The 65,722-nt window shown below is 41.5% G+C and overlaps 1 protein-coding gene and 1 long non-coding RNA gene across 7 annotated transcripts; one reads left to right on the top strand and one right to left on the bottom strand.

Annotated features, from left to right (window-relative positions):
• Window positions 1–6,895: 6,895 nt before the first annotated feature.
• Window positions 6,896–11,668, top strand: LOC107837578 (uncharacterized). The gene is made up of 3 exons (XR_001663607.1): window positions 6,896–6,982; window positions 9,644–9,783; window positions 11,586–11,668. It is a non-coding gene; the product is annotated as an uncharacterized LOC107837578 (long non-coding RNA).
• tle3b (TLE family member 3, transcriptional corepressor b) lies at window positions 7,995–36,683 on the bottom strand. Of its 6 annotated transcripts, none has more exons than XM_007563973.2 (21): window positions 35,914–36,683; window positions 35,202–35,449; window positions 34,696–34,796; window positions 34,387–34,450; window positions 32,759–32,803; window positions 25,758–25,820; window positions 24,800–24,904; window positions 20,012–20,213; window positions 19,319–19,377; window positions 16,995–17,117; window positions 16,320–16,370; window positions 15,750–15,905; window positions 14,861–14,996; window positions 14,423–14,595; window positions 13,802–13,878; window positions 13,463–13,712; window positions 12,489–12,736; window positions 11,611–11,758; window positions 11,050–11,200; window positions 9,668–9,744; window positions 7,995–9,305 (listed from the first exon to the last, which is right to left on the bottom strand). In XM_007563973.2, the coding sequence occupies exons 2-21, from the start codon at window positions 35,223–35,225 to the stop codon at window positions 9,198–9,200; spliced, it is 2,361 nt and encodes a 786-aa protein (XP_007564035.1). In that variant the 5' UTR covers window positions 35,226–35,449; window positions 35,914–36,683; the 3' UTR covers window positions 7,995–9,197. The 6 variants fall into 6 exon arrangements, with proteins under 6 accessions (XP_007564035.1, XP_007564037.1, XP_007564036.1 ...); XM_007563975.2 differs by having other exon boundaries at window positions 24,830–24,904; XM_007563974.2 differs by having other exon boundaries at window positions 20,012–20,216; window positions 24,830–24,904; window positions 35,914–36,682.
• Between the last annotated feature and the right edge of the window lie 29,039 nt (window positions 36,684–65,722).

Raw genomic sequence — 65,722 nt, 5'->3', positions numbered from 1 at the left:
TAAAACAGTCTCTCACTTTAGAAATTAAGATATTTAAATTCTTTTAAACAACTCGCCAGTGTGATAATAAATTGAAGATGGGTTTTTAACAGTAACTAAATATTTTTTTTAAATATGTAGTTATGTAGAAACATTTCTGCCAGACATGTAAATGACTTTATTACTTTATATCATTAAACATATGTGTATTTTGGTTTCACTTCCACAGTTAAAACATGGTTGAAATGTGCAAATGTCCTCAGATGAACTTTTTTTTTGTTTTTTTACAAGCTCATTGCAAGTAAAAGCTGCAAAGTTGTTCATGTGGAAGAGTGGTTGAGTATAAAAAAATAACTTTTCTAACAATATATTTTGGAAGTTTGTACAGAAGACTATTGGGTATATTGCTAACCATACCATCTGTTTGGTATGCATGTTTACCGAAGAAATACAGCGGTGATTTATAGCTGAACACGTGCAGAGTGTGTATTTGTAGCGCAAAAGATACACTAAAACAAAACAGAGGAATCCCAGCAAAAGAACTCTGGTATTTGGGAACATTAAGGCAGCTAGATTATGTTTGTTACTTTGTAAGAATGTGAAAAGATCATGCGATAAATATGAATGTAAGTCTATATTATGTTGAGCAAACATGGAAAAGTTTTATGATGCGACATGACGTGGAGAGCATTTCCATAATTTTCTGCAGACACGCCATTTCATATTGATTGTGGTTCTGATCCCCCAGTGGAGCCGTCGACTCTTGAGAATTACGAGAAATCATGACTTGTGATCAAATTCCAAATAACTCTGAGAAATCATCTGAGCAAGATTTCTTGAACCACATAACCACATTTGTTCACAGAAGACTCCGATGAGCAAATAATCTAAAATTACTCTGAATAATTAGTTTGAAATGTTTACTGGAAAACTTGGAGGAAAACAAAACTGCAAAAGTACAAAATGTTAAAAAGGTAGAATGATTGTAAGAAAGAAGAGCGTCAGTAGTGTCTGTGTTTGACTAAGAAAAGTTAAGTTTTTCCTCTTAAAGGCCCAATATGTTTGGTCAAATAAGTTTAACAGGCACTTTGAACAAGTTATGGTGCTTAGGGACGGTGGGTTAATACACTCAACAACTGAACATTTTGACATTTTGACGCCAGTGATCTTGGCCTCCCTGAACGTGGATGACAAAATCACTGTGAGAAACAAAAATGGTGGATTCACAAAATTGGTTATGAACTGACATTGGCATTATTTTTCAAGGAACATGATGGGGATCAGAGAAAACTGAACTGGTTGAAAGATATGACCCAAACAGAATATAAAGATACGCACGCAGCACTGGGAAAGACTAAATTCAACTTTTCTGCACCCCTAAAGACGCCAACAAAATGTATTTAAGGGCTAAAAATGTGGATTTTGCACGACATGTCTTCTTTATTGGACATGAACTGGTTTGATTTAGTTATAAAGATCTGAACTGAATGAACACGGACTGATGAAAGTTTATTAGCAGTCATAATGCACCCAGGTATACAGTTAGCGTTATTCATTTATTTTCTTTACATGGTATCTTTTAAGCTCCTCATGCACACGAAATCCTGCTAAAGAGCTGAAGATCTACGATTCAGTTATCAGGGGAGTTCTCTGCAGCTTTTCCACCTAACCCGGTGCAATGTGATCAAGGGTTAATTAAAAAGCGCAGCTTGAGAAAATGTGCAGATGATCAACTCTTGTTGCCGGAGCATTTATGTGCTGTCTGACTGCAGAGAGCGGAGAACCCTCGGAGTTCCTCCTCGGTGCCACTTTTGCCCCGTGATCCTAATTATCTGCGAGGCCCTTGTCGTCGTTACGGCTTCGACTGGCAGAGGTGGAAGGAAGGAAGTTTATAATCATGTTCAATTAGTGCTCCTTCACATTTTATCTGAGGCTTTCCACTGTGCTAATGACTTATTTGTACCAATTATTTGCCTTGCTGAGCTTGTTAACCCACGTGTTCGCCCCAGCAGTGCTGGTGGAAGTGTTTCACACTTCCTCTTTTGCTTGTAACACAAAAATGAAGATCTGATTTCTGTTGTTGGTGTCTGACTGCGAGATGCTATTCTGCCGCGTGTTGCCAAGTAATTGTGTTGGGATGACATCCTGACTTTGCCAGCGAAAACACAATCGAAGGTGTTGTTTTTCCGTTTGGTTTATTTTTCTAAACTTTTAGGCTTTATTTGGACATAATGTAACAGTTATTTCTTGCTTGGTTTCTTTTATAAAAATGACTAAAATCCTGAAAATACTCAGGTTGTCAAAAAAAGGGGAATGAAATGATGGTTTCTGTGTAATATACTCATAAACCACAACAATTTACAGTGTGAAATTACAAGTTTTATAAGTACGAATATCACCAGAAGTTCAGATAATTAGGTTTTCCTTTGAGTTTTTTTATTTTTACTATAATTATTTGACATTTACACCTGTTTATTATTTACAAAATTGTGGAAAAATGTTTGTTTTCCTGCGTGTCAAAACATATTTATCTGTGTGTGGAGGTGGGCACACGTACATCCTAAATAAAAATGTTATATTTGCCGTCTGGCACTTTTTGCCTAAGCAAACTGTGACTGTGGGACGAAGCGAACTAAAAATGACTCAACTAAAAGGAAGACACAATTTTATAATTTCTAGAGTATAAGTTCTAAAGTAGTAGAAACAATTGTACTTGTTTATATTAAGTAGTTAAATCTTATCAAAACATTTGGCAAAAAGAATAGAAATTAAGCGACGTCGTTTGATTTGTCCTGGTTCTGCTGCGTGTTGGGGATGTGGTTGTGTTTGTGTGGGTCGGGTGCAGTGATAGTTTTCTCTGTTAATATCCTGCAGGCCTCACACACACACACACACACACGCATACACAAACCCACGCACGCACACACACACACACTCTGTTTGGTTGTCTCTCTCATCCAACACTTTTCGTCACGTAACCGTCCAGCCTTTCGAAACCCGCTGCAACAAGCCGTATATTAGCCCCATCGCAATGTTCGAAGCATGTGGGGGGAGAAAAAAGTAGCATCTTATAGTCTGGAAACTACGGTATGTTCCTGCAGCACAGCCTCCTCCACAGTTTTGATTTTCATCTCAAAAGATCTCACTGCGGTCTCCTCCCGCACAAAGGAACGTGGAAAACTCCAGTTCGAGTGTCGCTCTCGATGGCCTGTGTGAGCAGAGATCAAGGCAGCGGCTTTTATGGGAGTAAAAGCATTGAATTATACATAACAATATGAAATGCACACACAGAGACCTCCTCCAATTTGTGACGCAGATCCTGAGTGGGCTCTTGTGTCCTGCGGAGTCTGATGAAAGCGTCTCATCTTGAGGATAGGTCAGACGCAGCGAGGCCTGAATGCTTTCAAAGACGCCCAAATGACCTCTGGGGGCTAAAGCACCAACGCTCTCTGCCTCCACACAACCTCCCTTTAATCTTCTCCTGCTCTCTGTGAGCACTTGGTTATTCTGTGGCTGAAGGAGGAGAGGTGGTGGAGGAGGAGGAGGAGGAGGAAGAGGCAGCCTCATGCCTTATGTTTTCTTCATGCATCCTCAGCTCTCCTTCAGAGTCTCTGAAAAGTCATAGGAAGCTCCCAACTCAGATGCACAAATGCGAAGAAGTAGCAGCAGAGGAAGCTGTAAGTACTGGAGAGGATGGCATGAGGAAGAGAAGCAAATAAAATACAAAAACATTCAAGTCCTGCTGCCTCTGTGAGAAGAAGAAAAAAAAAACCTTCGTTTTGTTCTCCATGACTTCTCGTGGCGCTTTAAAAGAGAGATGAAATCCCACGGCTGTCAGTTAAGTGGAGTAAAACCTTGGCCTCCTGCTGCAGCGGAGCGAGGAGAGAAATGAGAGTGACCTGCATCAGTTCTCCTTCACACGAAAAAGCTCTGCTTCTGTCAGGGAAATGAAAACAAGTTTCTTTACAGGCGCAGCCTTTCAGAGTGGCTGCATTTCTTTACGGGCGCGTAGGAAGCGTTCAGGAAGAAACTTGGGCAAAGTGCTGCTTCTGGTGAATCTGTACGAGACGATCACTTCGAAATGAACACCATTTTTCACAACCAGTGTGATAGATTACCAGTTTAAAATAAACCTGATTTATGATTGAACTTGATCATTTATAAGAGAAGCATGTTGCTGATCTCTGTAAGCTGCTATGTTTCCAGGTCAGTCTTCTGGACGTTGTTGTGGTGAACACAAATTGTCAAGATTATTTGTAACCAGAATTTTAGACGTGTTATTCTAGCTTTACATCAGAATTGACCTCTGGCTGTACATGTGGTTCATGCCACATGAACTGCTGGACTGGATATAATAATCAAAAGTCATGATTGTGGTTTAGTTTTCAATCTGCTCGTAGCAACGCTCGGTATTTTCCGCTGATATTTTGTTGGTGGAAAGTTGAAAAGTTTGAAAAGCACCAGGTCACAACATGTCTTCCTAAAGCACATTCAGCAAAACAAACATTTCCATCTGATAAGTTTGATTCAGTTGGCTCAGTTTCTTTTTCTATTTTATTTTTATTTTATTTTTCCTGCTAGTGAATGCGCTGAAGGTACTTGAGCAAAAAATATGTCCCTATCTGCATTCGTAGCTCAGCCATATGTACAGCGCCTCCGTCCCACACGCTCGGCTAAAATCACCCCATATTACACTCCAACCCCACCCTGAACCTCCTCCACCCTCCCACCTCCCCCCTTCTCTCACAGGCACAGTCAGAAATCACAGCCTTGGAGCCAGCACCCCCACAAAAGTGAAAATGAATGTACTCACCTCCTGCAGTGGCAGCAGAGCGAGAGTGTGGGAGGAGGAGAGACATGGCAGCCGTTCAGGGCGTTGAGTCAGTTCAACACGACTCGCAGACATCATCAGCAGACGCCACCGACACTTGATGAAATGGATCCCTGAGAAGTTGCAACCTCCTAGTCGTTGGGGTCGGTTCGCTATTTGCATGTTTCTGATTTAGGGAGACTCTTTTTGTTTTTTTTAAACCCACACATCACGTTGCAGGATCACCTCTGAAATCGGCGCGCGGCCGCAAATGCCCAAAGTGGTGCGTCTTCTCCTGAGGTGTGTGGGAGTGTGTGAAATGGGAGTGTGACCGAATGTGTTTCTGCCGCTCGTGTGATTCAAGTGAAGCAAGAGTAATCAGTCACCGTGTCTCTTTGTGATTGTGGTTTGGCCAACCGCACTGATCTGTAGCCGTGTCTCATCCCTCCCACTGAGACTCCTGTCAGCGAGCCTGAAACCACAGACTCTCCCTTCTGGGTTTCCAGAACCGGTTCTGATTTGAACTTTTTGAAAATACAAAAAAGGAAACGATAAAAAAAATATATATTATAACAGAAGCAGGAAAAACTAGGAAACTCATCTTTGAGGCACAAAAAGGTCTTGTTACTTCAGGTGGTTGTTGTCTGTCAGCCTGCTAAGTGTCTGGGAGAATAAGGAGTTTAGCTTTGTTTCATGCATTATTATTATTATGCTTCTCATCTACATCCAAGCAGACTTTTTAAAACTATATTAGAAGAGCATCAACAGTTCAGGCTTTGATGATATTGAGAATATTTTCTTGGTGCACTTTGGTTTCTGAGTCGTGTTGTCGACCACATCCGTTTATCGATGATCCATTTTTTGATGGATGTTTTCATCAATATAATGCATCAGATCATGAAGATCAGAGTTCACGACCTCAATAGGAATATCTAATATTCATGTCGTGTTGAATATGACGACGTTGGCCGGTTCACTGCACTTCAACAGGTGAGCTGCATTATGGAAGTTGCAGCCGACAAATCTGCTGTAATTGTGATTCTATTCTGTCTATATGGACCAAATTCAATGAAGGATGTTTCAGATTCCTTCTTCTGCCTTTGACTTAAAGAATTAAAACGGGTCTGGAGGAAAAATGTTGCTAGTGCTTGGGTTACCGGACACTTGAAATGTTTGCCAAGTGGTCGGTGAGTTTAGCAGTTCTTGCGTTGCTCTCAGTTTGTAAAGGAATCCTCTTCTGCATTTTGATTTCTCGCCTGGTGCTCGATGTGATGGTGACATGTTTTATTTAAGTTTTTTAAATGTGGGGAAAAGGTAGAAGTCTGGGTTTTACGTAATATAACTCGCCTGCTGTTTTCCCTTCTCAGCTGAAAAACAAACTAACATGCATGATCAGAGTTCTGCTAGATAGATTATATATCTATCTAATATAATTCTTCTTTTGAATTTCTAAACTATAAGCAACGTTTGCATGACTGTTTTAAATCTGCTCCCATTGTTTTAAATGTTTTCATTTCTTATTTGCTGTGTTGTCTGATGTGTGGTCACAATAATATCAGACCCAACAACTAATTTCCAGTATTTATGTCTTCAGTAAAACTTGAAATAATTACCATGTCATTGTAATAATCAATGAAATGTCTAGAAATGAAAATATTTATATTTCCATTTTAATTAAATATCTGAATATCTTATCATTTTGAAATAGTCTAACCAGTTGTTATTCCATGTTGGGGTTTATTATAAAAATTGGGAGAAAGTCTTTACAATGTAATGCCAGCTGTTTCAAATGTTTTGTGTACTGATCTTTTTACTGTGAAAGCCTTTTGTTCCTACTGTCATTGAGTCTTGGTTTGTCATATTTATAGTTCGCACGTTTAGCAAAACTATCTGCCGTAATTTTGTATTGAACTTTTGTATTTATAAAAAAAAAAAAAAAACACAAACTGAAAAAAGGAAAACCTAAGAACAGGTGAAGATGTTTATCAGTGACCAGTTCAGGTGACAGTAACGCGTTTGTGTCGACTGAAACTCATGTCTCAAATCCGTCTTGTGTTCTTGACCAATGAACTCACCAACATTCTCAATATCCCCCCCAACAGATCAAAGCTGCACAGAGCCGAACAAAGCCCATGTTGTCGTCTCCATGGAAACGGTGCAGCAGGTCCGCAGGAGTTGGGTCGTCACACTGAGGTGAGCCGAAACAATCCCGCTTTACTTTCTTTCCGCTGAACTTCGGCTTGGTCCACCAGACACCAGGTTAGCGATGTTCACACCGAGAACTGATTCCTGCCAGGACAGCTGTGTGCAAAAGGACGTCTCGAACCAGATCCGTCCGGTTTTGGCGGAAATTATGTGGCGAATAATTTCCTAATAGTTGCAGGTAGTTGATCAAAACCCATCAGTCGTGACATGCACGCAGCTGGATCATAAATTGGAGTCAAACATTTGGGCCTTATTAACAGACAAGGCAGCACATGCTGTACATGATGCGCTCCGCCCTGGAAATCTGGGTAGAACAGGTTGTTCAGAACAGGGTGCTTTGATAATTAGAGAATGGGGAAATGTATAAACAGGCTTAGAAAGTGCTCAATTAAATTGATTTTAAACGCAGAAGTATTTGGAGGAAAATTTAAGACTCATCTTTGGGATAGCTGAATAGCCGATGATTAAGTCCAGGTCTAAAGCCAACAGTGATTACTGTACATGTACTGTACATGAAGCCATGCTCTCACCTGTCTGTGAGAAAATGACCTGGTGGTGAATATTTTTACTAAAACTATGGATTCAAGCCACAGTTACTATAAAGTACAGTGGCTCAGATCTCCTGCTGTGGATGTTTCTCTATCTACCTAATATGGTGTTGGATCTACTCACCACAAGTCATATGCGTTAGTTTAAATAACTGAAAAGGTTATGTTGCTATTTTATGAAGAGAAAACGTGTTTTAGCCCAAACACAATAGTAACTGAGCAGCATTGTGCAACCATCAGCCCAGGAAAGGTAAATCCATTCATGTTTTGATTTTGGATAGACACCTTTACCCCACTAGTTTGAGCAAAACTGTAGGAAAAAAAACGAGGCGATTTTTAATCAGAACTTTATCTTAGTCTGAGTCTAGAAACCTGTTGAGTCGGCCATAATCGGCTCAAAAGAAGTCGCCTTCGTCAGTAATCTCAGCTCAAAGCCACAAAGAGGCGAGCCCTTCTAGAAAAAACAGCTTTATTGAGTCATTAACAACTGTACATTTATTTTCAGTGCTGACAGCAGTTGCTACATACTTTGGTGTGAATCAGAGGTGCAGTTTGCCCCTTTAGTTGTAAATGCCGGCAGGATGAGAAGCACGGTAAAACAAACCAGAAGCATTTACCCTCGGCTTCGTTTGCTAACTACAGCATGTGTTTACATGTGTGCTTCCCTCTGTCCTTGAAAGCATTTACAGGCACTGAACATTTCTGTGAAGACAGACCGACTCTGCCTTCCTCTCCATCACAGCCAAATACACATATTCCAGGAATATCGGTAGGATGCAAAGGGCACAGGAATCCCAGCAGCACGGACCGGACTGCTTGGAGTTTAGTTTGAATAGAAACCAGTGGAGCAGCGAGAGATCAGTATAACGTCGAGTTAGAAAGAGAAAAAAAAAAGCGCACAGTCATTCAGTTTGTGGTTTCTGCTGCCAACTGAGGTCCAAGGGTTAGACTGAGCTTTAACATCCCCCATCTGCCACAGGCAATCAACAAAAACAGGGAAAGCACACACAGACCAGAACATTAGGACACGTGTACAGTTCTTTATACAGGAAGGAAATTTACATCCGTCTCTTCTCCTGAATCAACATCCCACTTGTTCCAGTGGAGGGTCCGCCTGAATCCGACCACGCTTCGTCCTTTAAGAGCGTTCTGACGTAAGGCCGGTTTTAATTAAAAAAAAAAAAAATTCTCCATGAAATGTTCAACATTGCAAGATTCAGGCTCCTCTGTTTGATTCCTGGAAAGATCAGCCTGCAGAATGTGCTTTAGAAAACGATCAGGGTGTGATGGTTGAAAAAGTTTCAGTCCGTGTTCTGGTCTCTCTCAGACCAGAGCGACCAAAACAATGGTCACAAGTACACCCAGGACATGAAAATATATATATATATACTTTTATAATATATAAAATGTCTTATTTAATCCAGTATGTACACAATGTACATGTTTTGAGGAATTAATTTCTCAGAGATGAAGCTCCGCTCCATCCCGTCACATCCAAAAAAAGAAAGATGTACAACCCTAAAACAAGGGATTAAAAAAAATCCTTGCAGTATGATTTCCACAGGCCAACAGCACAGCTGATTTCCAAAATAAGTCAGAGAAAAATGTAGTTTGCTTCATTCTGTTGCAGCCCACGTTAAACCAGGACAATAATCTCAGTAGATGACCTCGTAGACTGTGGCCTTCTTGTCACCAGATCCTGTCACGATGTATTTGTCATCTGCAGAAATGTCGCAGCTCAGGACGGACGACGACTCCTTCGACTGGAAGTAAACACAAACAGTCGAAACGTTTAGTTTGCCCATCGTGACGTATCGTCAAGGTTAAACTGGTTTGCCAAGCAAACACTAAATTTCAGTGCGAGTGACTCCTGTTCACCGTTGGCGCCACATATTCATTCACTTCATTTTTCAGTCGTCACTAAAACATCACAAACAGCTGGTTTATTTACGCAGACCGCGCCGATCAGAGGAACCTTTAACCCCATCGATCTCCGTCTGAAATAGCTGTGGTGCCGTTTTCTTTGTTTCAGGGTAATAACATGCAACTAAGGCACTAATGCTTTTCATGCGGTTGTATTGATTTAGCAGCGTTCGGTCAGATATTACAGATCTGCGATCATCACCTGGAAAATGCTGGCGCCGTACGGAGTCCTCCACGCGTTCAGCAGGTTGTCCTTCCCCGTGCTCACGAACCATTTACCTACAGGCACAGAGGAGACGCCTTTAACACACACTGCAGGTAAGGGTCCTCGCAGACGTAACGGAGCAACTGGAACCGTTTTAAATATGCCACTTTAATTACCTCATCAACAATCATAAAACACATAATGAAGGAGACTTGCAGCTCTAACCCAGTTAATTATTCAAATGACCCTCTGATTAATTAACCAACTCGCTAGCTGGCTGCTGATTTAATCAGTGACACTAAGAGCCTTGGTCTCATTTGAATGAATCAGTTTGCTGGTGGAGGAGATGAGGCTGTGCTCATTGATTTCTGAGGATAAATTAATGCGAAAGAACATTTTCGAAGCGCTTGATTTGCTGTTAAATGATCATTGTTTGAAATTTTTAACCACTAGCCCTACGCACATCAGGGAAGTGACACTTAAACCACCATGAGCCCACTGCTGTCTGGAAACCGGTGTAATTTACAGCTCATTAAAAGTAAAATTGTACAGAATCATCTCCCTTTGTTATTAGAGGTTTTGAAGTCTTACCTGCGCTGCCAGATAATGAAGAGACTATTAAAACTCTGGACTGATTGCTCACATAAAATTATCAAAATATCTTCAAATTCAGGTATTCAGTGTTTTTTCCCCATCTTCCACCCAGCTACAGTCTGCTGCATGCATGGACAAATGCAATGTGTTGCTGTAACCTGATCAATTCAACCTCAGAATTTGTCTGACGATGTACAATTTTTTATTTATTTATTTAATCTATAAAAGTACAATATTCCTCACCAGTCTCAGAAAATGAAGCCTTCATTTTGTAGAGATTCCTTAAATAGTAAAATATTTCATGCTTTTATCTCATCTAGTGTTTGGTCTTAAAGATGTATTCTTGAATATATTTTGCTCAACAATCAGTCAATGGTGCTATAATCCCTGTTGCTGGTGCATATTTTTCTTCCACTAAACTTTTTTATGAATATGCTGTAACCTTTTAAGAGTATTCATTATCTGAAAGTCATAATCAAAGTTAAAAGAAATGGAGGCTTGAAATATTTCACCCTTATGAATCCATAAAATGTTCATTTTCTGAATTGTGACACTGAATGCTGCATGTTATTAACATTTTATATATAAAAGCAAAAGAACATAGCCGAGGGGAAAGAAACTGTTAACTTATGATTTGAACAACCAGCTATATTAGTGCAGGCTCCGAGTAGAGTTTTGGGTTGGAGGTTTTAATTTGTAAATACGTCCATCAACAGTTTGCTTCTGGATATTTAAAGATTGTCCTTCGCCATAGGACTTTGTCCAGCTCTTTGCAGGTCACTTACCACAGTAGGCAAACTTGAGTGAGAGGACGCAGCTCTCATGTAGATGCAGCTGGTACTTGTCAGGCTTGGTGTGGTGGAGTACTTCCACGTTGCTGCTCTCCATCCCCACAGCCAGCCATTCTCCAGTGGGACAGTAGCCCAATGAGAAGATCTGCAACAAAATACAATTTTAGCTAAGATTATTTTTGACTACATTTTATAAAAATCTACTAAATTTAGTCAACGTTAGAAAACATGCTAGTGCTAACCTGTAGACAATTGATAGTGTTTCAGCCTTATGCCTCATATTAGCTCATAAACTGTTGTGGCCTTACAGTTTATCTTTGTAAACAGTGTTCTGTGTGAACTTTTAATACTCTGGATGGGATCTTAGCATTTACAGGAAGTTTTCACTCTTCTATAGTTTTTCTATCTGCCTTTTGCAAGCTTCTACCTGCTTTTTACATTTCTGCAAGTCTTCTGCAGTTGACTTTAAACGCTTCTGCAATTTTCACTAAAGATATTCAGCTGACAGCATTCACACTGCATTTCTGCAGGAAATGCAAATTGTCCAGGCTGTACCTGTGAGGTAAAGTCGTGTTGCTGAAGCTGCCGGCCCTCCCTCAAATCCCAGGAGCGGACCGTGTTGTCGAGCCCTCCGGTCCACAGTTTGGTCCCGTCGTGGGAAATATCGATACAGCTTGCTCCGTCTGTGTGGCCCTGGAACTGCCTGAAATGCGCAAAACACATGAAGACAAGTGAGACATGCCTTCTTTCACCGCCTGAAAAAAAGACATGAATGTATCTAGAGCTGCAACTAAACTATTTTAGTAATTGTTTATTCAGATAAAAAGATTTTTCATTTCATTCATTCACTTAAACCAAATAAACATTTTATTCCCTAAAATGAAGCGTAGCATTCCTTTAGTGAACGCTTCATAAATTGTAGCGAAGGATGAGTCTGCAGCTGAAAAAATACTTCTATCAACATGTGAAAAGCTCAACCCCTTTCTGCTCGACTTTGCATCGATACAGTGTAAGACTAACCTGCTGATCTGCTTTTTGGATTAAGCAGTTAATAATTGGATTGGAAAAGGTGCTTAATAGGAGTTTATTTTTCTTTTAACAAAGCTTCAACCAGGTGAAGCCAAACTCTGCCAGAACATAATTATGAAAAAAATTATTTGTCTGTATATTACAATTGATTACAAAATTAGTTGATTATTTCGATTCATTGCAATTAATCGTTTCAGCATTAGCTGCATCAAAAGTATGTCTGAGTAATTTAAGTTTATTTTCTTAAACTTAAAAAAACTGTATTTACCATTTAGACAATACAACATTTGCCAAACATTTCTTGCCCTTCTTTTGACCCTTCACAATAAAAAAAAACACGGTGCAATGTTTTGTTTTCCCTCAGGCTTGTGTCCAAAACACAGCTGTTTAAGCGAGGTACCGACCTGACCAGGGTCTGGTTATGGAGGTCCCACACGGCGATGTTTCCATCGGAGCAGCAGGAGAAGCAGACCTTGGCATCGGGGCTGATGGCCAGAGCGTAGCAGGCCGGAGCAGAGGAAGTGAGCTCAGCCTTGATGCGGGGCGTCTGCGAGGCCAGGTCCCAGATGGTCAGCGTGCTCGCCTCGCCGCCGACGATTAGGGTGCGGCCGTCGGGCAACAGCTTGCAGGAGCGGATGTAATTGTCTCTGTTCTGGAAAAGATAAAAGAACGAAAATGGTTGGAATAAATTTGTATACATGTGGAAATTCCAGATGAGAAAAAAAAATCATAGAGAAACCAACACATTGCAGTACATCCACTTTTAAGACCTTTTCTTTTACCAGGTGAGGCAGCTGAGTTTATCTAGTGAAGATGTGAGTGTCAACTTTTAACGAGAGACAGTTGGGCTGCCGGCTCCGCAAGAGCAGAAAGACAAATCAACAGCGCCGTAGAAGCTATTGGTCAAATTAAAATGGCACCCTGATGGCTTTATAAAACCAAACTGCACTCTGGACACACCTTAAGGGTGTAGGAGGCCATATGAGCTGAACAGCATGAAGACACCGAGTCAAAATGAGAAACGGGAGGCAGTTGGGAGAAAGTAATGAGCTGCGTAATGGCAGACAGGGTTGGCCAATCAGAACATCATTACTCAGCAGGGTTTTTTTTTTTTTCCCCCTTCACCAAGGATAATTTCAGCACAGCAGTGAGACATTTTACTGAATTATTCACATCTCTATCTGTTGGGATCTGTGGACAGCTGTAGCGGGATGGAGAGTCAGGCTACATTTAATGCTCAAGAAAAGCCTTAATGTATTACTTTGAGACCTCATTAGCACACTGGGATCCCCTTATGGCTGAACATCCTGAAATAAATGTAGAGTAAGGCTAACTCCACTCAGTTTCTCCATCTTAAAATGTGAAAACATCTGATTACCAGGCAGTCAAGTTGGGACACGGGACTCTTGCTGCCCGGCTGACTGATGTCCCAGATCTTGACGCAGCCCTTTCCACCAGTGTAGACGTGACGCGTGGGGTTGCTGATGGTGACGGCGCACACCACTTCGCCGTGGCTGAGCGTGTTGATCTGACGAGCGTGGCGCGGGATGCCCGGGCCTATCAGAGCGTCCGGAGGGAAGGGCACGGGCTGCATCTGACCGTCCGCACTCACGTGGAAAGAGTAAGCTCTGGAAACGACAACGGAGATGATGGAGAGTCAAGTTCTGGGAATAAAATCTACGCTGGTTAAAGAGTGAAAGCAAAAATGTAAACATACGGTTTTCCTCCTGAAATGGAGGTGAGACTGGCCGGCAGGCCTGGAGCTCGCATGTGAGGATGGGGGTCAAATCCCGCCTGCAAAAAAAATAAATAAATAACATAAGCTTAAGTTTATTTTCAAGTAGAAACAAATCTGTAGATTTAGACGCCTAAATCTTGAGGAACTGTCAAGCTATAATTTCCAGGAAAATCCCTTGAATTATGCAGATTAAGTCTGACAAACAAGTAAAACACTTCAGCCAGAAGAGCAGTTCAAAGTGCTTTACATGAATTAGGAGGAAATACCAACAAAACAACAAAACTAAAAGAAAGACAAAAAGGTAAAAAAAAAAAAAAGAAAAGTTCTACACAATTTAAACTAATAGGAATTTCTCTGGCTCTAACGTTTGTTCTCAATTAGTAATATGAATAAGAATAAGTACTCCACGGCCTATAAACAAGTAGGAATTTCTCTGGATCTTAAGTTTGTTCTGGATTAGTGAGGTATAAAACTAAATGTTGCTTCTCTGTGTTTAGTCAAATACTTTATGGCGGTGCAGATGTTTGGAGGAGGATCTTTGTTGCATCTCTTTTTCTACATCTTTGGTGAAAAATTCAGCATGAAACCTGTGGGACTTACGATTGGTGACCGTCCGTAGGCAGCGGCTGCAGCAGCGCTCATCTGGGGTGAGATGAGACCTGGATAGACGCCGGGGCTGGTCAGCGATCCGTTCATTTCATGATGACCCATCATGGCAAATGGGGAGGCATAAGAACCAGCGATCGACAGGGGAGTGCGGAGGGCCGGGGCAGCTGATGGTGAGAAGGAAATGCCCTTTAACTGATTACTAAACTCTGCCTAGGTTTTAGTTTTATGGGTGTTAGTGCAGTAAAACTGTTGTGGCAGTAAAAGGAAAGGTCACAGGAGCCACATAGTGAGACTGTAGTAGATTTTATTTTTTTTTTTCTCTCCAAGCATTAACAGTGAAACTTGTGTGTACTTGCTTGTTAGAAAGAGTGCTTTGTTAAAGGCAACATAGTGAATAATGAGGAGAATAACCGATTTGTCAGTAATTACCTAGCGCCTCCATGCCGGGCGGTTTTCCCATCGATAAAGGCCGCAGTCCGGGCGTCGTGCTGGTCCCCGGTGTGGGGGCCTCGTTCCTCGGTGTAGGCGTGTTGGACTTTAGGCTCGGTGTCGACGACTTGTCGTTCTGAAACAGAGAAACTATTTAGTCCATTTCCAAAGTTTGAGTCGAAAACACCCCACAGGCAGGAAAATCCAGAGTGACAATCTGAGCGGACGGCTCGAGTTAATCCAATCTAGCATGGGCGCTCGTCACAGCCGTGGTTGAGTGTGTGTGATAGTGTGTCAGGATGAGGGAATAAACTTTTGCTTAGAGGCTGAGCTTGTCAGGACTTATGGAAGATGTTGGCCCAAATAATTATTTATTAATCCTTTGCCAGTTAATGTTAATAAGGGATTGAAAGAAACTGGGTTTTATAATGATGGTAAGAGGAAGTAGTAAGATGTTCACCGTGTTTATCTTTAGCAATGTTCAGCAAAATGCTGTATGTCATGAAACATTTCAAGCCAGGCTAAATGTCGGTTCTTATAAGGATGGAAGAGGAGCAGATTATGGACACGGCGAACAAACAGCACATGTCCCTCTGCAGAGGCTCTGGGTTATTTACAGCCTCAGAGCAATGGAGAAATGACCATTTACTGGGTAAGCCATAAAGGAGATTGATAGGACTGAGCCATAGAGTTTGATTTCCTGAGAAGACGTCCACCCCTTTGCTCCCTCAAATCCTGCACAGCAGCCAACTCCGAAGCCTCCGTATTACTCTTTCACACAGCCACCCACTTCATTTGACAAATGCTCCTTTAGTCTGTCGGTTCAGGCTTCATCACCTCCACCATAGCCCTCCCTTCTCCCTTCGTTTCATCATCCCGATACACTCACATGGGTGTGGTCCTTCGCCTTAGACGACGGCGTGCTGCCCGAAGACGCGACGGAGGCGGGGCTGTTGGGGGCGGCGTCTTTCTTCAGCACCCGGGACTTATCCAGGCCGTTTTCCGGAGGGGAATGGGCGGGGCTGACTCGAGGGGTGGCTGGGTCCTGCAGAGTTAAACGAGACGGACGGAGTGCAAGACTGAGCAAACAGGCCGGAGGAAAGCCACTGGCATTTACATGTAGGTCAAACAAGATGGGGCCTCATGTGCAAACACAGATAAATATCCCGATGTATGCTCATGCTCCCCTCCGCACCCCCCACCTCACACATATGCATGCACTTCTCATTCACCTGTCACACCCTTTTCTCTTTGTGTTCTTTGTCTTATATTCTGCATGAATGGCAGAGGGAAATTCACCAAGTAAACAGTCTCAAAGCACACAACCAATATTATGTCAGACGTTTTGGCAACACAGTGAAAGGTGCTGAGGCTTGGACAGACAAAAGAGGGCTGTGTTTGGGTTCTTTGCAGCCTTCCTGTCTAAGAATGTGGCTGAGCAGCTAAACGCCCGTCTTACCTCGTTGGACACGTCCACCACCAGGTCGTCACTTTTCTCTCCGTCACTGTCCTGAAATAAAGGAGCAACATTAGTGGGAAGGGATTTATTTGACCTACATGCACAAAAACGCATCAGTATTTAGATGGATATTAAGGCTGGACAATAAATCAATAACTATATATATTGCCATAGACATGTGATCAATACCAGAAGATAATATGTCTGATTGAATATCCAATAATTTCACTGAACTCTGATCCAGACTTGCAATGGATTCTGGGGGATGTAGGCAGAGGAAAGGCTTTAGCTGCTTTACCTCTCACACCCGGCTAAGCAACGCTGGTGACAACACAATCTCTCACTCTTTGGTCACCTAGCAACAACTTGTTGAGTAACTTGCGCAGCAGCAGTTTAATGCTTCGCCTCATAACTGCTTAAAAATAAAAATTTATGTGGAATGAAAACTGGATAAAACAGGAAAGGGCATGAACCAATCTGGATGCATTTCAGAGATTTAAAACAAAAAAAAATAAAACCTAATCAATAAGTATCGAACGTATTGAAGACAATACGTTCTTCAGCCATATTGTCCAGCCCTAGTATATAGTAATCCAAATTGTAAGTTTGTCTTCTGAAAGGTGAACATTTCATAAAAGAGCCTGAATAAACAGTCGGCTTTTCGAAAACACTCACATATCCTCTGTTGCTGTCTTTGTCATCCACTTTGCGTTTCTTGGAGTCCAGGCCGTAGTCTGAGGAGCTGCGGTGCTTCTCGCTCGATACCCGCAGGCTGTCTGATGGCGACACTGAGTTATTCTGCCACAAACACAACGACAACGCCTGCATGAGACTGGTGTTTTCATCGAGTTACCTTGGCATGCTCTGCTCGTTTTAAATCAGTATCCACTGGTACACTGTGTGTACAGTATAGATTTACAGCCTCAGCAAATATGCAACTGAGAATCTTCTTGGAAAACAAATGTGGATAAAGTGTGTCAACATTTCTCCATAGATGTTGGACTCTGAGCCGCTAATGCAGAGCAAAACCGGAGCCGCTGTGTCATGCATGTCAGCTGTTAATGTTTAAGACATAAATGCGGCTCATGACCAATCATGAAGGGAAGGTAGTATTTTCCTTTGTGGGGTCAGCGATAATATTGACAGTAAAGCAAACTGCACAATGCTGCTGGACTGATTTGGAATAAAAAAAAAGGGGGGGTTGAAGAGGATTCTTGGAAAGCTCGGTCCTGTTGCTGCTGCCAAAGCACTGGAGCACAGAGGAAACAGACGAGGCAGCTGAGCAAAACCAAAAAGCCACAAAAACACTAACTGGCAAGGTGACTCGTCACGAGTCAAACTGGAGAGAAAACATGAACTCTAAATAAAACCTGACAATTTTATGGACTGCCACTGCGGCCAGGGCAAAAGCCAGTAGAAAACTAGATGAACTTTTTATAATCAAACTTGCTCTGGATTCCCAACACAGGTTTACAAAACAACAAAAAAATCAAAGCGACTGACAAGAAAATGAACCAGATTAAGAAAAGGGGAAAGAAAGAGACCATTGAGGAATCCAGGGCAGGATCAATGTGGCGAGACAAAGTGTGCCGCCTGCAGAGAAGGGTCCTGACAGGGACAGAGTGAGAAAATTAGCAGGGGGGGTAAGAAGGATGAGACAAGAGACTAAAATCAGGAAAGGAATTTGGCAAGCAACACCAGCCTAGCAGTAAAGCCATGAGTTCTCCCCCACTAGTGGGAACGTTCAGACACGTTGGCACTTTCTCAAAAGCTGCAAACTGGGTTTTTGTTGTCTGAGATGGTGGAGCGGCCCTGCCAGGCAGACTGAAGGTCAACGAGTGGGTAGGTGGGGTAAGCACATCTAGAGGTCAATTCTTGTTGTGAATCGACTTAATAAATCGAAACAGTTATCAGAAAGATGGAGGATTAAACCGAGGTAGAGCAGCTAATGGGTAGCAGCCGCCTTTATAAAGGAGGAGAGCTTTCCCAAATGAGTTGGGCCAATTTTCTGCCTCCTCCTCAGGTCAAACCGGGCTGGTGCTCGTTCAGCTCCTGCTGCAAAAACAAAGCCACCAGTCTAGCTTGGCGAGATGCTGTCTCCTACAGTATTACAGCCCGTCTGGATCTGAGCCGGAGGCCTTTCAAAGATTGCTTAGTCTCAGTAACCCTGCACTTCCCTTTAACTGTGGTATCAGATGACCTGAGACAACAGAACAGGAAGACCTTGTGTGTGTGTGTGTGTGTGTGTGTGTGTGTGTGAACAAAAAGAGGGAGTAGAGGCTGGCTGAGAGAGCAGGTAAGGTGGTACTGCAGCCGCTTGTCACCAAATGAGAAGGTGGAGGGGGGGTAGGGTTTCCTTCTGACATGAGTGAGCCCATTCAGGATGGCCAGTCAATGGGAACTTAATCTGTTTGAGCAGATCCAACAGAGCGTTACACTCCAGCTAACTGAGAGCTTTAGACCAGTCTGATAAAACAAGGACTTTAACATGAGAAGAGATGGAGAGATGGGGACGACACAAGACGAGGAAAGAGAGGACAAAGTGATGAGAAGGTACCAAACACCAGGAAGAGGAAGGCAGCAGAGAAATACAATGTTTACTGAACGAGGAATAACAACAATGAGCTACGACAAGGACTCTTGTAATGGTAAATCCTCTAAAGTAGAAACGGAAGGAGAGTCAAAGTCACTTTTAATTGTGCTGAAATTAAAGGAGGTAGCAGACTACTAATCCTCGTCCAGTGATTGGAGTCATTTTCCACCTGGATTAGAAGGCAGTGGCTTATTTAGCCAGAAGTCATTTGGATTCAGGCACCGTACACCGCCCCCCTCCCCGAGTATGAAAATGTGTGTGTTCTTACACAGACAGCATGAATGTCTATTGAACAGTGAGCTCAGGTCTACATTAAGTACACCTAATGACCAAACATGATGAGCGAGGAGCAGAGTGAGTCGGAGACAGACAGACAGGAGGACAGAGAGTCGTAGAGTCAACATACCGTGCTGGACTCGCGTTCTTTCAGAGGAATGGCCAGAGGCGAGTGAAAAGATGAGGGGCCAAGAGGGAGGAAAGCAAAACACAAATTAGTATGGGAGGGCAACAAAGACTGCAATCAAAGAGCAGCAATCAAATGAATGGTGTAACCCATCAGGTTAGCTACAACGTGCTCAAGAGGAAACGCTTTCAGAGAGAGTTTAACGACCAAAAATGTACTTTTTGATGCCATGGAGACCAAAGGAAGCAGCATTTAAACAAAGCATCCTATAACATTTTATATATATTATAATAGTTTTTATTTTTCTACTTTCCTGTTATTTGTTTAACCTCTTTTCACATTAAAACAGAACAATAAGGTAAAGATGGGCGATATGGTCTTTAAGCACTAAACTAAACATGCATTTAATCATACTTCAGATGTTTTGATACTCTCATTGAACAAACAGTGGAGAAAAAAAGCAAAAATAATCCCAACAATACGTTTTGAGGTATTTTTTAAAAATATTTTAAATGCCCACCCCTACATTAAGAAGGATATCTGCTAAAACACAACATTTTCCCTCACAGTAGCTCTGTCTGCAGTGCCTTGAAAACAGTGTTTATTGGATGGAATATAATGAAGCCGGTAGAAAGCGCTCCTGTCAGCAGCAGTGAAGTGCTGCAGGCTGTTTGTGTGGCAGGCTGTGCTCCTCACCTCGGTGCTCCAGGTCGTGGTGGTTCTTCTCATCCTTCACAGGCAGGTGGGTCTGGCTGCCAAGAGCGCCCAGAGCCAGCAAACCGGATCCAGCACCTGTCACCGGGGGGAGGCCAGGCGGCTGCAGGCCTGAGGGGTGAGGGGGCAGCTGGACCGGGGGGCCGTGGGCAGCGTGAGAGAGGTGCTGGGCCTGAAGCTGCTGCTGCTGTAAACAAACACAGAGAGACAGGAGACGAGACAAAGGACAAGTGGGTCAGCTGGGAAATGACTCCTTTATGAGTGACCGTGCTCTGCCCAGGCTGGCTTTGGAGACATTTCTGCTCAAAGCCAAACAATCTGGATTTAGCTGTGGATCAACATGCAGTGCTGGCTCACTGCTGCTGCTGCTGCTGACCTGCTGTCTGAGGGACAGAACCGTTTTCATGTGTTCAATGAATCATTTGGCTCAATCATTTGGAGTACATTCACTCCAAAACCTCTGTGTTACACTTTCCAGTTGTGCAGCATGGTAGCTGAAATGTGACGGCAGGAGGAAGCAGTGCTATTCATGCTCCCATATTAAAACAAATTCATGTTTACTTGATAGCTAAGGGTAAACTAATACATAAATATTATACTTAAATATTAGTTGTAATTAAAAAGATATCATAAACCAAATTGTGTGAGTTCTAAGCTAATTTAAACCTGCAGTGTCAAATGCTACGTTAATAATATACCAACATCAAACCGCAGAAACTGAAAACTGAATATTTTATTTTTGGACATCAGCAGCATTTTTCTACTTTCCTGTTATTTGTTTAACCTCTTTTCACGTTAAAACAGAACAATAAGGTCTTGACTAAGTCTACGTTAGTCAATGTGACAGTTAACAAGTTTGAACTTGTGTGTAATGATGACATTTTATCCAACATCCCCTGAGATTCAAGATGTTTTTCTGACTCAAACTGAAAAAAAAAAGACCTGAAGTTGTTTAATAATCTGATCAACACTTCATCATTTTCTGCTTTTGGAGTTTGTTTTTTTTTTCTGACTCACCTTTCCCATTATGAAAAAGACCATGAGGCATTGTCAAAAAAATGATTAAGCTATTTTCTAAACTCCACTCCCACTCTGCTGGAAGGGAATGTAGTTATGTGACTCCAATAAATCACAGCAACCAGCAGGAGATGAAGGCGAGTTATTTTGGTTTCATCAGCAGTCAGTCAATCATAATTTATACTGCCCCAAACAGCTGTTACAACCAGAATCTAAGGAAACAAGGTGCCATATAAATCCTTTAAAAAAAACAGCCAACTAGACCAAATCATTTGAGCTTTTTCTCCAGAAATACTAGAGCTGCCAAGAGAAAATCAGATAAACAATGGCTCACAACATGGGCGCAAGATGGTTTGTTTAGAGATATGAAATATTTCAGTTCAGACCTACATTAAATCAGACTGAAATATCTTTGTTTTCATCCAGATGAACAATGATGATTTCTTGACTTGGTTTATTGTAGAGGACTGGTTTTTCTTTACATCCTGTCCTCGCATACCAGCGACTTTCATGTTTGTCCCATTTTTTTCTGTGATCGTGCATGACCTTCAATCAGCTATGTTTTGATTGAACATCATATTACCTCTGGCCACCAGATACGGTACCAAACAGCTATGTTCAGTCCCAAACTGCTTCAATCATAACTGGGACAAAAAGAAGAAGAAGAAGAAGAAAAAAATCAATAGGTCTGCTCTTGAAAGCCTCAAATCCTTTCAACACTCTGGAAAACCAAGCCAGCATGCCCCGCCTCAGCAAAATACCACTAAGCAGAAGACAGTGGAGAACACACACACGTCTCCCAAGAGGCCATGAATGTCTGTGAGAGGCAGTCAGAGCCAAGAGAGTAGATAGACAGGAGTTAAATAGCCACTCAGGCAAGAGGGAAGCAAGTGCTTTAAAACAAGGTTAAATAACACTTAGCACATCCATCAACTGCCTCTTCAAAAAGCGAGGGGAAAAAAAAAAAAAAAGATTGGCTCTCTGCTTGCAAGATAGAACTCCAATAACTTGATCCATACATTCATTATACAAAATGGAGAAAGTAGACCAAAGTACATGGGGTGGGTTACCACATTCAAAAGTCTATTTAACAGCTGGCCATTATTCAGTCGACCCATTATGTCACGCTAGACCTGGACCCGTCAGATGGATGCAAGCAAATAAGGGCCAGCATTCTTAATCGATTTTTGCACCGGTGAGCAGAGCTGCCCGTTTCTTGCGAAAAACGGAAAGGCGAGCAGAAGAAAAAAAGAAAAGAAAGAAAACGAGAAAGGAAAGGGCAGCCAGAACAAGACGAGGAAGGAGAGGCAGAATCACAAAAATAACAAGAGAATAAAAGAGAGAGTGGGCGAGGGATTGAGGCAGGGACGTCCCTATTGAGTGTGCCTAATGAGGAAAAGCGTGCAGGGATCATTATCAAGAAGCCTCATTAGCGTGCTATGACTGAGGAGAAGAGAGGCGAGGGAGGGAAGTCATGAGGGGCGAGAGAGAGAGAGAGGGAGAAAAGGAGAAAAAAATGGGGAGGGGGAAATTTTCAGAAAATAAATTGCTTCCAATTCAATATTCATGGATAAAGAGCTAGCTCTCTTTCACACGTATCTTTTTTCATTATGTGTAAATGCTGCTGCAGCTCTGGCAACTTCCACAGGAAACAGGCAATTAAAGTTAACTAGGCGAAGCTGGCTCCCTGCAGAACAGTACTGTCAGGTGGAACAAGCATCAACAGAACCCGGCACAAACCAGCTGGCAGACTGGCTTAATAAGTCTGGCAATGATCGCCGCATTACCCACTGTGGCTTACAACAGGTTCTGCAGCTCATCAGCATTTCTTCAGTCATCGAAAGAAAAGAAAATTAGACCGCAAGATATTTTAAAAACAACAAAGGGGACAGAGAGGAAGGACAAAGATATTCCAGCTTGGCAGCAAAGGTTCTGGAGAATCCGTGGCATCCATGTTGGCCGGATGAAAAGGAAAGAACAGAAACAATCCAAGTTGAATTTTACTTTCCCTTTAAAGGGATCACAGAAACAAGCAACCCTAGAAAGCCGACCGCAGACCAACTAAGCAGACACTATGAGTGCGATGGGGAGAATTGAGCCACAACAGAAATAAACCTGTTGGTCATTTGCATTATCAGATTCTCAGTTGCTTTTCTGTATTAAAAAAAAAAAGTTTTCACTTATTTCGATTGTTAAGCAGTAGAAAAAAACTCATCCAACTGGTTGCACCTTAAAGATAAAATTCTAGCACACTTAAAAAACTAAAAAAAACTTAAAAAAAAAAAAAAAAAACTTAAAAAAAAAAAAAACTAGTGTAGATATATCCAAACAAAACATGTAAAGAAGAGGCCATCGTGGTAAGCAAATGAGCCGTAGTGATATTAAAAGCAGCCAGGTGTAGAGGTTTGTGCCATCTCCCACCGATTAGTATTTACATGACATGTGAAGAGCAGCATGCCACCTGTAGCTGCCGCGCCAACCAGTATCCAGATACTATCTTGTTTAATGTAGGACTTATGGAAATGAAGGTAGGAGCATGCAAATGACGCAGCACCTCTGACACTTGTCGAATAAGATTCAATCATGTGTCGCCTCTGGCTAGAAAACGGAGAAGAGGGCAGAACAATTTCTCGGTGTCTGCTTTGTTGTGTGCAGTCCGCGCTGCAGCCACTCAGATTTCAACCTTCAAATAAAACCGGAGCTAATCTAAAGCCTGCATGTCTGAAAGTGAACGTCATTTAGTGGAAACTAAAGGTCAGTAACTGTTTTGGTCTCATTTGGCTCAAAGTTTTTGATAATAAACTCCAGTCCTATGGAAAGCCAGATGTTTTTCTGTATTGTAAATAACAGTGAGAAAAGCTACAACCAACAACATTTTAGATAAAACGTTTGAGGTTGTCTGATCAAAAACCTGGAAAATCAAAAGACTGGATTTACTTCACAGGTCAGTTAAACCATAATTGTAAACCTGGAACAGAAGAAACATTAAATCTTGTAAATGTTAGACCCACAGCTGTACAAACCATCAAGTAAATTGAGATTTCTCACAAGTGCGACCGACAGGAGACGTCCCTGCTCTCCACACTGGGTCGTTCTGCGTAACCTGAACTTTAATCCCATCTATTTTACAGATGTTCAACGCCTGCACAGTCCCTGGTATCTCGGCTGCAATCCCAAACCTAGTCCTGACCTGAACACTTTAATTCTCTGGTCCAGAGGTAAAGGTAAGCCAGTTGGCTGAAAACCTTCATGTAATTAAAGAGCAAGCAAAGTGAAATGTGAGGAACTCTATAATCTGATCCCAGCTGGAAGACTGCTTCAGAGCAGAGGCTCGCTGTGGAGCGACTCCCTATGAGCTGAAAATGGCAACAATCAGAGAAATTACAGCGGTGAACACCACATTGACAGATCATGGCAAACATTTTGTGCTCTAAAATTAATAAACCACTCAAGACAGGGACAAGTCTGCACAAGTGAAAGGACCGTGGCACAGCTTAAAAATAAACAGAAACAGCAACATTGCTGCAGATTTTTATCAATTATTCAAATTTTTTCTACCAGATTAGACCTCCTTTTCAGGATTTCTCTTAAATGTAGCCCTTCAGATGAAGATGGGGTTGAAATTAATCCAAAGCCATAATGTAGCACCCTTTAGAGGTCAGTAAATGTATGAGAAGTGCTGCTCCTCCTCTGTGAATGCAGTTTTGTCCCTGCTTCTGGGTTAAATGAAAGAAGAAGAGGGGGTATACACACAGTCAGAGGCAGATTGGGAAGTCCACGTACCCCGATGATAGCATTCAGCTCAGTCATTGTCACCTGCTTAGCCCTCTCAACAGCTTGAGCCACCTGCTGTTGATGCTGCAGGACACAAACACAAAAGATCAGACACGACATGGAGAAGAGTTCAGCTAAAAAGAACACATTCAGACGTCTGCTGCTTCTCCAAGTAGAAAATAGACCCTTCACTCCGCCTTAAAACCGGGAAGAAAAGTCTGTAATATGTGCTTAAATGTAAAGGGCATGCATAAAAGTAAACCCAGGTGGGAATAAACTGAGGTCAGAACAGTAAAATTAATAATCAGAGTTGAGTAGAACTAGTTATGTTTGGGGAAAAAATTTACTTTTAGGAGTATTTTTACTACTCTGTACTAGGACTGGGCATTTATTTATTATTGTTCATCATTTATTGTGATACATTTACGATTTTGATTTGACCGCTGTCACGATAAATGAACAATGTTTATACTGATACTGAAAGAAACTAATTTGGATTTTTTTTTCCTTTTGCCTGGTTTTGTTATTTTGTAATGAATTATTTTCATTTTGATCTTGATAACTTTATACTTTGGTCTGTCTGAAGATGCAATCTTAAAATATTAAATTATTGCCATTTTAATCAGTTACTCAGTGCTAGAGTTTCATTTTTACCAAATACTTTTCTGCTCTTACTTGAGTAATATCTTGGACGGCTACTTTTTAACTTTCACTTGAGAAACAACATGCTGAAGTAGTGCTACTCATACTTGAGTACGATTTTTGGGTTCTCTACCCACCTCTGTTAAAACGTAATCTTTTGGAAGATGCTACAACAAGCAACCAATCAGCTCCAAGCAACAGCCTCCTCTGTTTTAATGTTTTGAATTCTTCATGTTTGGCATGACAGAAACTAACTTGTTTCCTTTAAGGTGCGGCTTCCACGGCTAAAACTCACCTCTTGTGACAAGAACGGCATGATCTGAGCCAGGATTGCATTGAGGCGTTTGGCAATTTCCGTCTGCAGGAGAGAAGAAAGAAAATATTAGAAGAGCACGCTTGTGATGCGTCGCATGCACCAACAGACTGAGCAGTTTAATTACCTATAAAACCAAACTGTTTGCAGCGTCCATCTGGGTAAAACATGCACTTTCTAACCAAATTGTATTTCTAACTAAATTGGGACCGCCCAAGAACAAATTTACTTCCCCCCCTCCTCTGCGATACTTCCATTAAGCTCAAGTCTTTATTTCATTAGGAGGCTGAAATATGCTAATACCATCTGGCTGGAGAGAGCCTAATGAGGTCCATACTTCATAATTACGGCCTATAAAGAGAGAGGGGGAGAGGGAGAGGGCACGCTGAAGCAGACAGGTTAACTCTCCAGCCCTATCTATCAGAGCCATCTTTGGTATCGACCACATAATATTAGCCGGCAGAGTAAGCTGATACTGCGGGGGCTCAATGTACATAATGCACTTTACAGCGCCGCATTTGGGCAAATGGATACGCTGCGCTGCCCGTCTTACTGCACTCGGAGGTCCCATGACATTTTGCCCGAGCCAATTTCCCTTTTTAAATCCTGCACTTTCCGCAGAGTCGAGGAGCACAAGAGGAACACAAAAGTGGGAAGCGGAGTGAACGGGGGTGGAAGCGGCGATGAATGGAGGAGAGAAATCCTCTGATTTGACACTAAGGTAATGCGGTTTGACTGAACCAGGGGAGGTGAACTAATTGATTCTGAGAGATTAGGGGTGGAGGACCAGCAGGTGTGTGTGGGTTGAAGAGGTCCTTCCCGCCATTTTGGACGCCGCTGCATTCCACTCATTTACTCCTTAACCTTGTTTGAATGTGAAAAGGGGGAGAGACAGGAGGTGCCAGTCGCTTTCTGGAAAACCTCTGTCACCCTTTTCATTTTCAGGGGGAGCAGGAGACGAAGAGGGGAGGGAGGAGAGGGGCAGACCTTTGCTGTCCTGTCAGGATTTATCTCACAACCCCTGTTTGACCTCAAACGGACGGCGCTTTCTCCCTCCCAAAGCTTCTTCACACCCCCTTCATGCTAATTCCACTCCTCTCTTCTATGCCCTTCCTCTTCCTTTCTCCTCCTCTAGTCCTCCCCTCTTCTGTTGCCGGGGCAACGCTATCTGGCACGGCTTATCGTTATGTAAATTGGGCTGAGGGGCTCTGACCAGAACAGCCTGTAAAATCATATTAGGAGCAGCACAGAGGCAGGTCATTAAATTGAATTTTCAGCCTGTCGATCTGATCGGCACGGGAAATTAATGAGGGATAACTGGGAATGCGGAGGCGGGTGAGGAGGGGGTGCGGGCGGATGGTGAGCTGACATGGAGGAAGGGTGGGGGACTCTTTGGAGACTCATAAAGCATCATCATTACCAGGGATTGCGGGGGGGGTGGGGGGGGGAGAGTGTATACAATGACACTGGCAGGGTGAGTGTGTTTCAGTGTTACGCCACTTGCCTGGAAATGGCTGCAGGGGGAGCAGCCCAGGGCTTGTAGAAACAGCTGTATGCTGATGCACTTGGCTATTAACGCAACTGCATTACACACAAAGGCATCCATTTGCTCACAGCCAATCACCACTTCAGGGCCACCGTTTGAGGCCAGAAACATCCGTGGAATTCAGGCGCTGCACTCCGCCGTTTTTTGTTGAATGTATTATCGGGCGGTGTGGCAGAGAAAAGAGCTGGAGTAATGTGGAAAAAAAAAAAAATAGCTCCTTCTTTGTAGCTAAATGTTCTGAAAACGTTTGACCATGATAGTGACTTCAGCCCAAAACTCATCTGGGGATAAGAGTGGTAAGAATTTTGATTCGTCAATAAGATTTCACTTACTGACGGTAAATACAAGAGGAAGTCGGCAGTATGATAAGAAATGTCATATTTGTTATTTTGTCCACTGTTTGTTATCAATAAATATCAGTGACTTTGAAAACATGATAAAATGCAGTTACTGTGTGCAGTTTGGTGATAAGAATCGCACTAAGTGGACAAATGAAAAAGCCCATTTCAAATGGGAATATTTTTCAAGGATAATATTTGTGTTTGTGGCACTACGATTGCTGTGCCATGCAGTCACAAACATAGTTACCTAAAAAATAATTTTTAATTGTAATCTTTATGATGATCATAATAGTTCAATTAAATAAGATGCCAAGTCCATACTGCCCACCTCCATATGTGGCTTTAAATAGAAGGTGTCGATGCACTTAAATGCACTATTTTCTTCGTCCTTTCCCGATTTCGTTCCTTCCCGATTTCGTTCCTCTGTTCACCCAGTGAGGGTAATGAGGACAAGTGTGTTTGGACAGATTCCTGACAGCTAAACATGAACATGCAGAAAACACCCGCTGTGGGCTTACAGAAGCCAAAACAGGACCACTTCATTTTTTTTTTTTTTTTTTGAAGTAACCATTTTTCCACAGAGCTTTCAGCAGCAGAGACAGGTTTGTAGTCACTTAAAGCCGCTGGAAACAGAGGCCTTTGAGCCAGCTGAAGCTTTTCACTGCAGCTCCACAATTACAGGTACTCAGCGTTGTCTAGGAGCACCAGAGCTTGGAGAGGCCCGCTCTCTCCACCGCATCCCTCTGTCAATGGCGCGTTGAAAGCCGTTTGGCTGTTTGTCGCTCCAGGCATTAGCCCCCCGAGTGGAGAGCCGAGTCTCTGACGAGGATTCAATTGGCGAGAAAAACAAGTGGCATATGATGAGGAGGCAGAGATGGCTGTTTGGGAATTATCTTCTCAGCCAGGGCAAGAGGAAGAAAGAGCCACTTAGAGGTACCTTGTTCATTACGAATGCATGAGGAGCATTTTGAATGTGCGTGACAATTTAGTTAGAGCCAATATGCAGAGATAGAAGCAACATTTCTGCAGGGAAACCTATGGAAGCAGAGTATTTATGACAGATAACATTCCTCTGTTTGAATCCTAACACCAGCCAGTTAGGAAACATACACCCCAAACAATAATAGTGCAACACTCCTTCACCAACTTCTCCGGCCTTGCTATCAAAATAAAGCACGTCTCGCAGCCCCGAGTAACCTCATCAAACTCTCCTGAGCGTGGGTGTGTGTGTGTGTGTGTGTGTGTGTTCTCCTACTCAGTTTGTTTTGGCTTTGAGACAGATCGACCATCATCACCTTGGCAAACAATTCCAGGAATCCACTATAAATTATTCATTTGCACAAGCTCCGTTTCTCCTTCCTCCCTATTCCTCCTTTCTACAGGAAACAGACCCGATAAAACACTTTCTCCCACCCCCACCACCTTCGCTCACTCAACAAGTGACGAATCGGATAATCGGTATATCTATGAAAATGCCATAAGTTCACTTTGAATCCCTATGATTCCATTTAATCCTAGCTCTAATTGGAATGGACAGGCAAAAAGCTAAGCTTAAAACATAAGGAGGCATGAAAGTGATAAACATCCAGCCAGACAGAGAGCAGAGGGAGTTGAAAACAAAGCAACCCCCCACACCCCTCCACCCCACTCACAAACGCACACACACACCTCCACCACAGTCAGCAGGGCATGTTGCTGAGGCAGCCTAATGAGCTGCGCTAATTAAAATCACTTATTGACAGCAAGCAAGGGTGATTACCTCCACCCTGCACTTTTTGCCATCATAAGAGACACTGTCAAAACAAATTACCTCCCGGCAGCCACACACACACACACACACACACCGTCCCTTTCATGACAACCGCTCTGCTCAGCAGTGGCATAGAGGGGAAACAGTGTGCTGGAACCTCAATTACTGTATGTTTGTGTAAGTAGACACAAACAGTGTTTCTGTGTTGGGATATTTATAGATATGTGTGTGTGTGTGTGTGTGTGTGTGTGTGTGTGTTTATGCACGAGTTCCTTTTTAGTCCAGATTTGTTGGGGTAACAACAAAGTGAATTTATAATGTGTGTGTTTTGTTTTTTTTTCCACACTACAATAAATCTTCAACGCAAGCAAAGCAACACGCCCGCCTGCTTCCAATAATCCAGCCTGCAGCCGTTCGTATGAACAACGGCGACGGCGAGGGGCCGTCTGTTTACCTCTCGCTGATGTCATCACAAACACTTGTTCAGCAGGGATGGGAGAGGGAGAAAGAAAAAGGAAGGAGGGTGGCAGGAGCAATAAATTATTCAGAGAGCTCTCCGCTGGGCTTATTGACAAACAAAGGAGATGCACAGGACAAGTCGATTAACCCATTTACCCCGGAACGCCTAGTCTCCAGATTACATCCACGCTTTCTTCCCACTCGTTTTGGGCCGCGTATCACTCCTACCTGCTTTACCGCTGATAAAAAGCCCAGAAAGGGGATAGGGCTGGCAGGCTTGGCTGCCTTGATGATCAGAAAACGCATCTAGTTAGTGTAGCGGGTGCCAACTATAGCGCATAAACGAAGCGGCGTGCTGCTCCTCCAACCGGGCTCCCCTCCCGCCGATGCCATTAACCTTCTGGATCTCACGGCCACAAGGCCTCCACCCCACCATTCTTCATCTTGCTCCCCCCCCCGCCGCCTCTCTCACGTACTGCCACTCTCGTACATCATATTGTACTGCTAGTGACACGGGGGCCATCTTTCATGTCCCCTTGCTGCGGTGGTGGGAGGGGCGATGAAAAAATACGATGGTACAAACGGGGAGACAAAAAAAAAATAAAAATAGATCTGAGGAAGCAATAAAAAGTTTAAAAAGGGGAAGTATTATGAGTTTTCCAGGCACATAGTACTATTTTATAGCGCATTGAAATAACTATATTAACTTCAGTTGCTATAAAAATACTACATACATCTAATATGACTTGAAAGAAATTTGACTTTATAATTTAACGCCTTGAAATCTCTATCTCTTTAAAATTTCAAGGATTTCTCAAACATGCATGAAAAAAATCTAACACTCCATGTAGGTTTTTGATAACATGGAGTAACTTTACAGTAACATAATGTAAAGCTAACATAATACGAGTCTACTTTACATAATACTGCCCCTGGAAAAAAAAGGGGCCTGCTTCTGAAAATGTTAATGGAGGAGTTAATGGGGTCTAAAAGAATGTCGTCTGGTTTTTACAGGACATCTTGTCACACGCTAGGTGAGAAGCGTTTATTTTTGGTGCCAACAGGAGAGATGAGGCTGGTAATCCTCACAAACTCAAAGGTTTATCTATTCCACTGCAGCCAACATACTTTTGTTTGTTTATACTTTTGATCTCATGCTCAACAACAGCCAGGAACTGAGTTTTAAATCCCCTGCTTACATCTTCCATTGACATAACACACCACTTACAGTCTTAAATGATTCACTTCTACGAGTTTCACGACACTCAAACTGAAAAAAAAGTTTAGCGAGAAAAAAACAAGTTCAGTAAGGGGGTCTCCAACTCCAGTCCTCAAGAAATACTGTCCTGAAACTTTTAGATGCATCCCTGCTCCAACACACCTGAATCAATTGGTTGAATTTACCTCTTCAACATGTCATGAAGTCATTTGATACAGGTGTGATATCTGTAGGTCTGTCTTAAGTTATGAGGTACAGAATGATTAGGTCACTACTACTGATCATTTTTTTACTCTTTTTTTTTTTTCTTACATTTTCTGCACAGTGGTCATAAAGCGATCACTGGGCAGAGAGAAACCACAGGTATTACTGATTGTGTTGCCTTAATATAAGCTGATTAATTCCTACTACAAGCATCTATTACAATATGCCATGCGTCAGTATTCACAAACTGAACGCTTGACAAACTGAACGCTTGGAAAACGGTGAGTATGTGGGCACATTTATGTGAATGAATGCATGAGGGGGCAGTGTGGGAAAGATAAACATATGATGCAATTTTTGCTTGTCCACGGTTTCCACAAGCCTGTAACCCAGATAATTTAAGCCAAGGCTTACAAAAATAAAAATTCACCAGAAGCCAGGGAAAGCTAACTTCATGTTGACACATTGATCACTTTACATAAAAAGTCCAAAAGTCAAACCAAGTCAGCTTCACATTTCTCTAAGGTATTCCTGCAGAAAGCAAAAGTCCATTCAGTGGTTCATTTGATTCTTTTTCCAGGTTTTTTCAAGTATCTTGGTGTTTCCTTCATTAGCGTCGACTTGGGCCTCTTCACATCATGAGCCATTGTATTATTTATGGCACAAATTGTTTTCTTTTCCTCTTTTCTTTTGACAAACTATTAAAATCCTTAACTTGAATCAACAATCGTCTCCTATCCACTCGTTGGAGCCTGATGCGGGCGTTAAATGCCAAACATTTCTGCAAACCAAAGTCGTTGACTGTGGTGCCTCAGTTCCTGGGAGCTCCAGGGCAGTTTCAGGTAGAGGATTGTGAATAATGAATTTCAGCAAGCCATCCAAATGAGTCAGTATTACGTTCTATTGTTCAGGCGTTTCTGTAAAGCTCCACTGAAGTTACTGTTGCTTCCTTCAACGTGTGAAACACGACAGAAACAAACTAACAAGACGGTTGTGAAACACAGAAACGACTTCTCTGCTACCGAAAAGACTCTTTAGGTGGTGGGAAACAAACTGGATATTCTTCCAGTTCGTCTATGGGGTGATGGCAGCGTGTCCGCTGATTAGATGAGCTTTTAGATTCCTTAGTCATGGAAATTCAAACATCAACTGGCAGAAGAAAAAACCCACTAGCCTAAGACAAACCACTCAAAAGCATACATCGCCAGTTTGTCTGCCAGATACTTTAATCTCATCAACCGCCTCATCAGAGAGTGTGCCCTTAATGTTGTTTAACCTGTCAGCATTTCTACAACAGGAAGCCTGTATGGGTACGCCTCTGAAAAGCATTTAGGGATAAGGGCAGGAACTAAGGTCAGATATGCATGCATGCACATGTTTATACTCTTCAAACACTAGGGGAGGAAAAAACAAAAACATAAGTGTTTTGGATGTACATAGACCATATCTGATGTGGCTACATACCTGTTTGTGCATCTCAATGTTGAGTCCATAGGACATCTCGTAATACTGGGGAAAAAAAAGAGACAAAACATTAAACCTCAGACTTTTCACTTCAAAAATACGTCAGACTCAAAGGCAGGTATTTATCCTCAAATACTCACCCTAATCAGTTTAACACAAGTGGTTCTAGGTAATTCGTTTTGACCCAGTGATGAGAAAATTAAAGACTAAGATATGTTTATTATAACCACAAAGGAGATGCTGGACTGAAGCTTTAGGAAAGGAGTGAACGAAAAAAGCAGAACAACTTTGACCAAATCAGTGGACGATATTCGTGTACTTTTTACTGCGTCAGCAACAGAGGACTGGTTTCATCTGAGCGACAGGTTGCCTTTAAACACAACCCCAACCTATGACCTCAAAGACCTGACAAACAAAAAACAAACAAAAACAAAAAAACACTTTCTGTGATGGTCAAAAGCCAAACTAACCAGATCCAAAGTAAAGTGTAGTTGTTTACCAAAGACACACGATTTATAGCTGCTGATAACACCTTATCATAACAAAAGGAAGATTCAAAAAAGTGAAATCGACACCTTGTCCGTCATTAGTCCTTTAACATAAACAATAATATTATGTGGACACACCAGTAGGGAGACAGATTGCTCTGTGGACGCTCAATGAAGCTTGTGTTGGCAAGAACCTTTGAGTTGGGTCATGTTTACAAAACCATCTGTTTTTGTCCCTGTTTTATGAACTCTGAACTCAGTAGCACAAATTGTCTGAGCGCACTTTTACATTAAACCTCATCTTAAAAGCAGTTGCAAGCATTTACAATTTCAAATACTAATAATCTTTGAATACAAGCAGTAATATCCCACCATGTTTTGTTCACTGTTTTTACACTGAGCAGCAGGAAAACTTCTAATTAAACTGAATCCTGGACTAATTATAGCTAATAGGCCCAGCTGTTGACCAAGTTAAAATTTTGCAACATCAATCTGAGAGACTACACATGAAAAATGATTCTTGGGTTAGAAAGTTTGATGAAAATGATTGTTGGGAGTTTCACCACAGGGGGTGCGGGGGGAATAACAAAAGCCGATCAAAGGTGCTCTCTTGGGCCACATGTGGTTCTAACACATGTACTTAGAGCTGTCCACTTGACATCTGATCAAACAGGAAACATGTTGGCAGCAAGTCTGAGCAGACTCACACTCTTCCCCTGTCTGAGAAAGCTGTGGTTGTGACACTTGTTTCACTCTGAGGAGGTTACTAAAATAAAACAATAAGGCACACACAGGAAACCCACTGATTCAAGCACAAAGCCAGCAGAGGAGCCATTAACTTCCTTTGGATCCTGTTAGGTGTGTTAGGGTGGAGGGGCACAAAGAGGAACCCAGAGACACAGATGGGACGGGGTCGTCACACCCTACGATCAATAGCTGGACATTTGACCCTGTCTAGAATTTCAACGGCCCCTTAACCCCCACCCTGCTCCTCCTCGTCCAATGAAAACAAGCGTGAGTCAACAATCTAACAAGATCTTGGAAAAACAACTCGGTTGCACCACCTGTGACTTTTCACCTGAGGCAAATGGGAGGGTGCGGCATTAAATCAGATTCATGGCTTGCAATTATTGTACTTACCATGACATAGTGGCGCTGCATTTCAGTCTTTTCGTTGGCCAGTTTATCGTACTCAACTTTGAGACTTGTAGGAAGAAAGAAAAACAAAACGAGAGAAGGCGTTTACTGAATACGATCCGAACAGAGAGCCATCAAAAAAGCAAACGTCATCAAGTGTTTACAGTAAACGTGAGAAAGCAGTTTAGATTTTATACGCCGCAAGTGTCAGCTTGGTGTGCATGAGGCTACAATAAAGGAGCGACCAGTAGCAGCTTCCTCTTCCTATTGTTTCCAGGAAGCCAGAGCTGTTTACAGTCAGTTAGTCATTACCTGTGGTACTGGGCCTGCAGGAACTGAAATTCGTCTTTGATCCTATCGCAGGACTCTGCCACCGTGAACTTGAAGCCAGGCTGCCCTGGTTGGTGAGGTGCCTGAAAGAGTGGAAACACCGCAGGTGTAAACATCATCAGCAGATAACTTTCCTGCCACCACCTCCTGCTTTTTCTCGCTAAACCCAGGTCTTTATCTCTTTGTGGCTTTTTATGCGTCTGCTGAGCCTCAAGAAGCAGAACAGAAAGAAGGCTGCCTTCATCTGTGATCTACCAGTAAGTCACCCACTTAATCCATCCACACAGAACTACTGCATAAATGGCTCTTGTCGTTTTGACAACAAATTTGCACAATGATGTAAACCATACACAAGGTGCAACACACCTTGGCACCAACTCAAGCCATAAATAGCAACAGCTCAATTCTCAGGTAATTAAGCAATTTTTTTTTAAAGGGTGCTTTATTTGCATCAACGCACAAACAGTGACAAAGGCAGCTATACTCACCGGATGCCGGCCTTGTGGATACATGTCGAGCCTTTTACACAAGGGAATCGATGTGTTTTTCTCCCCCCCACTTTTTTTTTTTTTTTTTTTTTCTTGGTCGTAAATCCCAGAGAAGGTGCGGTAAATCACCGCCACCCCTTCCCCTGTATACGCAGGATGGCGGCGGACAAAGCCTTTTTCTGGGCTGCCAGGCGCACTTTCAGACCCCCGACCAGTGGATGTGTCACCTCCTCAGCCTCGCTTTGGACCTAAACAAACAGAAAACGGGGCACCGCTCAGGAGCTGGATCACATAAACAAAAACACAAAGCAACACCAATTTCACCTTAGTGACCTAACCGCGGAGTCGGTTACGTAAAAAATAATAATAAAAAAAATAATGATAATAAAGTCGCTCTTTGGGGGCGATTTTGAAAATATTTTCCTAGATATGACAGATTCTTTACCAGATGGCTAAGTGTGCATCGCAGTAAGAAAAATGCGATAAATTTCCCAAGTATGAGAATAAATCCCAAAGTTTTAGTTTTGAATACACCCACAGGGACACGATGCTTCGCTTTTCTTATAAATGCACCGAGTTCTCCGTAATAATAAGAGAGAAAATCTACAGTGTTTTGGTGGTCCGAGGTGATCAGAAAACAAGAAGTCTGCTCCCATAAAAGCCACACCACCACTCGCCTCGTTAGCGGCTCTCTCCGTGAAGCCCTTTTTACCTTTGTCTCGACTGATTCCTCCTTCCTCTATACAGGTAAGAAATAGTATCCACACACTGCGGAATATCATCGACTTTCCACCGCCACTGACGACTTAAAGAGCAAAACAAAGATGTCTTTTCGTCGTTCCTGTATTTGTACGCTTCGTCTTGTTCGGCCCCTTGAGAGTCCTTTAAAGCCCGGTGATTCCGAGGCGGAGAGCGGCGCTCCGTCCGTCCGATCGGACGCTGGACGAGTCCTCGACCGCAGACAACTTCAAAACAGGCTAAGTTAGATCCTGTAGCAGTACGCCAGTTCTCCAGTAGCTCCTGATAGTACGAACTGTCGACTGAACCAGTTATTTTGTGTTAAAATATCGAGCGTTGTTTAATTCACCGCCAGCCTGCCGTTGGGTACCCAGTTCCTCCGCCGCGCGCTGTACCACACACAGACTGTGCACTGACACGAGGACCTCACTGCTGAGAGAGGGCCCCGCACCAACCAATCAGGTTCCGCGTCGGAGCTCAGCACGAGCAACCAATCACTGAGCGGCATCCCCACGTGGGGTTAGAAGAAAACAGACGTTCTCATTGGACAAATACAGTGACCTCACACGGTCGCCATTTTGGATGTGAAGTAACATTCTGAGCGTTCAACAACTTGTTCAAAACAAAGGTAATAATTTATATGTTCGTCCATTTCAGCGAAGCAGAGCAAATGCCGTCTACATCTATTAAACTCTGGTCATCCAAGGACGTCTGTGGTGTGAACGTCACCCCCAGAGGTATGCTTATTTAAGCAATTTAAATGCCAGGTGAACATATATAAATGAAGGCAATGTCACCCTAAAATAAATATTAGTATTGGAACGTGAAGATGAGACTTCTACAAGAAAGAGACAGAAATACAAAGAAAAAAAAACATGCTCGCTTGGTTATCAACCCAAAAACAACAATAAAGCACATGCATTTACTAAAACCTCAAATTCGCAGAATATAAAAAGATGCTTTATCTACAGCAGAACGTCCTTTGAGTGACTTGAATTGATCGACCTATTTCTAACGAGACCTTAAGCGTGTACAAGCTTTCCTATCACCATCAATAGGAAGACTACAACACCTCCGTGCCTCCGCCTATCATGTGCTGCTCGCTCTACACTCCCCACGTGGGGACCTCTACCGCCGCCTCACTGCTCTCTATCCAATGGGAGCCCAGCTGTCTTCCTGCGCCGCTTACGATTGGCTGAGTGCTGGAAGCGCTGTCAGTCATGAGTCCCCGTTGTCAATTAAACCCACGTTGGGTACCGCGCTGACAAATGCCTGTGCTACTCTCCCTCCTGCCTGCGAACAGTGCCTGGAATGGCTGCTTAATTAGCTTCGAATGGCTTTTCCTTTCAGCTCAAACAATCTGTCACTACCATGTGGTAAAAAGAGCCCTGCATAAAACAAAAGCAGAAAAAAAAGCTAGTAGGGGCTTAAATATCAGTTTGATTCCCCCCCCATGCACCCCACACTCTTCAACCCTCCTCCCCCCATGAAAACATTTGCCGCAAAACAAAGCTTTTACCTCACTCAAACATTGGCTCCTTTCGCTCATCTGTTTCTGCTCTCAATTTCCTTTAAAACTACATTTGTTTGTTTATCTAGGAGTCCATTTAGGCTCCTCATGTTTTGATTTAAGCACTGGATTTCTGTTAGTGGACCAGGTTTGGTTAGCTTTCGCGACATTTGTGGTTTTACTGGTTTATAAAGGCTGTTGTTAAATGTTGAACTTAATCTGGTGTAAAAAAATAAAAATAGACATGTTGATTATTTTATCTAAAATGAATGCACACCTCTTAAGAATATGGTTTGTAAGTGAAAAATCACCTATACTCATCAACAAACCTAAGTTGCAGATTAGAGGATTGTGCAAAAATAAATCCAATATTATACAATGAAAATCAAGATGCCAATAAAAATAATGCAATTGGATTCACTTTGGAACATTTTGTTCTTCCCAGGACCGAAACACCGCTTTGTAATACTTCATCATTTTTATGAAGCACAATGAAGTGCGCAAAGTACTCTGCATTTGAGCTGTAGCTAGCACGCTGCGTGCTTCGGCTGCTGCCTAGCAACAAATGGATCCCTCCTGCAGATGTGGCGACATCAGTTGGGATAATAACTCATGTACTGAGGGCATGTCGCAGGGTGACACACTGGCTGGGAGACTTTAAAGAAGGGTTTCACATAAAACTTCTGCAAATGATTAATTGTTCCAGTAGCAGTCGTAATCACAGACTCTAAGAGACAACAGACATTTGAACAAGATAAAACTTTAGTCTGCTTTTGAACATCCGAGTTTCCTCAGAGGACTGAATGTCTGAATGAAAATTTCAGAATCACTGCAATGTCAGGCATCGTAAGCGTTGAAACAGATAACAGGTAAAAATGTATGTTTCGTTATTCTGTGTTATGATTAGTGCATTTGGCAATACATGGCAGGACTACAGGTGAGGCTACAGCACTCAGCTTGTTAACAAGGTTCCACTAATTACATTTCCTGCTGTAATTTAGTCAACAGTTTCAATTTCTTCATAGATTCAAAGATATCCACCTGCTACCTAGGCTCTTTCACTCTGCTAGCACCTTTAAAGTGATTAAATAGCCAAGTGTGACTGTGTTCGCTAAACGAATTAATGGTGTTAGACCACAGCTCTTTTTTTTCTTTCCAGTTCCTGAAAAGAGCAGTGGCACTAAAATCCAATACAACCGCATTGCTCAACGTTTTCCCAATCATTTGAACAATTTAAACTTTTTAGTTCACTTCTCTTGCAAAATGATAGCAAGATGATTTGAGGAAGCCTGTGTCATGCTCAGAAACCACTTCTCAGATTAACTTATTTTTGTATTTGCTGACGGTTTCAGTTGTCACTTTTGCATGGAAGAATCATTTTTATTTTAATTTAAATCTCATCACACATTTGAGCTCATCCTGTTGATGCATTGTTAGATCCAAATGGGATTTTGATTTGGGGTGTGCATACAAATCTTCACGACTACGTACAAGACATAGCATGCAAAAAAGTCAAGTCCAGTTTATAAAAACGAGACTGCAGATTGGAGTTCCACTAATGAATCAACAGTTGCCGGAGGTTTACTTCTCCTTTACTTTTACGCTACACACAATTTCAACAGAATCAGCATGAAAGACATTACATACTCTACTCAAGAGGAGCATTAACGCACAAACATGGGACGCATTTTCATAAGATCGGTGCCTCGGTGGGCAGAGGAAGGGGAGCTGCTAGATTTTCAACATCATCGTCCATTCATCATATCTGTAGTCAAGTGGGCTTGTAGTGTTGATTTAAGTGGAGCTGTTGGTCAGTGGCGCAGATATTTGACAGTTTGCTCTGCGCTGAGCTTCCTGGGATTGGTATGTGTAGGCCCAGTGTAAGGATGTGGGTTATCTGGGAACTGGCAAACACAGCGACGGTCTCCACAGGCCCGAGCCTCTGATTCAAGAACCGCATACAAACAGACATTATCGTACGGCTTCATCTGACACGTAGCCGGTCATGGATGCGTCTCACACACACACACACACACACACACACACACACACACACACACACACACGCACACACACACGCATTCACGCGAACGCAAACACACACAAAGATTCACTTTTCATCCCACTCAATAGAGAGTGGCCTAGATTAAGCAACAACAAAGAAGTGGGCTTCACCGCTGGGAGAAGTGGGGCCGCTCCGCCCTTCTAGACCTCTGCACTGTTTATTTGCACTGGAAACCCAGACGCTGTGAAACTCCCACTCCGAGGCACTGCACAAATATTGAGGCTATTTGCAGAGGTGCTTTTAATTCTTTACAGAGTGATGATTGGCTCTTTGCACTCTCATCTCTGCAGAAGCTTCGTCAGTGGATTCCTTTGGCCTCCAAACTTAAAGCAGCCATTAAATAAATATGATTGATGTATATTTTTAATAGGGTTAGTGGCCTCTAAAGAGTAAAATCACATTTAATCTGCTTATGATATCACATTCTCTGCGCAAATAAATTATCCAAACCACAGTTTTAGTTGGTTATACTTTCTTCTTCTCATTTTGTACAAGAAATAGGGGGCCTAGGATTACTACTGGATGGATGAATGGACGGACGGATGGACAAACGGCTAATGTCTAAAGTAGACAAATGGACAAATGAATGGATGCATGAATGGATGGATGATATCAAAGGCAGACAAACAGATGGATGGGTTGATGGGGAGATGGATGGATGGACAAATGGCTAATGTCTAAAGATGAGACAAATGGATGGATGGACGGACGGATGGATAATATCAAAAGCAGACAAACTAATGGATAGATGAATGAATGAATGAATGAGTGAATGAATGAACAAACAAACAAACAAACGGCTAAGGACAAATGTGGATGGATAGATGCTCATCAAGACACTGAACATGCTTAAATCAGACCCAGGCTTCCTCAGTGTTTCCAGGCGGTGTAGGAATCCAAAATCACTCCATGCTCACTCCATGCTCACTCTGACGGAGGACTGAAGTGTAAAAAACGAATTGTCTCTGCACTGCTAAAAAAAAAAACCCAGTTTAGCCTGTAGGCCAGTTTTTGGACGTTGTGGGCTATAAGCAAGGGGTGAAATTGATTATTGCTGTTTTTCTCTTCCTTTGAGGGTGACATCACCTTTGTGAGGCTGTTTATATTCCAGAATCCATGAGATTAATTACTTCATCCATTCAACTGCCGCCACTTCCAGCCATCCCAGTTGCTTTGAATTAGTGGAGTGCAGCGCTGGGGGCTGGATTTCCACCGCGGTGTGTTCAGTTGGACGGTCGCTGTGGCGTTCTAAAGCGCCCACTGACTCAGGATTATTGACATGCTTTCACAGGCGAGTTCAGGCCTTGAAAGGAGACATTCCTCGCCACAATGGGCCCAGTGTGTGTCGCGGGGGCAGCAGACATGAATAGAGCCCTTAAGTATCACTGTGACTCGTCAGCCTCTAATCAATGCAAACAAGATGAAAGGACCTTATCAAAAGAGACAAACACAGACATGAGCAGTGCCTGATCAAAAAAGGTGAAGGCCTTTTTTTTGTGTAATCTCTACATTAGCATGTGCTGTTGGCTGGTGTGTAGGTACGGGGCATAATCAAAGCTGAGAAGCAGCTGAAAAGATACACTATGAAAACCTAAAAAATAAATAAATCTGTTTTTAACAGACCCAGGTCTTTTGGTTTAAGTTTTGGTCTTTAAAACGATAATGCGCTGTAGTACCTTGATATGAAACATAATTCGAATATTTTCACAGCCGCGTTTTGTAAATGGTGCTTAGATGAAGTGTTATTGTGCTTCATGGCGCTGGAATGTGGCACGAGGCGCTCATGAGGTGTCCGTGCTTGCCGTCCACCCTCGTTGATACCTAATGATTGAGTCTGCTCTACAGATCCATAATGAATTCAGAACGGCTTTGCTTCTCGTGCTGTTTGTGATTAATAAGCTCATTTAGAGAGCTCTCATTGTGACCAGGTCCACAGGACGGCTCAGGCTGGCGCTCTTTAGGGGGCTGGTGTTATTTTTTGTGATTACCATCCAAGTGGCTGCCGCTGGAAAAGAAGGTCAACAAAGTGACCTGATCCTGTCCATCAGCAGGAGAGTGAAAGAGGACCTCATGACGATGGAGAGACCCTCTCTGCTTTTAACAAGCGAATGAGTGTTTTACACACGCACACGCACACGCACACACACACACACACACACACACACAGCCAACACAGGAGCCTTTTCCACAGCTGTGGTTAGAGTCGGTGTCTAACTGAGAACCAATCCTTTCTGTTTTGACCAGAGAAGCCCTGGCTCCGGGCCACACCAACTCTTGCGATTTCCAGAGAAATGAGTTGCTTACATCCAGGCGTTAAGGTGGTTTTATGGAGAATAACTCGAGGCTTAAGCATGCTTTGTGGTGGTGCACTTCTACATGTATCTGCCATTCAGTGGCGGCCTCAGGAGTAAGTGGAACAATCTGGTAATTGCTGCTGGTCTTTTGTGGTGACGTTGCTATGGAAACAATAAGTGGTGCTGGTCAATTTGCCGCCACATACTGTACGTTTGCTGTTTTAACCTGAAAACATTGGTGCATTTGATTCTGACCACGAATCACTTCGCATCTTATTGGAGACATTTCACGCACAAATTGACTACTGATGATTTAACATAATTTTCCCATAAATTTTGTTTATGGTCTGCTGTAAGGAGATGTGGTCCAGCAAATCATCAAAGAAGAGGGCGCCTCTAGGTGATAATCTACTGTATCTAAATAAATAAATCGAAGTTGACTGCCTCAACTGGGGATCAGAACCACGGTGCAAGATACAATCTGTAGAAAATATACAACATACCATAAATTTGACATTTCAGCACTTCCATGGATATTTATGTCTGTAATTCAATAAAATATTTAACGAGATTTGCAATAACTCAGTACACGTATGCTAAATGGTTTGTTAATGGGTACAAATTGGGCAGACTAATTGGTGAAAAGGCAAACCGACTCTTGGCCTACTATAAATTACAATGAACAAAGTTGTGGTTTGGTGGTGAAGTAAAAAGAATGTAAAGCTCTTTTTACTGCAGTTTCTTGTCTGTATTTCATTTGCTTCTTGGTTTGCTCATGCTAAATTCAGTCACTAAACAACAACAAATATCAGAGACTCTGTTGTGGCAGCTCTTTTGTGACTTTCCAGTACTGTAATAACAGGGAACCTTTAGTCTGGGAAGGATGAAGTCAACATGGATGGCTAACTCCAAACCAGAAAATGCCAGGTTTAAAGTTTTGAAGTCAAACAAGACCCGGTGCCACTGGCACTTGCATCAGGCTCCGTCTTTGGAGAATTTCTGTAATGCAATTTTTAAATTCTGATGAGTTTATATGAAGCTGCCTCAGGTTGATCATACTTCATCTTTCTCTCACTAACTGTCAGACTGATTTAATGGCAGAGCAAGAAGAGGCAAAAGTTAACCTCCAGAGGAAGCACGGGTACATAAACCTTTCTGGCAGACCACAGCCAATAAAATTACAACCTTCACTCTATTCCCAACTGGGACAGTGGCCACGATGTGGGTGGGCTGCTGAAAGCACAGATTAATAAATTTAGAACTATGTGGCTAAAGAAATGAGCCTCAGTGACATGTGTTATTTATACTCCAGGGATCAGAGAGTCATGGATTACTAATTAGAAGTTCAATTAAAAAAAAAAAAAAGAAACTAGAGTAGAAATAATCCTTATTGCCCCTCAGTGGGGAAATTCAGGTGTACCATCAGCACAGTGACAGGCAAGTCAAAGCATGCAGATTCACACAAAGGTAATAATATGGAAAACATAAAGAATAGGAGACTTATATAGCATAAGAAAAAATACTGTCCAGTTACTCAAAATGGCGTACTGTACTTTGACTTACAGAAATGAGCCGCTGAGTAGAAATTTAAGAAAATGTATATATGCATGTATATTTGCATATAAAAAACCCCAACAGATAATTTACAAAATCCATACTGCTCAGCGGAAATAAGGCATTACTGAGTTTGCTGGGAGGAAGGGTCTACGATAACGTTCCTTTGTGCACCTAGGATGCAGAACTCTGTCAATGGAGGAGCTCTCCCCTTCTGCAACAAGTTAATTTGTAGGTTAGGAGGCATTGTCCAACAGTAAAAAGCATATTTTGAGAAAAATTGTTCAGTTTTGTTTATTTGTTTATTCTCCCTAGGTGTGAGAGTGTGTGTGTGTGTGTGCGTGTGTGTGTGTGTGTGTGTGTGTGTGTGTGTGTGCGCATGATTGTGTGTTCTATCTGTATCTGTGTTGACTGGCGACCTGTCCAGGGTGTACCCCGCCTCTTGCCCGAAGCGTTAGCTGGAGAGGCACCAGCAACCCTCCCAATCCCACTAAAGGACAAGGGTGTACAGAAAATGGATGGAAATAATACTGTTACTAATTTTGTTAAAAATTATGTATTTTTCCCCAACTAAATGAATATTTTTAATTTAAAGCCTGGGTTTTTCTTAATTTCTCAGTGTAAGATTGTGTTCCTGCAATAAAAAATGTTTTACTTAAGGTGTTTTTTTTTTTTTTTTTTTTTTTTTTTACTTATCTTTACCGGGGGGAACTGGCTGTAACTTTAAGATGATAAAACAAAGGTTAGACTGCAATCCTGCAAATGACATGTTTATAAGGATCTGTGGTTTGCAGAGAAGTACTGCCTTGTTATTACAATGTAAACTGTCTATTAAAAAGAGGAAGAGGGATGTACAAAGTAGGTGAGAGCAGCCTGACATCTTACTGACATTTAAAATGTCTCCTCCATGTAATGATCTTTTTTTTTTTTTTTTCATCAGCTGCTCAGCAGGAAACTAAAGAGCTGAGTTCATTATGGACCAGAGCAAAATGTGGTTTCCAAGGGAACAAGCACCTACATGCAGGACTGAAGACGAGATGAGGTTTTTGTATTCATGTATACTGCAGAGGGAACTGTGCAGAGTTCGTGCATGCCTATATTGAGTGTAGTACGCGGTGCACGGCGTCGTGTGCCGTTTTCGTTCATGCGAACCCACTCAGTTCTGAACTAAATCGAATGAGGTAAATCACCTGGGAGACTGTAGCCACGCCATTGATTTTATGGGTCATCAGATAACACTGGGGCTTGCTGAGCGCATGCCCTTCAGCACTAAGAAGGCTATCATTTAGCCAGATCGATAGCTCTAATTACCTCACTCCACCCACTGCAACAAATTCAGGACAGCACCCAGTCTTCCAAGGATCTGGAATGCGATCAAATCACATACGTGTTCCAGAGATCCGGACTAAACTTTAAACATCTCCACATTAACAACGACTGGCTATTTCAATTAAAGATTTGCTGCATCTGATCCCTTCTGCAACATTTCTGACTGTTCTATACGTCTACAAAGGTTATGTGAAACAGTCTTTTAAGAAAAGTTGACAATAAGCGACATGTTTCAGAAATCGAGAAAAGCTTAAAAAAAGTGCCCGTTGGCTGCTGTCAGAATGAGAGCGAAAAGTTAAACGCAGCACCACAGGATGTTTCTAAAGGCGGCCAATCAAAGCAGAGCGTGGTTTCAAAGATGTTGCATGACTTGAAACTTGTAACAGAAAGTCACTGTGAGATAAAAATTCTGCCACAGTCGCAAACGGTGGTTTGTGCTTTCTGAGACAGTTAGAAACAAAGAAGGCCAGAGCATAAACGGAAGTCTGGGACTCGCTGTTGGGAGTTTCACCTTGACTTACAATCGCCTAGTTAAATTTTCTCTCAGCACCACTTCTGCTTCATGTATCATTAATGCTACACACGGCCAAACAGTGTCTCGCGTTAATATCTTCAAGCTGTCCACTTAGAAGTAATGCTGTTGTCAGTGTTTTGCCCTTGCTGCCTCAGTCTCTCACCTCTAACATGCTGAGTGCTGCCGGACCCACTATCTGGTTTCTCCACACTCATAGCCCTGCAGTAGACCACTTATCACCGACGCTGGCAAGCCGCCCACTGCCCATCACTTTCTGACTTTCACACAGTCTCTCAGTCAGTGAGAGGAAACGGCTCAAGTGTGCAAATTCTTAAGCAAAAAACAAAAAACAAAAAACAAACCCTGAGTACATATCTTTGATAAATCAATTTAATTGTGTCAAGTGAGGTTTTCATGCAACTCTGAAGGGAAATTAGTAACTAAGAAAGACTGACATGCAGGATGATTTAACGTGAGGTACAAAAAGGTTTTTGTATGCTTCCAGATTTCTTCAGTGTTTGCTTTATCGTTTCAGATCAACAGATTTAAGATCAGGCAAGTTTTTAAATGATGATTTCAATTATTATGAAATAGAGTTATTCACTGCCCTCTACATTATGTGTATTAAAGCTGAAGAAATACTCATCTACTTCCATCCATGGTTGCAATACAAATCGTGAAAGGTTGTGCTACCGAAGCAACGAGGCAGTGCATCTTAGCTGAAGCTACATTGTGGCCCATAGGAGAAAGAATGAGCAGCGACACATCAACATGTCCACCATCTTGGGAAGGGCGACCAGTAAGTGAACACTCAAGTGAACAAAGAAGTTGCTTCTTTTTTGTAGAAGAAGCAGTTATTGGTTTATATTTCACAGAGAAATGCTAAAACATGTAGTTAGAGTAGCTCATCATGTTGCAATGTTATTTTCATCTGTTATTATATTGAAGCTTATTTGGCACATAGGAAACATCTCATCATGGCCAATGTGGCTAACAATATGATATACTATTACTGTGCATTATGTTTCATCCAGCTGATTTAATTGTTCTAACTGATCAATAAAACATTGAAAAGTCTTAGTAGGGATGGTGGTGGTGAGGTGAAGTGGATGGGCAGGTTTGAGTTTTCTTTTTAAACCTTTTTGTCATGTAATATTGACCGAGTACACTGTTTCTGCTTTCCTTAATCTGATCATTGCTCCAGTGCTCCAAGAAATAAACAAACAGTAAACAAATATCGGCGAGCAAATAGAAAATATAGTTAGAAAAAAAAAACTGGCCATGAAAACAAAAATGTAATATGAAGAAAGAAACACTGATGGGAACAACTCCAATAAAAGTAAATTTTGTGTTTTTTAGTTGAAATAGTAATATGATTTAAAGCTACACCATGTCTGCTTATTCTCATGACTGTTGCCATCAGAATAGTAAGTTTATCAACAGATGTTAAATCTTAATTTACCGTCACTTCATGATACAAATAAGGTAATAAATATCAGAAGTGATTTCTGACAGTAAACCTCCCTTACTAGCAATGAAGAATGAATAAAAGAGAAACAATGAAATATTCTTGTTCTACAAACATTAGGTAAAAAGGTAAATCTATTATTTTCTAGATGCTGTAGCTTTGTGTGTTTTGTCATTATAGAGTCAAATCTCATACATGTTTGATAACATATGGAACAAATTTAGAGAAACACAGACACTTTAACTCATTTTTAATTAGAAAGAGTTTAAGATCAATTCTTTACTCGTACAGTGCTACTTAAAGTAGCAAGTAATACTCCTTTATTTGTAGCAAAGGGTGTATTTCTATTTTTACCAGTTCACAAAAGTTAGTTATTGTGTGACAAACTGCCCAGACTAATCGTGACAAAAATAAACTTTGAACCACTGAAACAGGAATCTTCTTCTGGCCCTTACACCAAAGACAAATACATTTCTAAGTGTTTTTACGGTGCGTCTCAGTCCATTTGTAAAGCGACTGACAAACTGCACTGCCCCCAAGCTGGCAGGCCCCCGCAATTCAGGCGTGCATCCAAACCCATCTAAACATGGCCAGCAGCTGGCCTCAGGGCCGGTGTAACTGTTTAGCTCATAATAGTCACTGATTAGAATACCAGTGGCGAGAAGTGAACCCAAAGCCGTTGTTGACAAGGGATATTAAGCAAAGTGGGGAGTCCAGCCACAGGGATTTGATGATGCCACCAGGGAAACATGTGCTGGCCCACACGGAGGCTCTCTTTAACACCATGGCATCCAAACAGCTGATAACTCAATCCGAGAGACGAGTAGAGGGTTACACCGTTTCACCAGACACGAGAGAAACTGAGAGGCTGACCGTTAAGCTCCGTAGCTAAATGGCAGAGAGTGGACTTATGGTACCATTCTTCCGTGTTGCTAATATCTCTCTTTTTAAATAAAGTTTTTTTGGCTGATCCTTTTTTTTTTTCCCTTCACTGCTGCTTCCACCTCAGCCACAGCTCTGGGAACGTGACCTTTCCGGACGCAAGTGCCAAACCAAAACCTCAAATATTATTTTGTCTTAGTGGCTGCTTATTTCCACTTCATCTAATCTAACTAATCATGCTCCGCTGAGCGAGGAAACTCTTCAAAACCACATTTATTAGTCTGTTTTCACCTTCTAGGTAACTGTATTTCAAGTTTAATGATGTGGGATTTTTTTTTTCTTTTTATTTCCCTAAAACTAAAACTGGAAGAAAGGAGATGAAAAAGCACCATAGGGCTCATTTAAAATTGGCCATATTTATTGAAGCATTGATAAAAATGACAAAGTGTTAGAAATTCTAGGCAACAGACCAGTCACGGCATGTATTTCCAAAATTACAATTACTTTTCTGAAAATAAAACTTGAGATCAAGCGTGCTGCTTCAGTGCAGCTGTTATTTTAAGCCGTGCATTTTTTATCACTAAACATCATATTTGATCATATTTTTCAGTATACTGAGATTTAGTGATGCTCCCAGGACCATCGATTAAAACCCCCCCACCAAAACAAGCATAAGTTGGAGTTTGTCAACGTGACTAATCTCATGATTGATCAATTTTATTCAATAAGAATAAACAAAATGATAGCTGTCAAATCAATCCATTGTTCTGATATGTCAAGAGCAATATGGATGGACTTATGATCAGCTCAACGTTTCTTTACCAAACATCACTTTGCTATTCTTCTATGGAAAATTTGATTTAAATTAATGACATAAAATCCGTTATTTAGATCAATATAATCAATGACATAACATGAATTAAAGTATATGAATCAAAAATAAATGTTCTTCCTCTGCTGTGTTCTGAGTTTTATCTCAGCATACCCGCTAGAATCAGGCAACGCTGTTTACAATCCCAGCCTGTACTTTCAATCTCTTATCACTTATGAGCAGCGCTCCAAACTGAGGTTACACACACATTTCAAACGGGATTCATCAAAGCTAACAAACATCAGCACTTACAGATAAACAGCGGCTGTGAACCCGGCTCTGCATCAAGTATCGATTCACGACACTGTAGCTTTATGTGGTAATATTAAAAGCAAATAGAATATTAAAGATGGGGCTGTTGTGTTCTTCAAATGCAAACCTCACTTTTGATAAGTGTTGAGTCTTATATTTTGACTTGATTATCTCCCAGCTAAAGCAGATTAAAAGCTGAAGTGCAGCATTTTAAACTTCCCTGCAATATTTCAAATGGTTACTTATCTCCATTGACCCACCATCAGACAAATTTTATTTCCTTAATATGTGGAGAGACTGGATACGAAGCTTTCGGTGGCAACGGAAAAACCCGGTGCTAAGGTTTTATTGTTAATATTGTTAACGGAGTAGTATTGTGAGTAATTTGGTGGGTAAAAATAAATAGTTCTGAATACTTCAGGACGGTATGAGGTATCTAGCCTGGTTTCATATTCTTTGATATTCTTATGCGTTAAAAAATTAGAACATATAAATTCACAGATAACGAAGCTCCAAACCAAAACTGAGGCTATTTTTAAATGTGATTTTTTTTTTTTATCTGAATATCTTCAGTTCACTTAAAATCCAGCAAAAAACTGAAAGCAGACATCCTGAACAATGTTGGTGCTGACAGAGCGGAGAACTCTGGAGGATAACATGGACACCAGCTGTTCAAAGAAACAAACATAAATGATCTGCTGGTACTTTGAAAAAAGATTTTTGCAAACTCTAGAAAAAAAAATAGAAAGGCTATAAACTGTAGACTGGTTGATGGCATGTGTTCACAGAAAATCAATATGATCACATAATCAAAAAACAGTGCAAATCATCCAAATGTTTGGATTTAAGAGGTACAGGTGGCTGTTCTTGTAGTCAGAACAAAAAGCCGTTTCAGACCTAAACTGAAAGCTGAAAATAAACCATGGGACTCGTCGGCAAAATGTTTAAACAACAATTAATTTTCATTTAGCCAAGAAGGTTGTTTCTGGAAGGAAATAAGGCAGGTATAATTGACATTAAAGCATTGTAAAGTATGTATTAATTTAAAAGTAAGAATCTATCCATTTTTATTGACATGTTGAAAAAAAAAACGTTGAAAATTACTTATGCCTTCTTAATAATCAATAACAAGGCCTTCATTTACATCAAAGCTATTTAATTCATTTTTAAGGTCGGAAGGCCTCCTCACCATCACCCTCATCTTTAGCTCTTTCCACAGATTCTCAATCAGATCCAGTCTAAAATCTTGCTGGGTCACTTTAAACCTAAATGTCCCAGGGGTATGAATACTTATGGGCTCAATGGTACTTGCACATCATGCCTTTTCTACATCAGTTTATCTTTATTATGTTTTCCCAAACAATTTAAATGACTGAACCAAGCGGAGTGGAAAGACCGGAGAAAAATCCTATTTCTTCAGACATTAAAGTATTAACGAGGTTTTTGTTCTTTAGGGAAATTGAATGCGACTCGTTTTGTCGTTGACAGAGTTATTAGCACCTTTCGACACGTCCCAGGAGGTAACCCCCTCCATGTTACCTCCTGGAGGGGTAACATGGAGGGGGTTTTGCTACAAACTACCACCTCAGTGTAATGAGTTGTTCATAATTTGTCACCATTCTGTCTCTTTTGGCACAATAGCCTCCACTTGCTCTGCTTTGTTGTCCACTCCACTGCACTCTTCCCCCTCCCCCAAAAAAAGCTTTTAGAGACATTTACTTCAGAGAGGAAAAGCAGCTCTGTGCATGGAAAAGACGCATAGAGGACGACATGTCTTTTACTTGCATTATTCATGCAGAAAAATGCACTTACTTTGAGCCTTTTCAATGCTAATATTATGTTAATGAAAGGAACTGGGCAAGATACAGTGCTCCTCATTAAAGGAGGAACATGCTGTTAATGCACTTTACAGCCGTCTCACGTCAGTTTGATGGTAAAGGTTCATCTGGGCTGGTCTGAGGTCAGGGATGCTCTACGAGGACATACACTTCATGCTAACCCAATGTTTCTTGTCTACATTTTTCACAACAACAACATTACGGCTAACATGCAGAAGCGACAGAGCATTCCCCCCCTTCAAGACTGTTGACGGTATGCTTCAAAATGTTACAGATGCAGTAAAACAAAAACATCCTTGAGTATGCAGAACAGATCGAGTGCTTTTCTTGATTTGGGTCGTGCCTTTGTGGAAAACGGAGTTGACGCAGATCAGGACAGATGGAAATGCGTCCTGCAGCGAGGTTTAGACTCACTCTGATGTAACAAATATGTTACTCTTGACTGGTCAAATGAAAGATTTTCTGTTTCTGCTCTGAGAGTAAGAAAAGAAAAAAAAAACAAAACACAAAACATCACAGCGACAGCGCTGTCAGCAACGATCCATTACTGTGATCAGGCAGGTCTGTGCTCATCAAAAAACACAACAGGGGCAGAAACCAGAGGTTTTTAATTCCAGATACAGAAGAAAACATGCACTTTTCATCCACAGAAATGTGGTTTGAGTTTAGGATTCTGGACACTTTTTTTTTTTTACTCTTCTTTTTTATTTAACCAGAGCTCAACAACAGACAAAAATGAAAAATAAACAACTAGCTTAATTTCACTCAATATTTCTGTCTCATAACTGAAACAATTAAGTTACATTAATGACTATTACAACCACATGTCCCATCACTTTCCACCATCTAAAAAGAAGCCTAATATTTATTTAATATCACTACTAAATGTACTTTCCAACCAAATGAAAGCAAAGCAAGCCAGCTTGAGCTGCAACCAAGAGGTTCTCGAGTCTCTGAAGGTCTCAACCCGTGATGCCCACGCCAACAGGTTCAGTGCTATGATCCTGCCACTTCAACACAAAGATCAGTGTGCACCATGTTCCTAGCGGAATAGGGCTTCCACCTTTTGTACAGCGCACACAACTCCAAATTGCACATTGACCGGTTGCTGAGACACTTAGTTATGCAGGAAAAACCATGCTGCTTTTCAGTCAGTACTAAAGGCGGAAAAGTATTATGGTTGCACTAATGGTGGAATAAAGTTGTTTTTTTTTTGGATGAGATCTGGTCATGTTTGAACAGTCTTGAAGGTCTTCATGATTATGAAGTAATTTGATCTTAAGGAGGATGAGTAGTCTGGTAATCAAATGCTTATGGGTTTGCAGAAATAGCCTATGAGACTTTCTTGTTGTGGCAACTGAAAAGTTAAAGACAGCATGCATCCAGTGCAAGGTGGAGGCCACGTGTGCAGGGAAGTTTCTAACCAGTCTGCAGCAAAACACAACATGAAAAAAAAAGAGTCTTCTTCCAAAGGGTAGAGTGTTGGCAACAACAGACTGAAGGAAAACAAACATAAAGTGACATCAGGAAGCAGGTCATCCTGGGATATCTGTGTGAGTCATGTCTAACCTGATGAACTTTGCTGTTTTACTGGCTGAAAACCGACAAACACTTTGGTGTTAATGTTATTAATGAGGGAGTAGCTGGAAGCTAGCAGCAGCTCCCCTGTTTGCTGATCTGGGTGAATCTAATTCCCAGACTAACATTCCCAGTACAACAGTCTCTGACCTTCATTCCTATGTTTACCTGAAAAATATTTTCTCTTTTTTCACTTTTACCTTCAGCTGAAATGCACGAACTCATTGGTAGCAATCAGCTCCATAAATCTGTTTAGTGGCTTCACTATTGTGCCATATCATAGTGGTTATTCCCAAATAACATGATTTAAAGTTAACAATGCATCTTAAATATTGCAACAAATGCAATAGGCAGTAATATTTTTACCTGTCTTTTCACTTACAGCCTCAGATAATTTCAGCAGAATGCAGAGAAAATGATAGCATCAAGATAGACTATTTCTACAGAGGACTGATTGTTTCACTCTTAGTTTTTATGTGTAACTTAATAAAGTTGTTCACCGCAATGTTTACATTTCCTGTTTTTGAGAGGTTTTAAATAATGTCATTTAAAGATTATCACCAATTTGTTAAGTTTCAATCCCTGATAATATTATTATGTTAATGAAATATTGGCTGATTTTTGTAGGAAAAAATGGCCATTATAAACTTTTATTTACATTTCAAGTGATTTTATTTAAAGTCTTTTTTAGGATTTTTTTTAATTGCATTTTATTTCTTGAAAAAGCAAATCCACATAAACTTCAGAATTTAAAAATCAGTTTGTGCAAAAGTCAGATACGTTTTGTTTGTTACGTTTGCAAACAAAACGTAACAATTTTATCCCTGAATAAAAAAATAACTGGAGGTATAAAGTATTTTCCTTAAAGAGACTCTAATCTAGCACTCCTTTGCATCTTCTCAGACAGTCTGCTACATTAGCTGGAGTAGTGTAGAAATGCTTTGTCTGGTGAATAGGACTAAGTTGAACACATGCACAATTTTAATACAACTTATAGAATAAGATTTGATAAAAGGTGACATATTTACCCCCAAAAATTGTTGAAAGAATTAAATATTGTCATGCATCATTTGTTAACCAATTAGCTGGTCAGAACTTCTAATTAAACAACAAGAGAGTCTATTGAACTTAAATTTTAAGTATTTTAAAATTCTCTGGTTGTTTCCTGGTGACAAAATCCTAAATTCAATGCAAACATGTTTGAGAGAATTTGCACAATTATAGCTAATGTATTGCCCTCTTTAAGCAGGGCTAAATTATTTCTGCATTGCATGTTCACTGAGAAGGACTCCCTGTTATACAACCGTTGAAATACTTAAAAGCTGTATTTACACTGCCATAGGCCCGCAATGAGTACATGAATCATTAAAGTCATTCTATGAAGTTTAATACAGTAGCTGATTTATGTATTCCATGTAAACAGACTTAAACCCTCTTTATGCAGGAAGTGTAGTTACTTATTCACATCTCCTGTTCAGAAGCAAACAGCTGGAAGCACAGCCTTGTGCAACAAGAGTTCCTGCCTGTGGAACACGCTCCATCCCAAACATCAGCAGATTTGTCTTTGAAGTGGTTAAATACAGATCAAGGCTCTTTTTATTCACTGGAATGATCATTTTAGGCCCTCTTTTAAACAGTCTGCCATTTCCGTACAGACAGAGTGAATTTAGAGCCAAATATCTGACTTGACTTCATTGCATGTAGGGAGGATGTTGTCTTAAGCTACTCTGCATGATCATTGTTACTGGTTATTTCGAATAGTTTTACTTTTATCACAGATGTTCAACTTGTGTCAGGAACTCAAAAGAAAAATGTAATTAGAGATATTATCGCACATCAACAAAAATGTCTTTGTTTAGCCACCAGTTAGTTAAGATGAACTAAGACGGCCAAGTTACAAAAAAAGTTGAAAAATACTGAAAGAGGTCTGTTGCATTGTGTTGTAGTGATTCACATTTTTTTAAAATTAATGGTCAACATTTATGAGATCCTTTATTTTGCATTATACAGCTTTGGTCTTGCTGCTCTTATAAAATAATCAGAAATTAAAATGGTCTGTTTTTCCTCTTGAAGTACTAAAGAGGTCATGCTAGAAAACAATCTGAAGAACAGCAACGTTTGGTTCCATTTACCTCCAAATTTGCATCGTTTGGTTCGGATACCAGGAAACAATCTGAATTATGAAACAGGGTGAGTGTTCCTGCTGTGGGGTTAGATGACTCTGTACTTTCTCCAAAGCAACTTGGGTTTCTGCTCTGGTTCTGTCAGATCTCTGTTCTCTGCTTCTCAGCCAGATGTACTGGTGCTTGGCAGGCTTAACTTCAAACGCCGTTCTGTCTGTGTGCCTGTCTCTGTCCTCGGACTCCACAGAGACAGGGACGCCGTTAGCTCTGTGGTACAGTATGGACAGTCTCTTTGTTGGGCTTCATGTATCCTGTTGTGTAATTAAGTTTCTTTGTCAGTTTCAAGACTAAAATCAGTCTTAAAAAATTCCTATTGGTTTCTCTTTTTGAATCTGTGTCTCTTCTTGTTGGTCAGCCCAGGGATCTCTAGCTCTAGTCTCTCACAAACTCAGAGTTACCAGGTTTCAGTAAACAGAGGGTAAGAAGTATAAATTATGCAATGAATGGATGGAAGAACTTATATTCGTGCAGATTTCATACCCACATTTCAATCATAGGAGTTAGGAAATGCTCGAGTGAGGCTTTGAAATTCTGTTGGTCACTTCTTGATCTGGATTCAGCGTGCTTTGGCCTCAAATCTTGTGTTTACTTCATGCCTAATCATGTGCAGCTGTGCTGCAGCTCACTCTAGCCAATAAAGCTCATCATGTTCACCTGTTCCTGCCTCTGCTTCAGCTCTCCGTGTCCTCACTGTCTCTGCCAGATTGACTCCTTTTTCCTCTGCAGTCCAGACTTCATGTTCGGGTTGACGTCTTTGACCACGTCTCTGATTTGGTTCCTTGCCACTCTTGGCAAAGCCTGTGTCCTTATTTGAATCAATAATATCTGAACTGGACTGCATCAAACTGGAACTATGGTTACATTAAGGACAATTAACACAAACGTTATCTGTGCAACTTGAATCACTACTAACTTGCTGCATCCGTTTTCCCTCCGAGCTTAATAATCCTGTGTTTCTACAAAGTAAAGGGGAATCGATCTCCCCTTTACTTCGGGTAAAAGGTAAGGTAGGTAAGGTAATCTTACCTTCAAACTTTGTAGATTTATGCTCCCACATTGTGACCATAAGCCCCATGACTACCTCAAATGTCCTCCAGCCTCTGCCTCTAAAAGGCTAAACACCGCAGCCATCTTGCAATGATGAAGACATCTGGGTAAATACCAGTGGCGAGTCATGATACTTGAATGTTTTCATGAATCAACACCTAAAGCTCGTGTTTACTTATCATAAACCCGTAGTAGAGTTCGATATTAAACCCAATCGACACATTTTGTAGATGGATAAGACATCAAAATATTTTGTAACCATTCTTGCCTTCTGGGTTCAGATTCTAGTTATTGAGCTCTACAAAGGTCATCTTAATTTAAAGTTTATTCACTATCATTGCCAATAAGTGATTGCTTCAAAAGATGAATTGATGCTTAAACCTTAACAACTGCTAGAGAGACTTTCTTTAAGTTCAGGAAGCAATAACTCATGGTTTTCCCCAGACCAGGGGTCTTCAAATGAAGTCCTCAAAGGCCAGTGCTGCAACTTATAGATGTGTCTTTACTTCAACACGCCTGAGTCCAATAACGAGGTCATTAGCAGCACTCTGGTGACCTTGGCTGCATGCTGAGGAGGTGATTCAGCCATTTGATTGAGGAGTGTTGGACCAGGGACACATCAAAGTTGCAGGAAACCGAACCTTGAGGCCTGGAGTTGAAGTCCCCTGTTCTAAATGCTGCTTATTAAAGTATATTACTACTTTTTGTGCATGAGACTTTTATGCAGGAGATTACATATCAAGCTTTGAGAAACCACCTGTTAACACTTATTACTAGAATACTGTGAGTCTAGTAAATCGCGATGATTTCATAAGTCGACTTAAAAAAAAAAAGATAAAAAAATCAAGTCTGTTTATGTATTAATCTGGGTAATTTTTCAAACGCCTAGCAAGATTTACACCCAGACATATTTCCCAGTCCTCATTAATACATTCACTTCACAACAACCTTGACTAGCTATAGATTCACCCAGCAGCAAATGATCTCTGACTGAGCAGATCACCTGGGAGGCAGGGAGTCATGGGGAGAAACAGAGCTATTGAAAACCGTCTTCGTACATCGCTTCATTCTTCATATTTACCTGGTGCTTCCCTGAAACATGCTCAGGGAAGCACAGACTCTTATCAGAGTGCACACACACTTGCTGCGAACGAATATTAACAGGTTGTAGTTGTAAAAACACAACGGTGAATCCTTCGGACAGATGAAGTCTCTCCTGCAGCCATGACAGCATTTCTAGAAAATATATGTGGCTCCGGCTCTTGTATGAAAACATCTTTTGACAGAAATGCGTAAACACGCACTCACAGCACCGGCCTGTTTGGATAGGTTTATGATTAGCATTCATTGCATCTGTGTGCAATGAAAACATGTTCGGTAAAAGGCGTGCTGGCTCTTTGCCTGCAAACACAAAGCTTAAAGGCCTGCAGTAGAAATATGTTCTGCCACTGCACTGTTTTGTTACTCCTAAATGAATATGCAAAAGAGGTCGTTCAGTTAAATCAGGAGCACAGAGCTGTCAAGTAGAGGAGATTGTTGCTAGAGGGGCCTCACTAAAATTACAATTAAGCTGTCACAGCCAGAGTCAAGAACACCCTCTTCAAGCTATTCTCTCATTAATTGGGATTTGGGGAGTACCTGGGTCTCCTTGGCAGCGAGGTTCAAGTGGTTGTTAGTGGATGACAGAATAACTACTCGAGCCGTTGCATCTCCCAGGACCGCGAAGATGGGATTGTTACGAAACGTGATCAACAGCCTCTCAGGGGTCACAAAGCAGAGCTCTGGCATCTTCAGGAGTGTGTACTCCAGTTCATGCTTTTTGTAGCATCGCTCTCAAATATGTTTTAAAAACTGACTAAAGTGCCTCTTCAATAGGAAGACAGCTCTCTGAATCAAAAAGCGACACACACAGAGCCGCGCCTCACCCAGGGTCAGGCTGCGTTTAAGTGGCTCTGCCAGCTGAGGCCTTGAAAAAGTACAAAAGGTAAGCTTCACTTAGGTTTGCATTAGAGCACTGGGAGTGCAGACATGATGCATCTGCACCTAAGAATTAGATATGGCAGCATCCTCACAATGAAAGATGTTAGCCAAAAAAATGTTTGTCTGAACCATGTTTCCCCATATAAGATTATTTGACCTGCACATACTGATTTTAGCTGATTTCTCTTTAGGGGACCCAATAAAACGACACTCAAATCGCTTTTTCTAGCCTTTGCTCCATCATGAGAAAGTAAGTGTCTGTAAAACAGGACAGCAGCAAAACAAAGACAAAAAGCTGAATTGGTTTCTCACATTATTGATTGGCTCTATTAACAGTAATCTTCTTGTGTATTCCCTAAATATATTTACTCAGTTTTGAGATTTCTCAAAGGCTGCCATGACAGATGTTTAAAGCTGAGCATACAAATCAGAGCAACTTTGCTGTACTCTGTTGAGCCTTCGTGTTATCTTACTAAAGTATTGCTCTCTCTCACCAGCTGTATGAACTGCTGAACATATTTCCTTTTAGATAACTTCTTGCATCCTTGCTTCCTCTGACTGTATTTTAAATATCTCACTGATACCGAAAAGGCTAGACTAAATCAACTTCAACACCAAAGACTCTGTTTACCGCATAGTGCTTAGATACAAATCCGTCAATGATCAGAAAAAGACAGAATATTTTAATTTCCAGTCAATGAACAAGTAGAGCCGATCAGACTGAAAATTGGAGTATGAAGGTCATGAGCCGATTACTTCTGCATGCATCTGATGCATTTTGTTTAGCGTTAAATCAATTCTTGTTGCTTGCAATGCGTCAGCTTTCTGGTGCATTGGGAGAGAGAAAAAAACAAAAAACAAATAATAACCAAGTTCGTACTTCGGTCCAAGCCCATGTTCAAGATTTTCAACAAAAAAAAAGGATAAAAGGGCATATCAAAGCCCAGATAGATCGATTTGAATTTAAGCGCTGTAACGACACAACCCAAAGGGCACAGTTTAATATTCAGTGAGGAGGGAGCAATTGAAGAAAGACTTTCTGTTTCTGCCAAGAAGAGACAGGCGTTACAAAAGCCGAGGGTGAGAGAGGTTACAACCATTCGATCTGTGTTAAAGCCCATCATCTGCCTTAAGTCATTTAGATGTGCTCCCAACGATAGCAGTTAATGAGATTAAAGCAGTGTGACCAAGCTAAGGGTAGCCATCTGAAGTGGACGGATAAAACTGAGGGCTTCGCTGTACCGTATCTGAGGGAGAACAGAACCCACTGTCAGCGAAGAGCCTCGCTGTGATCCAGGAACATTTAAGAGTTCAACATCATGAGGAAATGGGGGTGAAAACATAATGTCAGAATTAGTCGTTCTACACGAGGATAAAGATATCCCTAGGTGCGCTGCTATGTGTCTGGTCTCCAGCCCTAGTATTTGAGAAATAGATCCAGTAGATCTCAAGGACTACTGAGTCTAGGGTTTTAGATGCATCCCTGCTCCAACACATCTGGAGGAAAACATCTCTAGAATTTGGAAAATGGCAGCCGAGTCCCAAATTAATTCTAAAAATAAGTAGTTATGGGTTTAGCAGGATCTTCTGTGAAGGAGCCTTAAAATACAAAAATCTAAATGAGTTGCATGTAAAATGTTTATCACTCAGTGGCAAACGCTAAGCACTTTAACTACTTAGATGAACATATAGTGGAAAACAGAATAAGAGTTACTTTTTATTTAGTTAAATCAGTTAAAATGACCCATATGTTGCTAAGTGAGGAAGTTGACAGTTTTACCCCAAATTCCTTCTTTGTTTGGTTGATGATGAAAAAAAAACATCGAATCTGATCAGAAACTTTTAGTGAGAAACGATTGGGCTTCTGGTGCTAAACCTTCACCAGACAGAACCAGTCTGTGAAGCAAGAACAACAACCTGAGCTTACTGGGTCAGATCGGGTCAGGAGATTCTGCTGCTGAGATCTCGTTGTTTGGACTCAAAACGATGTGGAGAGTTAAAAAAAAAAACAACAAAAAAAAAACAACTGTGAAAGTTTCAACTCACGCAAAACAAAAACATCAAAACACAAGAAGTTGGAATAGGAAGGATAATGATGATAACGACAACTTTTTGAAAAATAAGTACAAACTACTGAACATTTGAACTCATTAAACAAATTAAGTTTTAGAACATCAACGACCAGCGAGTCGGTTTCACTACAGCGCTGCCGTTGTTGTGGCTCAGCTTATACCAAACTCTGAGAAAGCCATTATGACGACACATAACACAGTATTTATCAGATGAACTTAGAGCAGTAGCTATTATATCAGAGCTCCCATTGAGCTTTCATCTTGGGACCCAAAGCTCCTTGTAGCAACAGAGACATGCTACTTATGTCGATTGGTTCTTCTCTACTGTACGGGGGGAAGAAAACAAAGCGGATATGTCTCTGGAGGCATTTCTCTGACACATCTCTGAGCTTCAGCTCTTCAACCTCGCTTTAAAAAGAACCCCTCTTTTTGACTACTTGACTGTTCCTCTACTTGTTTTTGCCACACAGAGATACAACCCCGAGCCCCTCCAGGCACCAGACTTCACACAAACACCCTCAGCGCCTGGCAACTGACACGGGGCTCGCGATAAAAATACTCGGGCTACTTTACCAGCATGAAGTGTGGGAAGAGCATCTCGTTCCAGCTGCTACACAGTCAATGAAGCGGAAAGAACAAAATGATTAAATAAATTAGTATTAAATGGAGCAAAAATTTTTTTGATAAGATTAACATTCTTTGTCTAAATTTCATGGCCTTTGAGGAAGTAAAAAAATATATTCTAATTTCCTTAGAGTCCTTCTCAAAATGTGGACTCCCAACGCGACTTTTAGCCCATCCCTCCCTATAATCAGCTTCGCAAACTATGTACTGTGCATGAAGTGATCACTCCATATTGCAGCCACAAATGTTTGTTTTTTTTTATTTTATTTTTTTTTGACCAAACAAAGTAGGGCATAATTGCAATTTTTTTTTTTTTTTTTTTGTGTGGCCATGACCAAACAAAGTAGGGCATAATTGCAAAGTGGAAGAAAATGTTTCTATTTTTTGTTTTTCATGTAGTACAAATTAAATTCTGGAAAGTGTGGCATATACATGCATGTAGCTCACGGAGTCAAAACTGTATTAAACCAGCTTTCTCTGCCATTATGTAACCATCAATTTGCACATCTAATAAGATAAGATTTTTATCCATTCTTCTTTCCAGAATAGCTCAACCTTAATTAAGTGTCTGAACTCAGCAGGGCTCCTGTAACAGGAGCAGCACAGAAACGGGGCTGAATACATGCTACTCCTTTCAAGGTTTTAATTGCAGTATTATTTTCCTTTCACTTCCTAACAAACTTTGCCATTTTGGTCTGTCGCATAAAATCCCAATAAAATACGTGGAACTTTGTGGGTTTTAAAGTGACAGAATGCCAAAAAGGCTCAAGGGGCGTGGATATTTTTGCAAATGACTACAGGTGCCTCAGTAGTATTACAGGATTATAAACCTCAACAAGATCAAGGCAAGTCAGTGAAAGAGAGAAAAGCCAATCAGCATAAATGAGTTTAACTGGGTAAGAGTCGTTTTTCCTGCTTTGTTTTTCTTAATGAGGACACACAGTTCAGATCCCTCCAGTGCTTAAATTATGTGTTTCCACCCATAGACTTCCTCATAAACAACTTGGCTATGATGGTGGCATTCGCCAAGCAAACAAGATCATGTGGGAATCCAAGGAGGCTGGAAATAATCTTCACGACTGAAAAGATTCATTTACTTTCTATTAAGACATCATGCTGCGTTGCTCTTGTTTAATTTATTCAGCGAAACGTCTCGTATTTCAATCAATCTCCTGGATGTTCTCAGCGTACAAAAGTTGTGGCTTCATGAAAACACTGGCCATCTGTGCTCCACATTTTCTGCAGAGGTTGTAAAAGCATCAAGAGTATCGAGGAGATTTCCCTCAAGCGCCTGAACCAGCTAAGTTATGAAAGGCTTGGTTCAAGAAGCACAGGCTCATTCTGGATATGATTCAGAAGATAGTTTGATTAAAAGCAGCAGCTGACGAGGCGGACAAGCCAAGTTTCCGCGCTGGCTCCGTTAACTACGGCCCCACTTTTCACAAGGCGACTGACTCAACGGGTTCGAGCATAGTTGGACGAGGAGCTGATTACATTTACAGCTGAGTGACAATGCACCAGGAGAGGAAATGAAGTCATGAAAGTTTACCCTCAGCAATTTTATAAATCATTACTCTGAAATGCAACAAGGGTCAGATTTACTGGCGGGGAGCCGAGCAGGCCAGGCCGAACATCACGTTTCAGGGAAACTAAAAGTACATTTGTGTGACCAGGGATTGAAATAAGCAATGCAGCTGAATTTCCTTAAATGGTTGTTCAGTTTATAGACGATACATGGAACAGAATGATGAACTATCAGCCTAAACGCAGGGTTTCTATACACGTCCAATGTCGAAATTACAGGAGGTTTTAGGAAGAAACTTTAAAACACAAAAGGTAAGTTCTAGGTTTTCTACAGATAATTTGCCATATCCCTCCAGCTGTAAAGATGGAGGGATTGAATACATCCAAACATCTTATTCACTCTTTTCTTTCTTTAACTCATCTAACCTCGTTTTAACCAGACTTATACTGGAGCGTCTGGCTCAGAACTTACAGCAAAAAATACACAATTTTTGTCCTTGCAAAAAAAAAATAAAAAAAACAAAAACAAAACTGTTCACAACAATACATCGTAGAGTTATCAGTCACTCAAGTAATTTGTCACAAAACAGCCTGCAGAAATGTTCAGTGCGTACATTAATGTTTTTTAATTGAACCTGAACAAAAAGGGAAAGATAGGATAAAAGCTTTATTGTTTAAATGTGCAGTAGACCTTCAGGAACAAAAGTTCATTCAGGCATAAATAGACCTACAATCCCAATTCATAGTTTCTTTTTTAGCTCTTTACACAATCATCAAGATGCTCTGAGTGTTTATTATTTCCAATGTTGTAGAAAAAGAAAAAAGGTTGGCCTTTGGGTAAACATTGGGCGATTTAGAGGACAATCACACTGGAAAGCTTTAGTTTGCTGCATTTAGCAGTTTCCCTTAAAAAGCCCTCAGGAACAACACTGATAAGAGACAACATTCATACTGAGAAAACAGCAGCAGCCTATTCAATTTTCAGCAACGTGTCCTTTCTCTTCACCTCGAGAACCATCTGCCACGAATCAGGAATGGTAACATCAGTACCGAGTAGTAACAAAATAAATAATTTAAATAATTCAATCAATCCAATGTATTTTGCTCTTGCAAATAGAAGTTGTCTGATCAATGCTTCAGCGATAATTGAATTTCTTTAAATGGATGGAGCCGGTGTTAGTGATGCCTTGAAGGAAGAAGTCATGGGTCCGAATCCCAGTCGGGTTTTTCTGGATGGAGTTTGGTTGTTCTCCCTGAGCATGCATAGGTTTTCTCTCAAGGTCCAAAGACATCCATGTAAGGTTAGTTGGTTGTTTGTCCCATGTGTCTGACAACCTGTCTAGGATGTGCCAGACTCTTGACCATTGACAGATGGATATAGGCACCAGCCTCCCCATTGACCTCAAAAAGGGTTAAATGGGTATAAAAAATATGCGAATGGATGGATCTCAAGTTGATTGCAAAAAAAACAAAAACAAAACAGAACCATGGAACTACAACAAATTCATTAGATTTGAAATCTTCTTTGTATCTTGCTTTATTTCTACTGAAGAAATGAAGCTCTCATCACTCTCTGGCACAAGTTCATCTATTGTCGACAGTGGAAAATTAGAAAGCTGGAGCAGCCCACCATTTCCCTCAGAAAAATCAACTGAACTGAGACTTCCAATTAAGCCAATATTCATGTTTCATATGGAAGCTGATTAGTTTGGTTTGTTTTGTCTTGACCGTCACACTCCTCTCTCCCTCTATCTTTCTCTCTCTCTCCTTTCAGATGAGCGTGTCACAGCGCTTTTCCGCGATGAGTCCGATGAGATCTGTCGTTCTCTCTGTCATTCACCTCCTCCTTCCATCTCTTTCTCCCTCTGGACTCCCTCCATCACTCGTCCGAGTGAGAAAGTGGCGTGACAGTGATGTGATGGGGCTACACAGACTGTCAAGATGGATTGCTACCCTGGGAGATATTCCAAACACACACACACACACGCACGCACGCACGCACACGCCGAGCGTGTGACGTTCAAGCGCGCAGACAGAATCCCACATGCGTGCGTGCGCCCATCTTCACACACAGTCGCACACATGCGTGACCGTACAATCACAGAGCCTGCTGCATGCACACACACGGTCCAGTGAGCTCCTGGGCCTGTCAGCTGAAGGTCGCTCAATCTGACACAGTGTTCCAGTTGGAAGCAGGCCCAGGGAGGCATCATGGCTTCACCGCCCGCACCCCGACTTCAGACACACGTACGCACACCTGAGCGGTTTTGCTCTCTACCACTCACGCATGCTAGTTTCTCATCTTTAAAGTCCTCCATTTTCTGTCACTGCCACTTAAAGAACGCTCCGAAACGTTTTTCACAGGCAAACATGAGGTCAGGCTGACTGAACGAAGGAGAGTAAATGTGCGTAAATAACCACAAGGACGCAAACACACTCGCCCTTCCTAAGAATGACGGCCACAAGCGCAGAGGCGAAGGGTGACACCTGACGTTTTGCCACTGTGAAACTGTCACAGATCAACATGCCTTTCTTCATGCAAAAGAAACCTCCATGCTCTGTAAACCACACACAGACACAGAGCAGTCAAGGATGATCAGTGTGAATTGCTGCCAAACAGAGCTTCCTCTCCCCCCCTGACACGCAGCCGTACACAACCGAAGACGAGGACTCAGAGGCCTAACCCCACAGGACAGCATGTCAGGCAAAGATCTGAGAACACATTTTCGACTTGGCTGAGCAATCGAGCAGCCTGGGGGTCCGCTCGGGTGCCGGTCTCGGCCCACCCTCGGTCTGCCCCTCCTTCTGCATCGCCGATCAGCAGCGAGCAGCCGAGGAGGTCGGCCAGACAGAGCCGAATCCATACTCTGTTGGCGCGTCTGCTTGTAAGACTCAATTGCCGTCTTTCGTTTGTTTTCTGTTGAGCACCGAATGACGATTTGATTCAAAAGTTGGGATTTTAGCATCCGGCTCTCGCTCTGCGGAAAACCGATTGTTGGTGTCGTGCTACGCGCTTCAAAAGTGTCCTGCCTGAGACACTCCTGCGTCTGCCAGCTTGGCTCAAACCTTTTTGCTAACACTGCTTTTATGCATGCCAACTTTACTTTCAGAGGCGCGTTATTAAATAAAAGTAATCTATATATAAAGGTCACTTACTCTTTTATCCCATAATTTTCCAAGGAGCCGGCTGCCTCTGTTAGGACAAAAGGTAAAAGTGATGAGTGGAGTAGTGTGATAAACCAGGGAATGAAGGGGTGAACAAGCTTCCACCCACTCCAGAACTTTCTCTGGGATTTAGCGGTACAACAGAACATTGTAATGGTTCTGAAAATGTTGCTTTTTAAAGCTGTGGTGGGTCCTGAAAATGGTAACTCGTCCAAAGATAGTCCCTGACATTACATCATTTTATATCCATTGGAGGGTTGAGTTCACTTCAGGTCCTAAGGTTTTATTTATATCACAAAATAAATTAAAAGAATAGCTGTGTCTATCCTTTTTAATTCATTTTGTGATAATAAAAACCGATTTAATGTTTCCAATAACTACTTTGAAGCAAGACTCTCCTGCAGTACATATTGAACAGCAGCTCTTAATGAGAACAACGGCTCAGAAAGTCAAATAGTAGATGCAATATCTGTAACCTGCAGCATGTTTCTTCTAAAAGACACATATACAGTGTCTACAGTGTCTGAAAACAACTGTGACCAGAAAGTGTAAAATAAAATTTGTGTGTGCATAAAAGAGACCTCAGCAGCTCTGATTTTTGCAATGTTTTTTCTACAATTCTCTTTTGAGTCACAAGGCACAAAAAAAGGTTCACACACACACACACACGCGCGCACACGCACACAAGTGTTAATTTGCACAACAGGCAATGCCACTTTCAGTGCAAACTTGCTGCTGTGCACTACAGTCACACCTATGAAAAACGAATACCTAACCCACCAGACAACCACGAAATCTAATCTTTAATTGTACTGTCAGGACCAAACTTTACTTTCGTTCTGCCATTCAGCAGACCGAGAGGAGAAACTGCAGAAGTTAAAACTTTCCGTTTCGGTGTCCGTTTGTCATGGAGCGGGTAACATAGTTTGGATATTTAAAAAGGAAATGAAAGTAAGCTGCAGCCTAAACAGGCGCGACGGGCTGACAGAATTAGTTTGAAAGGATAAGTTTGAGCTTTTGAATAAACTGCAGC

This window comes from Poecilia formosa, unplaced genomic scaffold (assembly GCF_000485575.1).
Source record: "Poecilia formosa unplaced genomic scaffold, Poecilia_formosa-5.1.2 Scaffold153, whole genome shotgun sequence".
Taxonomy (NCBI): domain Eukaryota; kingdom Metazoa; phylum Chordata; class Actinopteri; order Cyprinodontiformes; family Poeciliidae; genus Poecilia; species Poecilia formosa.
This window is presented reverse-complemented; position numbering and strand designations above follow the sequence as displayed.

Coding starts and splice junctions, on each gene's coding strand:
- tle3b (XM_007563971.2), bottom strand. CDS start 35,225: ATGTATCCACAAGGCCGGCATCCG. Junction 34,797..35,201: donor ATCCACAAGGCCGGCATCCG/GTGAGTATAGCT, acceptor CCACTCTTTCAG/GCACCTCACCAACCAGGGCA. Junction 16,371..16,994: donor AAGACAGCAACAGAGGATAT/GTGAGTGTTTTC, acceptor CCTTTATTTCAG/GACAGTGACGGAGAGAAAAG.